This window comes from Hyaena hyaena, unplaced genomic scaffold (assembly GCF_003009895.1).
Source record: "Hyaena hyaena isolate Hyena2069 unplaced genomic scaffold, ASM300989v1 scaffold_305, whole genome shotgun sequence".
Taxonomy (NCBI): domain Eukaryota; kingdom Metazoa; phylum Chordata; class Mammalia; order Carnivora; family Hyaenidae; genus Hyaena; species Hyaena hyaena.
This window is the reverse complement of record NW_024080938.1, coordinates 697,628-769,716: the sequence shown is the minus strand read 5'-3', so window position 1 is coordinate 769,716 and position 72,089 is coordinate 697,628.

Genomic DNA, 72,089 nt, shown 5'->3' with positions numbered 1-72,089 from the left:
GGGCATAGGATCAGACACCTCACCAAACAGGATATAGAGATGGCAATTAAGACTCTGAAGAGATGCTCAACACCACTCCTCAGTGGGAACTTGCAAATGAGGACAATGAGATAACACTGCACACCTATCAGAATGGCTAAAGTCCAGACAACACCAAATGCTAACAAGGAACTGGAACAACGGGAACCATTACTCATTGCTGGTGGTAATGTGGAATGATACAGCCGCTCTGGAAGATAGTTTGGCTCTCTTACAAACTAAGCTTACTCTTACTAAATGATTCAGTAATCACACTCCTTGGGATTTACCCAAATGAGCCGAAAAATTATGTTCACACGAAAACCTGCCCACAAATATTACAGCAGCTGTATTCATAATTGCCAAAACTTAGAAGCAAGCAAATATCCTTTGGTAAGTGATGGTAAATTAACTGGTATATCCACAAAATGGAATATTATTCAGTTCTAAAAAGAAATGAGCTATGAAGCCTCATCCAGAAAGGCTATGTGATGTACAATGTCATCTAGAAGATGTTTAGGGAAAGGAAAGCTATGGAGACAGTAAAAAGATCAGTGGTCGCCAAGGGACTAAGGGGAAGGGAAGGATGAACAGATGGAGCACAGAGGATTTTTAGGACAGTGAAACTATTTGGTATGATACCATAATGGTGGATACATGTCACTATACATTTGTTAAAACCTACGGAATGTATAACACACAGAACGAACCCTAGTATAAACTCTGAGCTTTGGTTGATAATGATGTGGCAATGTTGACTGATAGACTATAGAAAATAAACTACACTAACGCATAATGTTAATTGTGGAGAAGGCTGTGTGCAGGGAAGGAGGGAAAATGCAGAAACTCTCTGTACTTTACACTTAATTTTTCTATGAACTAAAGCTGCTATGAAATTAAAATCTACTCATTCACAAACAAGTTCCAGGAACAAGAAAATCATCCTACTATTTACCAACAGAGAGAAAAAGATTTTGTTCTATTGTTTGTTAGTGTTTTCCTCATGCCATATACAAATGGCAAACTTTTGAACATTACATGTTGGCTGGAAAAGCCTCTGCTTTGCCCCCAAAGAATGCTAGTGCTCACTTTGAAGTTATCTAGAACATTTGGATATTTGTTATTTAGAAATCATAGAATGCTCAGTGAAGTTCCTAATAAATGACTAAGTAGGCAGGCAGCAGTGGGCAGGGAACTAGATTTAAGGGAATGACCATGTGCTGGATAGTGGGCCAGACAATGGACTGATCAGGTGGTGGTGTGGTTTCCAGAAAGGGCACCCTCTGAAGAGTACCCTTATTTGAGAGACAGAGAGAGAGAGAGAGGCGCAGGGCACTTAAATAACTTTTCTGACAGCATAGTGAAGAACTGAAATAATTGACATTAAAAACCCAAATGACTCCAACTTTAAATCTCACCTACTTTTATCAGAAGGTTTTAGTTAGGATATTATTTGCTCCAGTATTAGAAGAATTAGGTCACGCTATGCCTGTTCCTGCTAACCTAAGTATAATTTGGCATTTCTGGAGGGGACACGTTAGCCCCAGGTGATTATAGTGAACTAACTCAAATGGAAATTTGATTTAAAAATAATAGCAGCTTGGGGGTGCCTGGCTGGCTCAGTCGGAAAAGCATGCGACTCCTGATCTTAGGGTTGTGAGTTTGTGCCCCACGCTGGGTGTAGAGGTTACTTAAAATAAATAAATAAACTTTAAAAATTTTTAAAAATAATAATAGCAGCTTGGAAATATTGGGTGCTTGTCATGTGCTAAATGCTTCAGATGGATGAAGCTGCTTAATCCTTATGGAAGTGGATAATATTTCTAACTCGATTTGGCAGGTGAGGAACTGGAATCAAAGAAAGGATCAAGAAAGGCTCTCTCTCTCTCTCTCTAATAAGGCTCAGAAATAATACTGTAAAGCTCAATGGCAGGGGGTGGATGTGCAGGAAATGGTAGCTGTTGTTATGGATAAATGAATGGGTAAACATTACTGAATGTGTCAGTAAAGGAATGATGGGAGAGCAGGACAGGTCCAGAGAACACACACACACACACACACACACACACACGTGCCTTGAAACTTACAAAATAGCTACAATGCACAGATAGTATTTGAGAAAGGCCTCTGATCTCCCCTATTGACTCATCTCCTGAGGAGAAGCAAAAAGATAGGAAATCTAAAGGCACAGGGCCCTCTAAACCTGGCATCTGTCGTTGGCCAATATCAACAGCCTTACGCCTCAGATCTGGTTCTATCCTTTATGTCTGCCTGGCCAAAACCGCCCTGTCTGCAGTTAGAATTCACAAGCTATACTTTTTCCATATCTTTCTCATAAATGGCCTGAATCCCTGCATTTCAGGTCCCAGTCTATCTACATCTGTTAATATTAACTGTGTACTAATAACATATCTTTAATATTAACTATAATATTAGCTGTATATTGTCAAACCAGATGATTCCAGCCCAGAGAATATATCTGTAGATATTTCTACAGTAGAGAAATTAAAATATTCCCCATTAACATTTACAGCAGCTCAATGACACTGGAGATAGTCAGGTGTGCAAAACCTCTGGTTTGCAATAGCAGAACAGAACCTGTATTGGATCACTTTTTTCTCCCCAGTCTGCATTATTTCCATATGCTTATGTTGCTCACACACTTCTCCTCCTCTCTATTCATCAGTTTAGCCCTTGTAATGATTTTCATCAATTGCCCATAAGGTTATTGCACATCTGGTGCTTCTTCCAATTACTATAGGGATCAAACCTGAACCATGCCAACTTCTCTGAGCTTTTAGACTTCCCCAAATGGTAAGTATGTGATTTGTAAATTCATCTCAACATTCTTAAAGCTGTGTTGGACTGTGCCTTCTAATTAAATGGAATGCCCCCACCTTGACGTGTAAGATTGGGATGGGGACAGTGTGTGAAGTACCTATTTGTGCCTTTATTTGATTAACCAGCTCACAGCATGAACATTTCCCTGCACTCGCACACTCTATCCTGGTGTGTTGGTTCACCAGGATCCCTTCTGCAATTCTCACTTTATCATCAGACCCTTTATTTGTGCTCTTCCCTCAAAGAATACCAGAATCCCAAATCATAATGCCCAATTACAGACAACCCCAGGAGGTGCTGGCTTATAGATGGAACCCAGAGAGATTTCCAAGAAGATTCATTTGTGGAGCATAACCCATGAAAAGCAGAAGGTAGGGGGTTACCATTCTCTAATGAATTCTGCCTCTCTACCTTTTCCATTAAATTGTACGTGTGTCTTACCCTTTTAAGGACAAGAAACATACATGGGTGTTATCTCCTAAGTGAAAAATGGAAATATGTTTTAATTTAAAACTACAAGGTAATGCATCTCTTTACACACAGCAATCCTGATATTCAGCAGTATTGGTGACAGAAAATGCAGAGAAAGCATAACTAAACTCAATAGTTTTGATGCCATAGGATATATTTAAAATATGTCTGTGTGAGGCGAGGTCTCTTTAAGTTCAGAATCAAGTTTTTTTCACCTGCAATTTTTTTTATAACTGAGCTACAGTCATAGACTCAGATAATGAAGGCTTAATTTTGCTCACTGACTCGTATATCCCAGTATCATAAACCTGTCTCACTACATGTACATGAAAGCAATTGGGCAAATCACAGCAATTACACTTGGCATTAAAAAAAAAGATTCACACAAAATACAAGAGAAAATTTCAAAAGCATAAGGTTAATATACCTCACGATCACCCAATGAACAGAGGTCCAAACTCCAAACAACAAATTGGTGTTTAAATGCTCATTTAGCAGACAATGGAAGGCAGTGATTCAACACCCTTGGAAGAAACCAGATAGAAATGATTTTCAGTCAAAGGGGAATAATCTACATTCATAAGCCCACAGGTGATGAGGCACTCTCCACCACAGCTCCATCACGGGCAGATGAGAACTGCTATTTTCAGCCACATTAATGCAGCTGTGTCACTTTGTAGGTGAATCAGTCCTGCTTCATCAGACACATCAACAGCCAGAATTGGAACTGCCATTTTCCCTCTACTTAGACATATTTTCTTAATTGCCATCTTTAAATAGACACTGTTCCTCCTGCCTCTCCAAAATCATCCATCATAACTGGTAATAGGGCCAGAAATGACCACTGTAGTCATTTTCTCTTGACCCTCTCTCCTGACTCCCTCTCCCTACCATGCAACCTCCCCCATGCAACTGCTGCCTCTCTGCTTTCCTCCCTTCAAGTTTTAAACACTTCGAAGTTAGGCTGTCAAATCCGTGTAGGCACCGAAAGCCCCGTACAAACCTTGTGGCAATGGAGACCTTTATTGACATGTGAAGAGTTTTCTTTTTGTCCTGTCCTACAAAGAATGGTCATTAAATAGCAATTGTTTTGTCTTTCCAAACGCACCTCCTGTCTGCCCTCTTCATTTTGCTTTCTCGCTTCTGCCATCTCGTGGTCTTCAGTACCCTCTTACTCTCCATTCAAAGAGAAAGAGGCATGCCCCAAGTCCTTCCCATAGTGCTTACCTCTCCTATTGGGTCTTTACAGCATGCAGCTCTCTCAAAGACTGACCATGAACCTGGTGGTCCTGTTGAACCACAGCCTCTTCGGCAAGGCTTTAAGTAGCTAAAGAATCCCTAGTCACATGCCCTAACTCTACAACCCTCAGCCTCATCAAAAGGCAATTAAGCATCTAATTGCATGTTCATTCCCAACCTCTTTCTTTGCTTGTGATGGGGGAAAAAATGCTACTTAACTTTCCAGAAAAAAAAAAGTCCAAAATAAAGGAAGAGAAGATCAAACCTATATTCTTTAAAGGTGGAAGCCCACACTTCAAACTACAACTGTAAGAGACCAAGTCAATGGTAAAGTTTAATGTGTGATTTCTGTCTGACTTCTTTATCCCAACTAAAGGATAGATACCCTTTATTTGTGGACAATTATTCAGCCCATATACACCATGGGAAGGCTTCAGACAGTATTTGTTAGCCTCCGAAATGGTTCTCAGCTTACACTCACATACACACACATCTAAACACACAAAACCATATATATAACCATATATCATAATCATATATATATATTTAGGTATTTAAGGACAATTCTATAGAAGTATTTAGGGGGAACTATACTTTGGAGAGGGTCTAATCATAAAAAGGAATGTATATATGTAAATTTATGTAAAGGCAAAAAATATCCATTTATCACAGCGCATTCAACAATTTAGAACAAAAAGAGAGTTGGTAACTCTTAACCTATTGGTGTCCTGCTTCCAAATAACTTTTTAAGGAAAGCTTGTGTGATTTAATGAATTGTTATTTTACAATTGCAGGTCATTAATTCCCAGCTCATAGTTCTATTTTTCTAAGAAGTTGTCTGATGCTGGGTTATATTCCACTCAATAAACAAGGGGTTTTATTCATAAAGGGGCAAAGGAAGAGAACATATTGAGAGTCACAGTGGATAGATCCAAAATGACTTCAGGGCCCTTGGAATTCAGCTTTAACCTTTCCTTCCAGAGAACACACACTTAAAAAAAAATTCCAAAATCTGATTTGAAACCCTAAATCCAATCAGAATTCTTAGTGAACTCTTAAATCCAACTTGAGAGCTAACCATAACCTTATGTATTAGTTTCCCAAGGCTGCTGTAAGAAAGCACCATAAACTGGCGCAGAGGTGGGGAGGTAGGCTTAAAACAAAAAAGTTGGTCAGCTCACAGTTCTGAAGACTATAGGTCCATAACTGAGGTGTAGGCAGGGTCCTGCTTCCTCCTAAAGCATCTCAGAGAGAATCCTTCTTTGCCTCTTCCAGCTTCTGGTAGCCTGAATCCTTCTCTGATTTGTAGCAGCAAACCTCCAGTCTATTTCTCCAGCTTCATACAGCTGACTTCCCTCTGTATCTGTGTCTCCACTTGATGTTCCATCTGCGTGTCTGTGTCCAAATTTCTCTCTTGAGGGTATCAGTCATTCTGGATGAGGATGTACCCTAATGAAAGCATCTCAACTTGCTTACGTCTAAAAAGACCCTATATGCAAATGAGGTCACATTGACAGGTAACAGTGGTTAGGACTTCAACATATTTTGAAGGAGACACAATTCAACCCATGACACTGGATTAGCTTGAAATTTTACCAGCACAATGATATTATAATGAAAAGACAAATCTGGAGCTGGAAGTGAGGAGCAGTGACTTCTTCCATTAGAAGAAGAGGTCAATTAGCCATTTCAGTCAGCGTCCCTGATGGCAGCACTCAGAAATGGGGCAACCAAAGGGTCACCACTTTTCCAGAGACATGGCCTCCACTCTGCAGGATCATAAAATCAACTTAATCAGCTCAACCAAAGGTGATCAAGCTGTGAAGGATGGATTCATGCCCACCTAACTGAGGGAAGACTGATTTACAAACTAGCACGACAGTATATCCATTACCAGTGAGGAATCTCCCTGGTCTGAGAAACCGGGAGTTCAGGCACACTGGCCAGGCCCTTCTCCTGGGCAAATACATTGGAGAGATCAAATTGCAGAGGAGGAGACTTCTCGTTAAGTGTGGGCTTAGTACAAAAAGGAAGTCATAATATCCCTAAAGATTACAATTAAATTACAAAGCATCAAAAGTTGCCTGCCTCCATTTCAGGAACATTATAATTAAGGAATGGAGCACTGTGTACACAAGAAGTACTTAATAATGCCCACTGGACAGGTTAAAGGTCTGAGATCAGTGATCTAGAACTGAAGTCTGTTTCTCCCTAGACAGTCTCAGGCCCTGGGAACAGGTTCCTGTTCTGAGTTTATTTTTTTCTAGATTCCAAGCAGTACTTTGTATTTGCATTTGTTTGCATTATAGCTGTATGCTTATACATCTCTGCTCCCTGAAGTATTATAAACACCCTGCCCACCCTCCATGAGATACCATGTGTTATTCTCATTTGTCAGTCCCCAGGCCCTAGAAGACGCAGGGAATATTTGTTGTCATCTTGCCTTTGATGGCCACATGCAACTCAAATGCAATATGTCAACATTCAAGTGAATCATTGTCCCCCTCACACCACCTCCTTTGCTCGCTCTTTGATGGGGACATCACTTATAGAGTAAAATTTTGTTCCTTAAAAAACCCAAAACATTATATTTTATCTCTCTTCTTTTCATATGAAAAATCAGACAGGTTTTGACCTGCACTGTCTATATACAAATGTTTTTCCTTTTGTTCCATATTCTCTGCCATCTTTGGTTGGGAAGTGGAAGCTTGAAGGAACACAATTGTGTTCTAACGTGCTCACATATGAGTCTATATGCTGGCTCCTAAACCAGTGGTAAGTGATGCATTTCAAAATGCAAAATTGACCAGAGAGAATACTAGCCACCTATATTTTTCAATAGGGAACTTAGGGAGACATACCTAAAAGGCTTACTGCCTGTATCCATGGTGTCTAATCCGGAGATAAATATTATGTTGGCCTTTCCCAAATAATGACAAATACACAAAGGAAAACACTGCATAGAATCTCATCAGTGTTCAAAGAACTAATGGCTCTGCTTGCTCAGCAGTATCTATTAGGTTAGATTGAGTGTTCTGCCAAAAATTATTTGTCCAGTATGAGCAGGCTGCAGTCGCACTGTGTGACTTCTGTCCCCTTAGGATTCTCTGAGAAATAACGTATGTGTTTCAAGACTGAAGTTCAAGATGTATATGATGTGTGGATATTAGATTTTAATGGCAGTAATTAAGATGTTATAACTTTTAGGGGAATCTCTGGTGTTATTTCGCCTATTTGAGAATAAATTTAGCTTCGTTGGATTATGACAGTTCAAGTCAAGAGTTTTGCGAATATTACGCTAGCAGGAATCCTCTTTTCATCTTTTGGCCACCAATACATTATCTGCTAATATTTGTTCTCTATTAATACAGACATCAAAAGACAGATAGAGTCAACCACAGAGAGCTGAAAGCAGAAATGTGCATGACTTGAAATTTATTTAAGTCTTAGCAGAAAATCAATGAGTAAGGAAACTCTCTAGACCATAGTGAAGAACAGAGTGGTGCATATGGATGTATACTGGCATGGGGGTGGGGAGCCACTGGAACTTATACTTAAGGCCAAAGTGGATTCAGTGTAATTTTAGAATTTATGTGATGATAACAGCTGTGGACCAGATATCATACATACAAACACAAAAGGAGCCAAAGAAAATGCAGTTGATGGTTATGGAAGGTTCCTGGGATGGAGAAAGGAAGGGCAAGTTTTTAAAACAGGAATTGTGAGATCCTAGCAATGTAAGAGCCTTTCTGAGTCCTTCTATTCTCTTCATTTAAATATTTATCCATGATCACATGGACCAACCTCACCATTATCTAACAAATAATTATCAAAACCCTGAAATCTGTGTCTGTGCTACACTCTAGGTATATGAGGGAAAACTGTTATTTGTCCAACAGGGACTTACAGTCCCACAGGACATCAAGAAATATATGTGAACATATGAGAGAAAGAAAAAGATTAGGTCACAGTGATAATGTAACTATGTTCAGAAATAGTATAATATATGTGCAAAAGGACAGTGGCCAGTTCTTCTGGGGAAGGAGGGAACGGGAAATGATACCTAAGAGAAAGCTTGAGGAAAAATAGGTGTCCAACAGGCAGATGAGATGCAAAGGCCATACCAGGACAAGGGGCAGTGTGGATGACCCATCAGGGGCTACTGGTGCCCTCATGACAACATGAACCTATTGCTCTGCCTCTTACTTGGGGCTGCTGCGAGGCTCAACTTCCTCTCCCTGGCATCTGAGGCTGGCCCACCTCAAGTGCAGTGTAAAGCCACTGTCACATCGCTGCGTTTTACCCTCCCCTCAGGATTCTGGTGTTCTATGATGTGTTTCTAGTTTATATCGTGTTTCCCTACTAATTTGCACACTTGATGAGAGAAGGAGCCTTCTCAGTCATGTTCATGACTGCATTTCCATGCCTGGAATATTCTGGCTAATGGGAGTTCTCTAGGAATAGTCACTGAGCAACTAAATAAATATTTATTAGAAGCCTACTATGAACAAGACACTTGGGATAATGGTTCCTGCTCTGAGGTACTAAGAGTCGAGAAGAGAAAGACAATTCATATGCAACTAAAATGTATGACTATCTTTTTTTAAATTTTAAAAATGTTTTTATTTATTTTTGAGAGAGACAGAGGATGAGCAGGGGAGGAGCAGAGAAAGAGAGAGAAAGAGAATCTGAAACAAGCTCCAAGCTCTGAGCTATCAGCACAGAGCTGGACGTGGGGCTTGAACTCACAAACTGTGAGATCATGACCTGAGCTGAAGTTGGACACTTAACCGACTGAGCTACCCAGGTGTTCCTGATTATCATAAATAAGTTCCAATGAAAAAATAAAACTAATGTGACAGAATACAGGGAAAGGTGCCAGGGGGTAGAGGCTATGAGGTTACATAGGGTAGTTAAGGAAAGCAACTCTGAAAGAATATATGTATGCATGTTGTGTTGACATTTGTCCTGAATAAATGGCTTGGACCCTGCTTACAGGTAATTTATGGTATTACAGCAGAACCACGTGTCTACTGGCAATGTTGGAGACAGGGTTAACGGTTGTGATAATGGACCAATAACTATATTATATAAGACTCTTGAAAGTATTATTAGCATAATTTTATTTCTGATTGCATGAAACACAATCACAATCTGCTATATTAAATTTATTTTCAGGCAGCAGACTTTGTAAAATTTATTTTTGCATTATGCAAGTACCACATGAGTGCATTCCCACTGGAAAAGATTCAGGCACCAGAGAAGTACACAGAGCGAGAAAGGGAATTTAGGGGTTAGAATCACTAATTGCATGACCTTCCTGTGCGTAGGCCTGAGGAAGCTGCATAATTGTGAAGAGATTCTGAAGAGGTGACTCAGGCACCAGGACTGAGAAATCATCTTTCCAGCGTCCTCTAAAAAGGGGAAAGAAGTGTAGTCAAGTATATGGTTAATTTGTGGCAGGAAGGGGATCCTTAAGAATTTATTCAAAGACATTACCAACCACATACCAACAGAGAAAAATGTTGCTGAGACATTTTTCTGCAATACACTATTCCGTGAACAGGAACTGGTCCCTGGAGGAAACCGGGGCCATGAGCTGTTTAGCCTCCCAAATACCACATTTTCCTCAAGAGAAAATTCACAGAGCTATCCACTTGTGTTTTCCCATGGGGAAAGCATTTTCATCAACCTCATAGCCTTCAAAAACCTGTTTGTCTTGTCAGAAAAAAAGAGATCTTGCAAGTTATGATCAGAATCTTTGAATGGTCTTGGGAAATCAGGTGGGACACAGGTCTGAGCGCCACTCACTGCATGACATTTCATCTCAGCAGAAGATCAGGAGAGGAAGCACAGAGAAATGTGACTCACTAGGAATGCTGCAGCTGGAGCCTGCGGGCTCTCAATGCTGAGCACCTGGCCCCAAGGACACATTCCTGACTCCCTCCCTAAGGTGCCTCACTTGATCCTTCCATATGCTATGCACTTGACTGCAATGGCTGCTTTTCTTAATTCTCCAGCATGCTTGAATTAGAGCTGCTACAGCTCTATAATAAGTTTGTGCAAGCTGCTAATGAAATGCTTCTTACCACCCATCCCGTATTAATTCCACGTTAAATTAGGGCAAGGCTACAGAGGAGTGCTCACAGTCTCCCGGCTGACCCACCACACTGCTTTTGTTGACACTGATTATTTCATCTGAAATCCTCCCCCCATCGAACTTCCCTCCTCTCTCTCACCCTCTGAATACAATATGGATCAGATGCTACAAAATTGCTATTCTTAGGAGCAACAGATGTAAATATGGTTGCTTTTTCAATTATTTGGGAACCGATCCGATAGTTCCAAGACAGAAGCTAATTAAAATCTAATTGAAATAAAATCATTTCCAATTCTGTTTCCCTTCGTCGACTGCCTGAGTAGAGGGTTTCTTGCTTTGTGGACAGAGCCTCCTTCGTCCTATTACCTCCTTCTGCTTTGTAAATAGTCATTCGTGATTTTATCACCGAGCGTCTTAGCTACTGGGAGGAAGCGGTACGGGGAGGAGGGAGCCCCTGAGAACACTATAGGAGGCTGTTTACAGTGAAAATGGTCAGCTAACAGAAGGAACACAAGTGGGAAAGGAAGGGAAATGAGAATAGTGGTCAAAGTGGAAACCAGACTATTTAAGATGAGATGGGGAATTCACAGGGTCTGGTGGAGAATTTGTGAGCTAGCGGCCGTGGGACAGTACTCAGCTTGCACATATTGGCCTCCCCTGGGGTTTCATGCGGATATGAGTAACTACTTTAAATGTAGTTACTGACATTTAAAGATCAGGATGTTTCAGGGGTGCCTGGGTGGCTCAGTCGGATTAACTTCATCGACTCTTGATTTTGGCTCAAGTCATGATGTCACGGTTCATGAGATCGAGCCCCACGTGAGGCTTTGTGGGTGTAGAGCCTACTTGGCATTCTCTCTTTCCTTTCTCTCTGCCCCGCCCCTGCTAATGCTCTCCCTCTCAAAATAAATAAATAAACGAAAAAAATGAAGATCAGGACATTTTACATAAACATTCTGATTTCTGTCTTCCCTTGAGATCCTGAAAGAATCTGGCAACCCTGTGCCTTATTTCCCACATGGCAGCAGCAGCCTGGGGCTGAGAAGCAGTCACTCTGGGGTCTATCTAGGTGGAAGGTGCAAATTCCCAAAGTGGCCAGTTCCCACTGGGCCCCTTTTGCCAACCCTCCTTAATAGCGCCACCACAGGAGTTTGAAATTTTTGTTAGTAAGTGGAAAATCCTTCACAGTCCAGAGATATGGGTTTACATTGGGCCTCTTCTGGTGATGGAAGCATCTGGGACAGGGGTTTCATGTCCTAAACCTCATTTCCCTAATCTCTAAGAAAGATGTGATAAAATCTCTATCGCACAGTTGCTCAAAAGTACGAACTCTGTCTTTAAGTGCTCAGGAAATTGTAAAATGACATTCACATTTGTTTTTATAACTTTATCTTTTCTTTTCCTAATAAACTACGAGAATCCTCTTTTGAGGAAGACAGGAAATATAAAGAACATGGTAGGGCTGGAAAAGACTGATTACAGAGTTGCACATGAGGTCAGAGGGAGACCAGTGCACAACGTCAGAAGGGAAGAAGGGGAAGGAGAAGTGGAGGAAGGGCTGGTGGAAGAACAGCACAGAAGAGCTCAGGGCCCAAGTGGAGCGAGGTGGCCAGGGCGTCCACGGTGAGCCCACAGATGGCCCTCACTCCTCCCGTGTGGTCCCAGCCACATTCTCCAACCTCCCCACCACAGACTCTTCGTCTTTAAAGAGGGGGAAGTAACACCTACTCCACAGGGTTGTTTGAAAATGAGAGAGAAGAATGCCTATAAATTACCTGGCACGAGTAAGGCCTTCATAAGCATTAGCCATTAAATTAGCCATTAACAAATGCTGCATGCAATTATCCCACACTTCACACTGTGTTAGAGGAAAGGCACTTTTTTTTCCCTTTGAGCCAAAATGCCACATTCTTATCCCTTTTTTAAATATAATGCAGAGGTTTACTTAGCACCCACTGATCCCCCCCTGGTTCTCTCCCAATGGTACCACTGATTATTCCCTTCCTAGAGAACAGAAGAGGAAGGTCCTGTTCACTAAGAGAATACATAGGACTCTCAGGTCCAAGGAGTGAAAACAAAATTGTGAACTCAAAGGATCTGACAAGGATGGAGCCCGCTAGATAAAGCACGCTTAACATGGCTTGTATGAGTGAGATGCCTTGCCTACAAGGCTTTCAAATGAGGATAAAGATTTCTTTGTGGGGTGACTTGGTGGCTCAGCTGATTGAGCATCTGACTCTTGATTTTGGCTCAGGTCATGATCCCAGGGTCATGGGATCAGGCTCCATGTCAGGTTCTGTGCTGAGCATGGAGCCTGTTTAAGATACTCTCTCTCTCTCTCTCTCTCTCTCAATAAACAAATATTTTTAAAAAATGATTTCTTTGTAACTCTCCATTGAAAACATCTAAAAACTCCCCCAGGCTGACATTAGGAAAGAGTGTCCCTCAAAAGTATAATATACTTTAAGACAAGGAGGAGCAATTGACATTAACAATATGTAAGTCTTTGTTTTATAAAATGAGCCTCAAAAAAGAACAATATATTGTCTTGATTAGACCCAGGCCAACCTCTCTGCAACCTATAGCAAGAGAATAACATTCAAATTACATCCCACGGGGAAAGTCCCCATGAGGCAGATGGATTCAGGAGCCATGGAAGGGGGGGTAACCCCAGAAATGAAAAGAACTAGCAGTGCACTTTCCTATCATGGGTCTGTTTTACTCTCTCAACCAGGGCCCTTCCAATGTAATGTGTTTCTCTGTTAACCCGATTTGCCACTTTTCCCCTTCATTTTCTTTCTCCATGATTCTGGTGTAGTCACCCAGAGCTCCCATGAGGAGTCTGCTGCTGAGTCTCTCTCAAGTGATTTATTCCCCATTATTAATCCTTGCAAGAGGTCGCAGAGGATCACACTGATGAAATGATATCTGTATTAGCGGGCACTCAGGGAAGCTGTCACCACATTACTCAGCAGCTCTGACCACAGTTTTCCTTCTTTCCGGCAATATTCACAGTAGCTTAAGGGCTAAACAAACTTGGTTGAGGACCAAAGAACTGAAGCCATTTGCCTCTGCACTATTATGAGCCATAGGGTTTAGGAAGGCAGTAGACCCTTCAGCCCTGAGGGGGAAACCCTGGTGATACCAGAATTTAAGAAAGATTTCTTTAGCTATTTAATGTTCGCCTGTCAGAGTTTTTCCACCTCTGGGCAAGGTCTCCAACTCCTGGCCTTATAGATAGAAAAGATTCCTCCCACCAAACCCATTCAAGAGTTCATGTCAGTCTCGGTCACAGGCGTCCATTTGCACACATAGCCAAGACCTCCTGCAAAAATGCAGACATGCTTAAAATTCATCCCTCTCTTTTGATACATAAGATTTATATACACCCTAAAATATCAGCTGATGTCAAGACATTGCACATTAGAAAAGCTCCATGATACGTTTATGTTCCTCAGCCTAACATGCTGGCTTCCAGGTACACAGATTCGCCAACTACCCATGCTCTGGTGGTTCACAGCTTTCAAAAATCTGCTGATCAATCCATCTAAGATATTACATTTATTTGTAGAAGTAAGTTGCTAAGGACCAAATCTACTCTTCTATACCTGTGACATTGTAAGATTGTTTCATAATTAGAGGGAAGCATCAAACTCACCTGGAAATCTTTTTTCCCAAAATAAACAAGTTCTACCATCAAGATTCTGATGCAGTAGAACTATTATGGGGTAGTTAAAAAAAAACTGATACACACATAAATAGAAAGAGGACCTCTTCTTAAGACTGATAATATTTTAAATGCATCTGTGAATGTGTGTGCATATAGAATACATGTATTCTTGGCACTCAGAACAGAGCAGGAGAGCTTGCCATCTACTAGCAGAAAAGACCAGTAAGTCAGGAAATGACAATAAAGTGTCACAGATGGTGAACACGATCATGGAGATATATACAGGGTGCTATAGGAACAGGGAGCATAAAATCTTTCACTGGTGGACTTGTGTCTACATCAGGTTTCACATAAGGAGTGATCCAAGAAAAGGAATGAGTAATCACTCTAAATAAATGAATCAGTATTTGTGATCACACCGGTTCACAAAAAAAGAGCAATGTCCCATTTAAGGAGAGTAGAGAGTTGACTGGCAAGGGAGAAATGAGAAATGGCTTTGGAAAGGTCACCCAAGGAGAGGGCTAGATTTGTATTATGGAAACAATGGGAAGGGGAGTGACCTAATCATATTAAAGTTTTAAGAAGATCCCTACAAAAGTAGGATATAAGTCAGAAAGACGAAAGATAAGACCAATTCAGGAATTTCTGTAATTAATCCAGATGAGCCAAGATGATGATCTAGCACCAATTGAGTCTAGATCAGGTATTGACAATTTTTCTGTTAAGGGCTGGATAGTAAGTATTTTAAGCTTTGTAGGACTCAGTTTCTAGAACAACTATTCAACTCTTCTGTTGTAGCTGAAAAGCACCCACATATGTAACAAAATCAAGAAAGGTTTTGATCCTATGAAGTTGTATTTACAAAAATATGTGGTGAGTCAGATTTGGTCTATGTGCTGTAGTTTGCCACCCTAGGCCTAGGCCAAGGAATCATGCCTATGGGTCATTATATACATCCATCCTGTGTAGATCTATATAGTTGATTAGTTGCTACCCATATTAAAAGATATGTAAGAAAATTACAGGAAATAAAAGGGAATTTTTTAAGTACATTTTTAAAGCACCTGTGTGGCTCTTCAGTTAAGCATCTGATCCTTGATTTCAGCTTAAGTCATGATCTCACAGTTGTGAGTTCAAGCCCCAAGTCAGACTCTGAGATGAACGTGGAGTCTGCTTGGGATTCTCTCTCTTCCTTTCTGTCTGTCTCTCCTCCACTCATGCCCTCTCTCTCTCGAAATAAGTAAACTTAAAGAAAAAAGACATACCTGCGTAGATAACAAACACATACTCACTTCCACATACCTCTCCAACTCCTTTGCTAGTGGTGAAGGACCAAGGCATGCGCAGAAGCTCTACAAAAATCATTGCTGAGAAACCACAAAGTAGGTCATTGTAACTTGAATCTAAAATCATTACTTGGCATGATTCCTGGTGGTTTTCTTTTAGTCATCAGTACTCATGCTAAATTCATTTGTAATTGTTTTCCTCCTAATAAATGTAGTCCTTGAGTTTCTGCAAGTAGAATAACCTTTCATTGTCACTATGTACTTGGGCCACCTCAGTTATTTATAACTGATGAAGGCAAATTCCTCTTAACAATAGCTTAAGAAAAGCAAATATGGGGAAAATATGGGGCAAAACGTCACATCTCAAACTCAAATATCCTTTAAAAATGTGTAGAATGCTATATAGGGCATTGTAACTGCACTGAAGACAGGCTACAAATAGACTTAGGTAGGGATTACCCTACACATCCTCAAATGCTCTCTGAGTCTCCAAGAGCAAGTGGCTTCAGTAGGTGGATAATATTGATGTTCCCTAGTGGGGCCCTACATTCTCTCTCTAGGTCCTACCTCCCAGATTGCTGTCCATTCACATCCAAAAGAACCTTCTGGAAACTTCTTATATTCTACTCCATATAGATTCCTCTATATGTCATTTGTACACAAATTGAAAGCCCCCTCCTCCTTCCTTCCTCTCCTTCCCCACCTCTCTCTCTCCCCCTCCTCCTCTCTGCCTTACTATTTTTTCTAGACCTAGTGATGCATATAAGTTCATATACTCCACTCCCTGTTCAGTCTTCCAGGTGATGAAGAGTTCTTTCACATGACCGGCTGTGACACAGCACTGGAGACTGGGCTGAACCAAGTTACCTGGCTCAATATGGGTGCTTAACTTTGACCTCTCCTATATCATGCTTTAGAATAACATTGTCATCATCACTCCTTCACAGTATCATGGAAATTAAAAGTTAATTAAAGTAAAGGGCAAACACATTTCCATTAAGCGTAATAACACTTAAGGGCAAATTCATTTATAGTATCTTTTCACTACTGTTGATCAGATTTTGCTTTGCAGGGTTTCACTGAGCCTCTTGGAAATAGTGTCTGAGAGTGCAAGATTTACAGCCAAGGGTTCCATTGTCTCAATGGACTAAGATGTTGCCCCACAAAAAGTAACCAGCTGCAAAAGACAAACGCCCACACGTGGATGGTTCTCCAAGACTTTCTCATTTCAGCCTGAAAACACTAATATTAAAATGGTTCCTGAGGTTTACTAGTCAACTGAGTTGGCAATAAGGAGATAAAATCAAAAGTGTTTGGAAAAAAATTCTTTTAGCTAGATAGCATAAAATATTTTTACTTCTCTCTCAAAAATCTCAAAAAAAGATTTGCTTGTTCATAGACATTAGGAGGAAAACACGCTTTTTAAAAAATCTCTCAAATACTCACAAAATAGAACAAGTCTAAGAGATGACTTTATAGTACCACACCATTCGCACAGGGCCAAAACCAAAAAAGGTAAACTATACAACCTTTGGCTGACATGAGCCTTAGCATTGATCTAGTTCAATGGCACAGCATCCTCCCTTAACCTGCTAAATGGTCACGTAGTCATCAGGCAATAATCGATTGTGGAGAAGTTACCATGTGCCAGGTACTGTGTTAAATGCGAGAGTTACAGAAGCAAGGCTTTCAAAGTTCCTTCTCCTCTATTTTGAAAACCTCTAGTGACAGAAAACTTACCACGTATACCACTCTTACTTGGGACAGCTCTGTGTGTCTTAAGTATTATTTAAGCTATTCATGTAGCTTCCCTGCATTGACCCTAATTCTATCCCTTGAGATCCACATAGTTTACTTTTTCTAACAGTAGTATAAGGCCCAAGAAAACGGTACATAGAACATATAAATGTGTTCCCCCAATGCCAATAAAAGCATGAGATGATACCTTTCTTAATGGGAGACAGGTATTGTGATCCATCTTGAAGAGTTTGGCCTAGCCTGTCTCTCAGAACCCCAGGGAAAACTCTACAGAGGTCATGGACCCATGGTGACAGAGGTGTATTGGTATTTTCTCATGGTCAAACACAGGATACTTCTGAACCAGCAAGCAATCTGACTCCTCATTATTGTTAAATATTTTATTTATAAATTAAATGTTTCTTTTTCTAGTCAAATGTATACACATTACATTAGAATAAGAGGAATATCTTCCTGTCAATATATATTACCAATGTTCTTGGAGTAAGATTCCCGAATTGTGCTAACTTGTACATTGTAATTAGCATTAAACAGCTAAAATAATCCACCTCACGTTTCTTAACTTGGACCTAATAGAATGTATGGGGCCTGTCTTCTTTGGATAATACAAAATGTTGGTGTCAGTAATCTGTAATACCTAATTTTTCTTCTATATGCATCCATTGTTCTGGGTATGCATCTCTCCTAATCCCTAGAGGGAGACAGCAAAGTGTAATAGGGAATGTATAATTTGGTCCTCATAACTCTTTTTCAAGAATCTCAAATACCACTAAAAATACTATTTTTCGGTCAGGTATTTGAGCTTGAAATTAAACTTCTGAAGTATAGTCTTTGGAGAATTCTATTTCTTTTCTTCTCTTCTTTTAGTATTGATTTTTCTCCTTTCATTTGTTGATGCTACTTCTTTTCTTGTTGCTGGGGATTTGTTAGAGTCACATCTGTACATGATTTCTTATTTATGTTTGTTTTGTACATAAGCACCAGATGCTTCAACTTGCAGCTCCCCAATCAGTCAGGAAGAGTTCTGTAGTAGTCAGGGATATCACTCAGCCAGAATGAGGAGCCTTCCCGCCTCCCTCAGTCTCAATGCGGGTGCATCAAGAAACAAGTCAGACTGCCCGGCAGTGGTGTTGATCAAACACTCACTGTATTAGGAAGTAAAATGTATAAGCATGCAGCACTAAATCACCATTACCTGGATCTGTGGGGATCATGATGATTAAATTTTATAAGTTGACAGTAGGAAATTGGGGGAAAGTTTATAAATATTCCCATGTAAGCTTATGTCTTTCATAGGAAAACACTGGTTCTGGGTATTCCACGAGAGCTTGTTCACATTTCTGTAACAAATGATACTGCTATTCTAAAGTATGATGCCACCTTTAAGGAATATCCTCCCTGTCGTAAACACGATTTATACCGTTCTGCAAAGGTGACAGGTGATGGTTTCCATTGTGGCATATTATATATTCACACACCTTTCCAGTCGCCTTGGAAAATAGCAAAGTCATCCCTTAAGACCTTCCAAGCAAGCTCATCATTTGATATTCTCTGCTCTGTGTGTGTGCAAGGAATACCTGACATATCCCTTCAGTCTTGAAATCGCTGTGTGTGCTTGTGCTCTGACAGGGCTGTCTCTGAGGAGATGATGTGAGAGTTATAAGCATTTCCTCAATGTATGATTTTTGTGAGGACCAGAAGACCAGGAATTTGTGACTGGACCAGATCTGGACAGACCATTGAGTTTCATAAAGATGATACACTAACAACCCCGACATAAGTCCTTTCCTGATTCCAGGTAATAAGAAACAGTAAATTAAATACTGGAATTGAATTAGAAAACCAGAATTCTTGTCCTTATTCTGCACCTTATCAAGCTGTGTGATCTGGGCAAATATCTTAACTTCTCTGCGTTCCATTTCCTATTGTGAAATAGTAATAATGGCACCTCTTTCCTTTTTACAGTGCAATTATGAAAACCAAGTTGGGTCATGACAACAAAATTTTTCTAATGTTTTCTCCAAATGTGAAGCAGATCTGTTGCTGGGCAGAGTTATTGAAAGTAATGATTAGCCCCAGTTCCTCTGTTCTTGTCTTGTTCTCACACACAATCGTAGCACTGGGCAACTGATACTGCTCAATGGAACCCCAACAGGAAGAAGCTAAAATCAGATAGGCCCAGAACTTTCTGGACTTTGGTTCTTGTTTACTAAAATATAGTTTGTAGGGGCGCCTGGGTGGCTCAGTCAGTTAAGCGTCCAACTTCGGCTCAGGTCATGATCTCACGGTTCGTGGGTTCGAACCCCGCGTCGGGCTCTGTGCTGACAGCTGGCTCAGAGCCTGGAGCTTGTTTCAGATTCTATGTCCCCCTCTCTCTCTGACCCTCCCCTGCTCATGCTGTCTCTCTCTCAGAAATAAAGAAAACATTAAAAAATTTTTTAAATAAATAAATAAATAAGTAAAATTTAGTTTGCGTGTTGCTAAACAGTTTGCAATGCCCTCTTACTTGCACTGTCTTATCAATATCAAAGTATAAACACTACTTGTCTCCATTTTATACACAAGGAAGCTGACATTGAGAGATGTTAAGTAATTTTCTCAGTCACACCATTGGTTAGAAGATCTTAGGAATTCAAGAGTAAGGTTTAACGTGATTTGGTCCTATCTTATGAAGAAACCAACCATCTGTGATTCACCTATTTATTCAACATGTATTTACTGAGCACTCACCATAGGTCATGGGACTCTTCTAGGCATGGAAGATATAGCAATGGCTCACATAGGAGCTTTTGCCTTCATGAAGCCTATCTTCTAGAGGAGGGTGGCTGGCCATCAACAAATAAACACAACTATGCAATGTGCCAAACACTGCTAAGTGCTATCGGGCAAAATCAAGAGGAACAGAGAGGGCCAGGATTGGTAAGATGCTTATTATGCTATATATCAGAAGAGTCCTTTGTGAGGAAATAATGTGTGTGCAGAAACCTGACTGAGGTCAGATGCAGCCATGCTAATATCTTAAGGAAGAGTGTTCTCAGCAGAGGGATAAGCAAGCACCAAGTAAATGCATAACCCGTAAGTGGTACCAAGCAGGCTTGTTCCAGGACCAGCAAGAAAGGTAGGGTGGCTGAAGTGGGTGTTGTATTGTAAGGTGCAAATGAGGCTGAAAACATGATCTGGAGATGAATTCCGTATCAGCCTAAGATTTAATCTGAATGATATAAACGTGCTTCACGGATCTCTGCAGTTATTTGTGTGTTCACTTGAGCAAGAAAATTAACCAGCTCCAGTCCATCTTAACAAGTTTAACCTTATATATTAACGATTTCCCTAAACAGTTTAATCTTAAATCTTAAGTGCAGATAAGGAGGACACATTTGTTCTGTCCCAACTAGAAAGTTCAAGCTGGATTGTGTGCATTTCATCTAAAATCTTGTATTTAGCCCTTCCTCTCACTGAAATAATCCTCCAAAGAGGCATCCTCATTAATAAAGTCTCAAATCCCTACAGGAAAACTCCCCTTTCTGTCAGGATTTGCTTCTCGTGGAATGAAAATAAGCCCTTCTTACCCCAATGGTTATGGATGACTGTTCTTACCTCATCCCAGTACACCAATCAGGTGCCACTTAACATAGTCCCCAGACATCTTGAGAAATTAGATCAATCCCCCTTTGCCCATTAAAAGGCTCATAAACAGTTGCAGCATCGAATTAGTGCTGGTAGATTTCTCCAACTTGGAACACGTTAAAATGCACAGTTGGGTAAGAAGAATCAATTAGGGCCAGACAGGGTGTTGGAAGTTAAACAATTTGTCTATCTTATGATTCTACACTGTGGAAAGTGTGTGTGTGTGTGTGTGTGTGTGTGTGTGTGTGTGTGTGTGTGTGTGTGTTTACATTTCAGTTCAGATTTAAAATCGCTCATGTGTATAGTTTGTATAATTCAATCCATGATTGGAGCAGAAACTACCCACAGAGTGAGAAGTTACTCTTTGAAGAGTCAGAAAAGGCTTGTATTTGTAACTTTGTAAATTGTAATTAAGCATATTGCAGCTTTCCTATCTCCTAAACCTTGGTCAACTGAGCTTAAATTTATATGGGAGATGAGGAATCATTCAGCAAATAGACTCTGCATACAAATAATCATGATCCAGGTAAAAAAAACACCAGACCTGGCTAGATGCCTCTGCTCCCAAATTCATTAGACAATTGACAATTTTCCTACATTTCCTCCTTGCCTTTTACATACTTTCTAAAGATAGGCAAACAAGAATGCCAAAGGAGATAACATAGAGTAGAGGTTATTAACCTAGGGTGTGTGACACCCCTGAGGGGTCTGTGAATAAAATTCAAGGAGATCTATCAAATTTAGTGGTAAGGACACTTACAACTTTATTTCCACTGCCCTCTAATTGCAATGCATTTATGAATATAGAGAACTTATCACAGTAGTGTTAGCAGTACCTGTAGCTTTATCACTGTAGAAATCACATTTGTTTTCATATTACATTATATTTGTTGCCAATATCCTGTTTCACTCAACACTTTTTCAAATTTATGTTGGACTCGCTGTTAGACTTTATTTAATGCATTAATCGTAAGACACATGCAACCTCACATTTTAAAATATTTGATAACACAAATACAATCAGTTTCCTTTGTAAACCTATGTATATGTCACAGGTTATTAGGAGCTTAAAATTGACAAAGAACTCCAAGCCTCCAAGTGGGGCTGCCATCCCTAAGAGGCTCCGTTGGTGGATCCTGTATGAAATAGGCTACAACCAAATAGATTTCCCCTGCTTTCCCTTCACACCAGCAAGAGTGTTAACTTTGACTCTGATTATTTCTTTATACACATAATTAACAGCACACAGGAAACTAATTCATAATGTGGAAAGAAAAGAATACAATTGACAACAAACTAGTTACTATCCCTGTCACTCTGCTGAGTATTTTACTTAAAATCTCTTTACTTAAAAAAAATGAGTGTCTCCTATTATTTCCCCCATTCAATGGGTGAGAAAATTGAGATTCAGGAAGTTAAAGTAGATTTCCTAAGAATACCCAACTAGACCATTTCTCAGCTAAAGTCAACTAAATTCTCGGAGTTATTTTCATGTGATATTCTTTCACCCTTGAGAACATGATGGGAAGGAAGGATATAAAAAGACATCTAGACTATCAGTTTAGCATGGTCTGCAAAGCCCTGGAGGTCCCTGAGATTTTTCAGAGGGTCTGTGAGGTCAAATTTCTTCTCAGAATAATTTTATAACATTATTTGCCTTCTTCATTGTGTTAGCACTTGCAACAAAGTTGCAAAAGCGGTGGGGGTGAGTGTAAAACTTGTGTGTCTTGTGTGAATTAAAGCAGTGATAACCAAAGTGTACTGGTTGGCATTGCACGCTTTACCACCATGCCTGTATGGAAGGAAGAAAGGAAGGAGAGAGGGAAGGAGGGAAAGAAGGAGAGAATGAGAGAGAGAGAGAGAGACAAAGTAAGAAAAAAAAAGAAAGGGAAGATGGATGAAAGGGTGCTGGTTTCACTTAAGAATGTCCTTGATAAAGCAAAGAAAGTTGATACTTTTAATATAAATCTTGACCCTGACTGTACATATTTTTAACACTGTGTGACAAAATAGGAAGCATAAAACAGCATTTCTTCATACCAAAGAATGGTAATATGCAGAAGTAGGGGTTGGCAAGCTCTGGTCTGGGTTCACATCTGGCCTGACCTATCGCTCTCAAAGCCTAAAATACTTGTTCTCTGGCCCTTACTCCCCAAAAAATTCCAGCAAGAGAAAAACAATGTTGTGATCACTTGAATTATGAGTTACACTAGCTGCATTTTTCAAGACGCACTATTTTTCCTTGAATGAATGCAGACAAACCCTGGGTATTCAGAATTGGTATCTCACTGGTATTTTCCCAAAAATGAAGTGTCACATCAAGGAAAACAATTAGTAGTATTTATTGCCAATGGTACAATTTGAACTTTCATGGGGAAAATAAGAATTTTGGAAAACTTGAATTTGTCACCATGACTTTGACAACTTTCAAGTAGTTAAACACTTTTCAGATGAGGTTGGTGTTACTAACAAATGTCTTTTTTTTTTTTTTTAATTTGTGTAAAGAGATGTGTCCACACTTGGAAGATCTGTATTTACTCTGTTCCATATGATTATGTGGTTTTTACCAACTTGGGCATGGCAAAATGTCCAAATGGGAGAAAGACCAGTGGATGATGGGATAAAATTTACATACTTTGAATATTAACCCTTATTGGATGTATCATTTACAAATACCTTCTTCCATTCAATAGGTTGCCTTTTAGTTTAGTTGATGGTTTCCTTCACTGTAAAAAAAGCTTTTTATTTTGGTGTAGTCCCAACAGTTAATTTTTGCTTTTGTTTGTTTAGCTTGTCTTAGGTGACATGGTGACCAAGGGTAGCTATACTTGTATACTTGCAATGAGCATAACATAATATATAGAGATGAGTCACTATGTTGTATACCTGAAATAATGTAACATTGTGTGTCAACTGTACTCAAAAAATTTTTAAATAAAAATAAAAATTGGAATATGTTTTATTTTACATATCATAAAATTCACCTCTTTTAAGTATACATTTCAATGCATTTAAATATATGCGCAGAATTGTGCACTTAGCACCAGAACCCAATTTTAGAACATTCTTATCATCCCAAAATGAACTCCTTTCTTTTACAGTAGCTCTCCATTCCACCCCCAGTGCTAAGCAGCCACTAGTCTACTTTATTTCTCTATAGAGCTGCCTTCTCTGGATTGCTCATATAAATAGAATTACAAAGTATGGATTCCTTGGTAATTGGTTTCTTTCACTCAGAATATTTTCAAGGTTCATACATATTGTAGCATGTATCAGTACATCATCCCTTTCCACTGTCAAACAATATTCCATTACATAGATAGACCAGATTTTGTTTATCCATTCACTCGGTGATGGACACTTAGGTGCTATTGTGAATAATGCTGCTATGAACATTTGCATATACAACTTTGTATAGACATAAGGTTCCATTTCTCTAGAGTGATACACAGTTCTAGAACTGCTGGTCATAGGGCACCTGGATGGCTCAGTCGGTTAAGCGTCCAACTCTTGGTTTTGGCTGAGGGCATGATCTCATGGTTTTGTGAGTTCAAGTCCCACATTGGGCTCTATGCTGACCGTACAGAGCCTGCTTGGGATTCTCTGTCCCCCTCTCCCTGCTCCTCTCCTACTCATGCTGTCTCTATCTCTTTGAAAATAAATAAGTACTTCAAAAAAAAAACCAAACCCAAAACAAAACACCTGCTAGTCATATGGTAACTCTGGGATTAATGTTTTGATAAATAGCTAGGTTGACTGTGCCATTTTAACTTCCTACCAGCAATATATGAGGGTTCCAATTTCTCCACACCATCCCCAACCCTTGCTCTTATTCAAATTATCATAACTATCACAGTGGATTTGAAAAGTACTTTCTCACATGTTTTGATTTACATTTCCCTCATGAATAATGATGTTGAACTTTTTTCATGTGTTTATTCACCATTTGTATATCTGCTATTGAGAAAAGTCTATTCAATTATTTTTTAAAGTTTTATTTTACTTCCAGTTAGTTAACATAGAGTGTTATATTAGTTTCAAGTGTACAATATAATGATTCAACATTTCCATGTATTACCCAGGGCTCATGACAAGTGCACTGCTTAATCCCTACCACCTAACCCAATTCCCCACCCACATCCTATATGGTAATTATCAGTTTGTTGTCTAGAGTTAAGAGTCTGTTTCTTGCTCTCTCTCTCTCTCTCTGTTTCTCTTTTTCTTTTTCATTTGTTTCTTAAATTCCACATATGAGTGAAATCATATGGTATTTGTCTTTCTCTGACTGACTTATTTCACTTAGCGTTATACTCTCTAGCTCTGTCCATGACATTGCAAATAGCAAGATTTCATTCTTTTTCATGGCTGTATAATATTCTATTATATGATGGACACTTCTATATCTTGGCTATTGTAAATAATGTTACTCTAAACATAGGGGTGCATGTACCCTTTTTAATGTGTTTTTGTTTTCTTTGGGAAATACCAAGTAGTGCAAATGCTGAATCTTAGGTTGGTCCTATTTTTAACTTTTTGAGGAGCCTCCATACTCTTTTCCACAGTAGCTGCACCAATTTGCATTCCCATCAACAGCATGAGGGTTTCTTTTTCTCCACATCCTTGCCAATGCCTGTTGTTTCTTGTGTTGTTGATTTTAGCCATTCTGACAAATATGTATTCAAATTCTTCACTCACTTTATAAAACCATTTATTCTGAAGTACTTATAGACTCACAGGAAATTGTAAAGACGGTATAGTGATCAGCAGATTTTAATGGAACAGAGTAAAACAACTTAGTTGATATGGTTTCAGATTGCAAATTGCAATTACTCTTCCAGAAATTGTCACTTGCTGAGTTTTGGTAGACTATCAAAGAAGAAAACTCACAACTACCTTAAAAGTTTATTAAAATACTCCTTACTTTTCCAAGTATAATCTTTATAAAGCCATGTTTTCTTTATGCACTTCAAAGAAAATGATATCTTGCGACATTTGAAAGTAGAAGGACGTGTAAGAATGTAGCTGTTTGCTAAAAGATCTCCAAAATTTTAATGTCACTTTTATTACTTTATTGGAGGGAAATATATTTACTGAGGGAAAATGTATTAACATGTACTGGGCTTTTATTATTAATTATAATGACTGAATCATTAACTTTTTCTCAGTTTTCTAACATGAAAGTATTGACATAACCTATAAGAACAAAAGCTCTTTGGGATCTTCAATCACCTTAAAGATGTAAAGGAGTCCTGCAACCAAAAAGTGTGATAATTGCTAATCTAAGCCCCTGAGAAGACAAGGTTGGTGTGCATGGGACCCCACAAGATGAAGACAGCTCAGTCCTCCTTAGGGGACAGGGTGGGGTATTTGCAGGGAGGCAGGGTTGGGGAGGACTTGCAGGTGTCCTTATGGATACAATATACATGTATGCAAACAGGCCCTCACTTACGGGAGCTACGAAGGAAGAGATCGTGTGACCTAGTTCTCTGGGTACTACGTGCAGTGCTAGACACACAAAGACAACTCAGATCCACAACTTATACCGTACAACACTCAGCCTCTGAGCTCCTCACCAAAATGCCACACTGCAGCTCTTCTCTGTCTACTCTGATTGCTTCTCCCAGCTCAGGCAGGGTTCCCAGGTTTCCTTCTCTTTTACAGTGGTCCCAGCCCCTGGGCCTTCTCCCTTAAAACATCTGCATGGCCCCCTTCCATCTCACTGCAGGTGCATGCAGCCTCCTCAGGCATCCCTTCCTTGTTCTGCATAAAAGGAAGCACAGGTGTCCTTGAAAATGATGGTTCATTGCTAAATACTGCGGGGAAATAGGGAAGGGCAACACAAGGGACCCATGAGGGAGTTGTTGTGAGCCTTCCCTTAAGGCTGGTGACGCCACCACCCAGAAGGATTTCCTACAGGGCCTTTCTTTTACAAAAACAGGAAGGATATTGCCTCTGGTGTGGGCAATCTAATCCAAGTCCTGATTCTGCCAGCTTCATTTAGCCTTTCAGTGTCTCAACATCTTATAGACAATATGGGGTTATGGATTCTTCTCATATTAACTGAAGAAATACTTACACAGATGTTTTTAAATATAATATTCTATCAGTGTACATTATTGTTATTAAGTCTGAAAGCACTTTTTCAAACCTAACTCAATGGGTCATAAAGAGTATTTCATAAACAAATATAAATGTCTTTAGTCGTGGGACTATGCAGCAGAGGAATGTTAAAGAATATAAGTATCACTGTTAATGTATATACTTGGAAATCAAAAGAGGGCATTCTATACCCTCTTCATTCTCTGAGCCAAGGATACTTGAATTTGGTTAATTTCAATATTAAATATGTTTCTTTTTTCATCAAATGGGTTGAATTTCTCTCTGAAATACGAATATTTACTCTCTTCATTTCATTTCAAAATTTGTTTAGAACCACAATAGAAACAAAAAAAACATTAAACAAAGCAACTGAAATTCTTGCAATTTAAAATAATAGTGATGATGACGATGATGATGACGATGATGATGTTGATGATAGTGGTGAATGTTAGTGCATGTCACTTTGAGGGAAGGCAGATTGAAAGCAGTATAGGAAGGGGAAATACCTAGACAGAGTCAAAAAATAATAAGTATACTGTGTATGCCATGCTGGGTTTCTCCTTGTGCCTGTGCAGCAAACATTAAGGACTAAAGGTAACAAATTTTCAGAGATATGACTTCTCAGGGGAAAATTTTAGGTCATGATGCCTCAAATGTAGGCAATTGTATTGGAAGAAAACATTCAACTTATTTCAATCATCTGGACTGTGCAGAGGAAGAGAATCAATTTCTAAGTTAACTGGGTCCCAAACCATATACAGCTGTGTACATTAGATTTTTACATCCTGAAACGCATTCTTCCATAATGAGGAAACGTGTGGCCTTCAGTAATGAGAGATATCTTTTCTGTCCAAGAACGCTCCCACAGTGACATCTGTGTCCTGCAGAAGAACCAGGCTGCAGCCAAAGTAGCAGGAGTTTGACAATTACAAATAACACCCTACTTTGCCAGACAGAGCCTTCTGGAATGCCCTCATGAAATTCTAATGTTAAAGGTCAGAAACAGGCTAACATTTTGTAAAACCTGATTATAAGAGAAAACCACAAAAATATTATCATTTTTCTAATTACACTTTACATTTCAGAGACAATTCTTGACATTTCCAGTGTTTTCATGTGTTCTTAAAACTATAAATGATTCATTTCCCTTATTCTCTCAACTACCCTATGAGCTCTGCTATACATAAATATGTACCAGCCTCCTAACTCTGATGCCAACCCTTTCATTTTTTTTTTTTTTTGCTTTCCATTCATTAAAGAGATAGAAGAAAATTGCAATAAACATTAAAATAATTATTCCAAAAAAACACACTATACAAAGACAGAAGGAAAATAGGCCATGGGTTGCCAGACAGTACTTCATAAGATCCCTTGAAAGGGACTGCATTAATTCAGAAAAGTCTGAATTTCGCATATGCAAAGCAGTTTAGGGGATTCAAAATATAATCATGTAAGTAAATATTTCTAAAATGCTTAATGTATGGAAGTTGAAGGGACTTTGCTGGCATTGTCTAATTGATGTCATTCTAATTCAGAGGCCTTGATAACCTAGGGACAGCCAAAGATTCCTCACATTCCTGAACCTGGCCTGTAAATCCAGTTCTCTCCTCAAAACCTGAGTTATACCAACTATCCACTGATCCCTATCCCACTTGCTGATTCGGGAACTGATTTTTAAATGGAACACCATTTGACATGACTTTTTAAAAAAGGTGTTCTTGAGTCATTTTATAGAGGCAAAATATGATAACCTTATTAAATTACCTGCCCTTGTACACTGGATAATGTACTAGGCCTGTCCCCTGAAGGCCTGGATTGAGACAAGATGCATGGAAAAGGAAACCGCAATCTATTGTGTCCAGCTTCAAGGTGAGTATGACATGTGGAAAGCTTTCCTGTCAAATCCCTTGGAGGAAAATTGCCTAGAAGGATCGACGCAGTAGGCAAGGCAAAGAGTAAGGTTATTTTTAGTATCCCAGAGTTAATTTTAACAAAAACTCAGTTTGAACTCTTAGGGACGCCAGAAGGCCAACGGTGCGAGTGACTGAACTTAGTATTTCCCTCTCATGATCCTCCACACAAGATTCTACAGTCAGTCATCACATTGACCAACTCTGAACGTTGACTCATCACAAAGTTTTAACATAATAGGAGGCATTCAATTACGTATCTTCTCACTTCTTGCAGATAATAAGAGAATCGTTTTCCCTAACCTGACACAAAAGTCCAAGTCCAAAGTGGGTTGGAGAAAGTGTCACTGATAAATCACATGAGCTGGTGAACTGCCAGGAATTTTGGTATACATTTTCATTGACTGTATCTCTTTTAAGCCAGGCAGCAGTCCTCTAAGACAGATATTTTTAGTCCCCCTCTTTTACAGATAAAGAAATCAAAGCTCAAAATGTTAAATAACTTGGGTAACTTATTTAAGCTAAATTTAATAGTTTCTACACAGCAAGCCCTCAGGATGTTACAAGAAGGCCCTCACTTAAGAAAATAGGGTATAATGTGAAAACAATTTTCTTTAGGACAAGGCACCCACTTTCAATTCTAAGATTCTTAATTTACTAGCTGAGGGGCAGCAGGTGAATCACTTCTGAATTTCAGTTTCCTTAACTGAAAAATAGGAAGATCACTCCTATGTGATCTTAACACATAGGAGTTAAGGCCATAATATTCAAAATCACTATGTATTCCTATACATATACACATGTGTATAAACACAAACACACTCTCAGACAAACATACATATACATATTTGTATGTGTGTATCACAGAATCTGGCAGAGTAGGAGATCCACTAATTAAAACTGTTTTATTAATTTTACTCTCTCCCTAAGGGGGCTAATCTTGTTTTGAAAATGAATTTACTCCTACTGGATGTTGGCTGTGTTTAGCCTTGATATTTTTTTCCTCCTTTAAATCATTTCTCAAGTTAAATTTTATTCATCTGAACATACTCTTAACCTGGATTAGTAATCATTTCCATTTCATATGTTTACCAACTTTGCTACTTTGAATGAAAAGCAAAGGCAGCCAAGAAACTAGAACAATCCGTTTTTTAAATAGCTGGCAAGGGAGCACTGTGATTGGAGAAAATAATACCATGATCTCAGAGATAACTTCTCCAATGTACTGATTAGTGCTTTTAATAATTAGTATTTTATAAAGCATCCAAGTATTTTTAGCACTTATCCGTTTAAGCTGTTCATTTGTCTATATTTGTCTGCACCACAGATGGAAACTGAGGTCTGAGTAACTCGGGCTCATCATCTGTTTCCAGTTTGGCTTTGTTTTGAAATACCCCATGGTCTTTGGGTCTCTTACCAATGAAAGTAGTGTAGCAAATTCCGCAGAGACGCTGACAGGGCCAGGCTTACAGATCCTCACTTCTAACTCCTTTATGTACATGTAAAGATACTGAAAGTCAGAATAATAACAATGGCTTCTCACAGGTCAAATTACTAGTTGGGCTGAATTCAGGACTGAGCAAGTGCCAAGTTCAGGGCTGCTTCTACTACTTGTCGTCAAGTATCCTAGCTGGGGCAGACATTGGGCTGAGAAAATACTCTGGACATGGTGCTACTGTAACTTCAAAGCATGTTAATAAGATTTTAATGGAGCCCATCTCCTGGACTATGCTAACCTTCCTTTGCCCTATTCTTGAGAGCTACAGAAAAAAAATTCCCTGGCACCTAAACTCTTCCTGAAAGCTTTTCTCTTTGGATTAAAATATTTCAAATCCTTAGACACAAGTGTGACCTAAAGTTCCCAGGCTATTCGTTCATAAAAGAAGATTAGAAATCATAAAGCTAACCCTTTATGCAAAACCTTATCTTGCATGGTTACACTAAGATATTTCTTTGAGTTTAAGAACGTATTTTCTCTATAGAAAGCATTCCTCTTACTGTTTTCAAGATGACTCTCCACATACAATATATGAACTTCTGTTGGGAGCAGGATCAATATCGGCTTCACAGAATGGTCACTACAGGTCAAACCCTTCCTACATGTAGTTAGGCTGCAAGGGATATTACTTGACCTTCAATGTTTTTCAGCAGGGAATCCTGGACCCACTGAGCTCACTCTGGAATCCAGTCTTGCTATTTCTGATGACCAGAAATAAAGTTGCACAAATTAATATATACTGGAGCTTTCAATAGAGGAATAAATGAACATACTCAGTGGAAATAAGAGATGTATGGTGAGGATATGGCATGGTGTGTGTGTCCCCCTTTCCGGATGAAGCGGTTCGGAGTACCTCCAAAGAAAAGGGTTTGGTTTGAATGAGTCATGTGAGGGAAAGCTGTATAATGTTCCAACACGAGCAGTATGCTCTGGGGCCCCGGTGATAAAGTGGGATAAAAGGCCCTTCTTTTCCATCTTCTCCAAATGTGGCCTTCACAGTACAGTTTGGGATTTGCTGCTCTGATGTCCCAGTCAACCACTAGCAGAAAATGGCTGTGGCCACAAGGGCAACATGGTAACATGCTGCAGAGTCTATGAGATGGATCAATAGAACAGGCACAGATCTGCTCCAGAGCAAACATGCTCCGTCCCCCTGGGAAGGCTCCATGGAAATTCGATGGCTATATGTGGGCTCCACTAGGATGTGCGTCATTGTGCACAGAGGCTGGAAGGCCTGGGGACAAGTAGATTTCATGTCCAGACACAGAAAACAGCAAGCGGAATTGTGGATAACTCCATTTTAGACTTGGTCACCATAACAACAACAAAAGTGACTCCCAATTAATTGATGTGCTTAAGCTGTGGTGCATCTTTTGATTATACACTTTTGCACCTGCAGATCCTGTTCTAGTGATTTGCTTTTGGCGCTGGTGCAAAAGTGGACTCTGACCCCTCCTCTCCTCCTGGTTTTTCTGCATCCATCTGAGGCTTCTCTGCGTCCCCATCACATCATCCCACTGGTCCTCACTGTACTTGAGTTCATTTCCCTTCTGTCTCTGTCTGGTTGTCCGTCCCATTCTCTCCTCCATCTTCTCTTTCTTTGGACACATCTATGCCCTAGTCTCATCTTGCTTTGTTTTCCTGTTTTGTTTTGTTTTGCTTTGCTTTGCTTTGTTTTGTTTCACTGTCCAGAGACTACAGCTATTGCAGCTCCTAGATTTAAGCCAACTGACCATCTTAGGCTCTCCTGATGTCTGGATTGGATCCAATGACAGAGAGAGTAGCTCCAGCATCTGGTAGGTCTTCAATAACATTCTTGAATTAATTTGTTGACTGGAAATTAATTTCACAGATTTTGAGCTGGGGAACTTTCTAGTCAAGAGCAGTCCAAGATGGAAAGACCATCAAGAGATGGTGAGTTTTCTGCCATCTAGATGTTGGCACGTTGATGGCGTAGGTAGAAATACTGTAAATAACACCGAAAAGTCAGCAGCTGCTTACAGCAACTGTGGTATCACAGAAACAGATTTGCAGTCAGAATATTGTGTTTATATCTCAAATCTGTCACTAATTCACTATGCAACTTCAGTCAATTCACTGCACATCTCAGAACCTTAGTTTCCTCATCTATAAAATATAGGTTATAATACCTATGCTTCCACTTCAAACAGTCTGAGTGACTTCCTGGATAACATGCAAATAAAAAGCACTTTAACTGCAAATTATAATGTAAAGATGGGGTCTAAAAATTCTGTGCTATCAGTAGTCTATAAAGTGTAGGACCTAATAGAAATTACAAGCAGAAATTCAATAAACTTAAATGAAATTATGACCATGATACAAGATAGGAAAATGTACTTCAGATTAAGAGGAAAGAAAGATGTATGAAATCTGAAGTCACAAGGGAAGGAAGGACCACAAGTTTCACACCACAATTCAAAAGAGTTCTCTAGGGGAAAAATACCCTATCTTTTAATGTTTACTTATTTTTGATGGGGGCGGGAGGCAACAGGTGTGTGAGTGGGTGACAAGTGGGGAAGGGGCAGGGAGAGAGGGAGACATAGAATCCAAAGAAGGCTCTGGGCTTTGAGCCACCCAGGCATCCCACTATTTTTTTATAGAAGTCTCTTTGAGAGAGTTTCCTAGAGTGGTTTTTTAAAAAAAAATAACAGAGACAAGGTGCCTGGGTGGCTCAGTCGGTTAAGTGTCCGACTTTGGCTCAGGTCATGATCTCACGATTCATGGGTTCGAGCCCCATGGCGGGCTCTGTGCTAACATCCAGCTCAGAGCCTGGAGCCTGTTTCAGATTCTGTATCTCCTTCTCTTTCTGACCCTCCCCTGCTCATGCTGTCTCTCTCTCTCAGAAATAAATAAGACATTAAAAAAATTTATTAAAAAAATAACAGCACCAACATAACTGGAAAGGCCCTCAGAGCTTATTACTACAGACAATCACTGAACATCTACTGCATGCCAGGCACTCTGCTAAGAGCCAGAAAGCAGGCTGGATGAAGCCAGGCCCAGCTTCAAAGAGTCACGTGGTAGTGGGAAAACAGACAGCAGTACTGGCTGCCAGGAACAGGTGAGGTAGAAGCAGAATAGAAGCCTTCACCAGGCCAGTCACTACCCCTTTGTTGCATGAGTCATCATTTTAGGTTTTGATTTACTGAAACAGACATAGTCACTCTTAAAAAATTATTTGTAATTCTGAAAGTGAGATTTTCTCCTTTTTTTGGCAAGTCAAAGAGGGGCTAGAATTCTAAACATTGTATTCATACAAGAGAGGAAGGAAGGAAGGAAGGAAGGAAGGAAGGAAGGAAGGAAGGAAGGAAGGAAGGAAGGAAGGAAGCAAGCTTTGGGGAAATTACTAAGGTCTTCAAAACCCCAGCCTCAAAATTTAGTTTTAGCAAGAAAAGAATAATAGATGTATATATTAACATATACCTTTTTACAAACTAACTTAATAACAAGTAAATAACACACATCTGTAAATAGCAAATATGTTTTGTTTTGTGAGAAGTTCCCCATTCTTCCATAAGCATTTTCAATTCAAAAAGTATATGTTTGAAAACCGTTACAAAAAGAAATCTGCACGTTTCTATTTTTGCTTAGGAGACATTTTTGCAAACCCTGTAAAGGTCCGTGAAAAAATGTTTACTACAATTGAACAAATAGAAGAAGCTGAATCATATGCTTAACTCAGCAGAGGAACTACGCCTCCCAGTTAGGTACCATTTCTTCATGGTCTCTGCATTAGCATTTAAACAGCTTAACACTTTCATGGTGTGTCTGAGCTGCTTGAACCCAGACCACTGTTTAAAAAACACAGCCACTCAACTTTGTTAAATGCAGGTAGCGCTAGTGTAGACATTAGCGTGGCCCTTTGCAGTTGCAGACCCAGCAGCAAATTGACTGGAGACGTTGCCAAGACCAAGGCCAAATAGAGATAACTTATCTGAGAACATGGCCAGACATAATCATGATGTAGCTAGAAACCTATACTTGAGTGATTAGAGCACTATAGCCAATTTCAGCCGTTTTATTATTATTAGAAGAAACTCATCGATAATGTAGAAGGAAATGGCAGGTCATCTGGCCCCTGAGAGTACTTTATCCAGTTGAGCAGTAAATGTTTCTACCACTTCCTGAGAGAGGCAATTCCACGGTCTAATAATGGCTATTGCCAGGAATCTGTTTATTCCTGGTGGTCAGCTGACATTTTTCATATTTCACTTCATCCTGTTACTCTTAGAAATTTCGTCTCCTTGGAGCACTCTTAGGATCAGCCCTAGCCATCTTTATTTCGCCCTGCAGGAAAAAAAGTATCCTAAAAATGATAGCACATAAAAAGCAAGACTCAACCTTAATGAGATCCTAAATTATAGTGCGCATTTATGCATACTCGCACATATAATTGCTTTTGATTCTTATGACATTATGCAGTAAAGGTACGAAAGGGTATAAATTGTTTTATTCATGAAGAAACTGAGGCAGAAAAAGGTTAAGTCATTTGTCCAAGTGAAGTTATTGTGAAGCTAGGGATTCTGTAAAACCAAAGGGACTCCATAAAGCTCATTACTAAATTGCCAAATGCTAATCCTAGTGGTATTAAGCCATGGATGCACCTTTACTGTTACTAAAACATTTTCTAAGCACTGCAGGAATCTCTTCTAAATCACTGTGCCAGGAAAAGAATCCTGATTAGTCACCTAGAGGTCTTAGTGCTTTTCTTGACAATTTTCTACTTTTTCACCCCAAATTTTACCAAAAGAAGTGGGTCATCATAATGGACAAGAGACAACTGTAGATGGCAAAATGTCTTTTCTGTCTGTGTTTCAGATGCACTACTTCTTTTTCACTGTGGATTTTCTTTGTCATTAAGTTTAGTTCCAACTCATAATATTAACAATGAATATCTGCATAGAATTTTAGACTATACAAAAGACCTTTACATTTTCCTTCACAAGTTACCACTTCCACACTGTGAGGTGGTTGTTTTCATTATCTGTAATTCGAAGAGGAGTACAACAAGGTTTGGGGATACCACGTAACTTTCTTCAGATCACACAGCTCTGAACTCAAATCTGTGCAAACACCTTGTTCTTACATTATGCTCCTGCTCATTTGTATCCACTGATCAAGTTCTAAAGGTTTGAGATGGCAGCCAAAAGCTAGGTGCTGCGAGAAATAGGCCTAGGCTTAGCTATTTTCTTAACACAACGCCTCATACATTCCGTTTCCTTCCACTTGCTTCGATCCTTTGAGGTTTAAAAGCTATGTTGTAATTGGTGATAATTTTGTTCCAATTAGAGGGAAATCTCAAAAAGGTAGAGACGAGAAAAGCGATCTTTCAAAGTTCTTCCGGCCACACAATTCAATACTAATCTGAATTGCCTTTTGCACAACGCCATGCTACAACTGGTCTTATTTTACATCTGACATCTTGATGGCTATGGAAATGGCCGTTGTTGGGAAGAGTGGCACTGGAAGAGAACTCCATTCATTAAAATGACAGCATGCTTCCTCTGTCACAGACTCAGAGTCTCACGCACTAAGATGCAATAGCCAAAAGGTGCTGAGAACAAAGGCAATCCGACAGGTGACTATAGATTAGCTAGCATGGGAGCCTCACCAAGATAAATAGAAGTTACTTTCATTGAGGATGAAATAAAATGGTTGTTTTGTTTGGGAGCTGTGGAAGATGATATAAAGTTAAACCTTCTGCCAGCAGAGCTTCAGGAAAGTAGACTGTCAGACAAATTGAATTGATTTCTTTATGGAAGTAGCCGAAAATAGAGCATGCCCGTGAATCCACTGCAATTTTCTTACACTTTAGAGTGGGCTTTCAAGAAGGGAGGATGGGAAGACCACAGCCGAGGAGGTATTAGTTTCTGGGGCAGGTGCGGAAAGCCCGTTTAGTGGGGCTGGCTCAGGAAGTCACGACTACTTCCTGCGCCTACCTCCCTATTCCTCTGATCCCTCTATCCACCCACCTGCTAAGTTTAATGGCACTTGTAACACCTTACCTATGTGTAACGATCCTTGATTTAATAGTGCTAGCAGGGCATTTGGAATTCCCTAAATGAAAGGCAATGGAAAAGTACAAAATGGTGTTATTATGTAGGTTAATGAGCAGGTTGTTGGCAGGCAGAGTGAAGAGGCTCATAGAGAATGGCACCCAATCTACATGCCGGGAAGTAACAATGGAGTTCTCATGGGGCTCCATGCTCAGGCCAATCCTATTTATTAATAATGGGCATGGTAATACTTTGATATTCTTAGTGAAACGTACTCTGGGAGTGCAAAGTGCTTTTCCTGCATTAACTTATTATGCCTCCTTACTTCTGTGGGAAATGGGAATTATAATGTGCTATTTTCTCAATTTCACAAACGGAGCCACTGAGGCACCAGCAGCTGTCTCTTCTCGATTTCTCCTAATTGGGCAATGAGGCCAAGGATTAAAAATAGTGGAGGAGGGGCACCTGGGTGACTCAGTCAGTTAATCATACGACTTCGGCTTGGGTCATGATCTCACAGTTTGTGGATTCAGGTCCCACGTCAGGCTCTGTGCTGACAGCTCAGAGCCTAGGGTCTGCTTCGGATTCTGTGTCTCCCTCTCTGTCCCTCCACCACTCATGCTCTGTCTCTCTCTCTCTCTCTCCTTCAAAAATGAACAAACATTTTTTAAAAATTAAAAAATAGTGGAGGAGGGGTGTCTGGATGGCTCAGTTGGTTGAGCCTCCAACTCTTGATTTCGGCTTAGGTCATGATCTCACAGTTCTTGAGTCTGAGTCCCACACTGGGCTCTGTGCTGACAACTTGGAACCTGATTAGGATTCTCTCTCTCCCTTTCTCTGCCCCTTCCTTGTTCATGCTCTCTCTCTCAAGATAAATAAAATTTAAAATTTAAAAAAAGTGGAGGAAAGGATATCTTAAGGGTATTTTTAGCCTACAAAACCATGCTTATTTTCTATTTTTAATTGTTTTTATGATTTTTAAAAATAAGAGCCTATTATACATATACTTGAGGTCATGGAATGCATCAAATTCAGTGAAAAGAAAAGTAGATAAGTAGCCAGATGATTTGCATCTCAAACAGTGGCACTATTGGAGGTATCATACCGTTTTAGGTAAGTGACTTAATTTTTCCATAGATCAATGTACATGCCTTTTAAATAATTAGAATGAACTTCATTCCCTTCTTTGATTGTATCTCAAATGGGAATAACCGGTCAGAGCAAAGTGTGGAACCCAGGCGAAGATTTTGTTCCGGCCTGGGAGAAGGAAAACTTTAGTGTTGATTTTCTGCTGGGAAAGATACTTTACAAGACCATCACATCTTACAGTCAAAGGACCATGGGATCAAAAACAGAGAGATGAGAGGAGAAGCTGTGTCTGGACACATCATGGCCGGGACAATGGTACCAGATGATACTGCTGCTAAGAACAGGTTTCTGTGGATTTAGGCCATACTATCTTTGAGAATCATCTGATTTTGAGGGTGGGTTATTCATGTGCGTGGATGCACAGGAGTGTGCATGTGTGCATGCACATGTGTGAACTTGATCTCAAATTTGCTCAGGGCAAGCAGGCAGGCAGGGCTGTGGGCCCAGCTCTCCCCTCACTGCTCAAAAGGCAGCTATGGAAGGTATGCTGCAGGAGGCCATGTGGCTTAAAGCAGCCTTTGCTTGGAAGGGCATCTATGTGAGCTTGGAAGGGAGGGTTGTTTTGTTTTGTTTGGAGCGGGTGGTATAGCAATTCACTTCATGAACATCTGAAGAAAAGGCTCCTTCTGAGGAACTCAGCACAGGAGGCAAGAGTGGAAACTGGAGTGTAAGGGAACATGCCAGGGAGTTTATTCTTTTTCCTACTGACTCTGGAATAATATGTACCATTGTAGTGGTGTTTTCCTGTTTCTTTTTCATGGAAGCAGCCCTAGATTCTCAGTTAAGTCTATCTTGTCTTTCCAGCTCTACGTTGCAAAAACTGTGGAAAATTGGGGTCTTGGGAACCCATGGAGGTAGCAATCACATGGAAAGACAAAGGCTTACATTGGACTTATTTCCGCCTCCAGGGTGCATTCTGTTGTCATGTGGAGGAAGACCCAGGGCTGCCCCTGAGCTGCCAGGGGAGGGAACAGTGAGAGTAGATCCAAGGGAGTGGGGCAGGTCCCCAAGTTCTCAGGCGTGAGGGACAAAATACTAGGGCTACATAATAGTGTGCCTGACAGCAAGGTACAAACAGCTTTGCGTGGTATATGTGTAAATATATGCATACACATATGTTTCTTAAAAAATACCCACCACCTGAGAGGAATGACCCAGAAAGGGTAAAAATCGGAGAGTGAGACAACATCTCTTTTATCTTTTAACAAAACTTGGTAATTTGCCAGTGTCAACCTTAAAAATAAAAGTTATTTTATCAGTAAAAATGGGTTTATTCTTGAAAAGCAGAGAATTGCAATTCAGGACATGTAAGCCAAGGAAAAACTATAGGCAAGTCCAACAAACAAAAGAGGAGAACACTGCTTCATGGGGAAGGAGGAGAAAGAGGGGAGAGGTGGTTTTGAATGGAAGTCTTTTGGAAAAAAGCAAGAGTTCAGTGTGATGACAGTTTCTCATTGGCTGAGGCGCAGGGGTAGCCGATTTCTAGCAGGAGTGCAATGTACATCTTTTCCTGCTGGGGCCTGTAATTGATCATTCTTTCCTGTTGAGAGTCTTCTGTTGGGGTCTGTAACTGACAGTTCTGCCTGTAATTGACATTGAGTGGTACAGTTCCCCCTTCCGGCACCTGGATTCCACATTAGTGAGGTTTCCCTTTAATAACTTTCACACCATGGATATTACCTTTATGACTATAAACAGAAGAAATGTTGTTGCATCATCTGTACCCCTTATCTGATACAGTATATTGCCTTGCATTAACAATCTTATAGGAGCTACGTTTCCTCAGCTAGCTCTTGAAACGTAGAACTGTGATAGCTTATTTTGTGCATTTTCCTAGTGTACCAAGTATACCTTGCATAAGGTCAGCCACAATGCAGATGGGTGACTTGACTGTCTCAAAGATTTAGAAAAATACTAGGTGGTATTGGCCAGTCTGAGCACAGATACACACCTCATATTTATATCCATTTACAAAGTGTGGCAAAAAAAAAAAAAAAGTAATGAAAATGTCTAAGGAAAAACAATCAAATCTTATATATTGAAATAAAATAAAAATCAGAATTATTAACATACTCTACATCATTAAGGTTAAATAATGAGATATATGATCTACTCTCTCTTGCATTCTCTCCTACTACCACATGCTACCTTCTCTAACCATGTGACAGTATTTCAGCATCTAGATAAATATTATTATGAGATATTATTAATGCCATTTTAAAAATAGAAAACCTGACATTGGGAGAGCCTAATCAACTTGATCAAAGACATAATACTAGAAAGTAGCTATAAGGACATCCACCTGATCTCAGAGCCCATGGTCTTTTCAGCAAATGTGACATGACTGCCTCAGTACTGCCTTGTTACTTGAGGGCAGTGTAAGTAAGCCAGTGGACACTGTGTCATTTACGTATTTGCTATGCCCATTGTTTACTGAAGGCAGGGTGCTTGCAGTTTGGACCACCTCCTCAGCAGCACTCATCAACTGTATTTTGAATGAATGTGTCCAGCTACTATTGCTGGAATCAACTTGAGCTTTGCAGAACTCTCCAGAAGAGGGATGATTCTCCTTTCTTTGTGAAAGTATCTCATTCATGTATGTGTGTCTTTGCTTTGTTTTGCTGTTAAACTAGACCTGCTTCACCCTGGAGGATTATCAAGCTCCCTTTGTCAAACTTGGTTCTGGCTGACTTGTCCTTGTTTCCAAATTCAGTCTCATCCATACTAAAATTTCATCTCTTTCTTCCAGAACTTCTTACCTTTCTTCAACACTTTATTTTTTCCCCATTAACATTGTTTACCTTCTAACATATTACATGACTTTAAATTATTCATTGGTCTCTGTCAAGGGCAGAGATTTTGTTAGCTTGTTTGCGCTTTAGGTTTGAGTTCATACAACAGTGCCTGGCATATAGTTTGTGCTCAAAATTGTTTCTTGAAAGGATGAATAAAAGGAAACATGCTTTTCACCTTTAGGGATATCCACGTGAATGTAACCTATACTCTTAAAGCATTTTAGGAGTGCACTTGTTATTTCTTAAATATTCTGCTGTCATTTAATCAGACTTCTGAACGTGACTCTTTTCTGGGAGATGTAGATGCGGTGGGCTGCTTCAGATCTGGCATGTTGCTGAACTAATCACAGGTACATAACCATCTTAACGGCCACTCCACACCTGCAAGCTGTACAGAGGAGGTCAGGGCACTAAGTCACCTCACTCTGCAGGTAAGGAGCCAAAGACCGAGCAAGCCCTTCGGGTCCAGTTTGCTAAACTAGCAAACTAGCAGGCCAAGATTTGCATTCTGATGACTCAATCCCATGATGAAGCCATGAAGAGGCACCATGCTCATTGCCAGTTTATAGGCAGGATTCTGAGGCCCCAAAACTCTTAGGTAACTTCCCTCTAGTCAGGCATAAAAGATCTAAGATCCCCGGTGTGTTTAAACTGCTATTCTGAGATAATAAAAGTACATCTGAAAGGTGATAATGAGTGAATAAAGGAATTTAGGAACAGGGCTCTGCATTCCTGACATTGCTATCTTCCCATAGTACTCAAATTCTCTTCTTGCCATGCTACCTCGTTCCTGATCTGCTCAGTGTTATTTGTTATCCATAGGATGAGACCTCTCCCTTCCAGGAAGAGCTTCGATGCCTGAGACGTCCTGCGGCCGGCAATGCAGAGGCAATTAACACACACACACACACACACACACACACACACACACACGCGCATCTTCCTGTAAGGAAATGCACGGTGTGCTGGTCATCCTCAAAGCCAAAGCCCGCAGTGCAGAGGGATCCATTGTATAACCCTCTGCCTGGCTGTCTTGTAAAGGCTGAGATTCTCCTTATCTTGTCAGGAAGAGGACTCCCTTTTCCTTCCAGGAGTGGTCAAAAGGCCAATTGATAGATTCCCATGATCATTTTGTAAACCAGACTGAATTGAGATTTCATGAAAATTCCACTTTAACCACTATATGATTCTAGTTAATAGCTTCTGTTTCTTCTCCTTTTGATCAATATTTCTGTACATTCAGATTAAAAGTAAGCATCTTAGTAAATTTTTAAAACATTTTTTAGTTCATTTATTTATTTTGAGAGAGACAGAGAGAGAGAGAGAGCACCAGCAGAGGAGGGGCAGAGAGAGAGAGAATCCTAAATGTAGTGCCTGACATGGCGCCTGAATTCACAAACTGTGAGATCATGACCTAAGCCGAAGAGTTGGACACTTAACCAACTTAGCCACCCAGGCCCACCAAGCACCTTAGTGAATTTAAATAATGTTTTAATGATGAGTCTGGAACCGAGTTAGAGGGCATGTTTCCTTCAAGTAAACCATGTTAGTTTCTTTCTGAGTCAAAGAGACCTATGGGCGCTGCTGTAGACATTCTCCCCCAGAGCCCCTACTCCATATTGCAGTCCTTCCCTTGGGAGAAGGCAATGGGTCACGAGTCATTGCTTGCTTAGTGGGATGATAATCTTAGAACACAGTCTTCCTTATCATCCAGTGTAGTGGGGTGTGGCATTGGCAAAGGGAAGGGGGTATGAGGTACCCAAGCCAAGGTAAAGAGGAAGGAGAAAGAAACTAGAAGAGGTAAAAAGAACAATAAATATAAAAGAAGAAAGACAGTAAATTAAGTTGGAGGCTCAGGTTAGGTTGCAGGCTGGGGGGAGGGTGAAAGGGTAATATTATATTTTATTTTTCTTAAATTTTTAATGTTTATTTATTTTTGAGAGAGAGAGAGAGAAGAGAAAGAGAGTGTGAGCCTAGAAGGGGCGGAGAGAGAGGGAGACACAGAATCCAAAGCAGGCTTCAAGCTCTGAGCTGTCAGCACAAAGCCCTACACCAGGCTTGAACTCATGAACTATAAGATCATGACCTGAGCCAAAGTCAGATGCTTAACGGACTGAGCCATCCAGGTGCCCCAGAACAGTAATATTATCTTTCAATAAAATAGTGAAGGGGTGCCTCGGTGGCTTAGTCGGTTAAGCATCCGACTTAGGCTCAGGTCATGATCTAGAAGTTCGTGGGTTCGAGCCCCACATCCGGCTCTGTGCTGACTGCCAGCTCAGAGCCTGGAGCCTGTTTCGGATTCTGTGCCTCTCTCTCTCTCTGACCCTCCCTTCTCTCTGACCCTCCCTTGCTCATGCTGTCTCTCTCTCTCTCAGAAATAAATAAAACATTAAAAAATTTTAAGAAATAGTGAAGAGTAATAAATGTGAAAAGAGATGAGAAGTAACTAAAGCAAGTAAGAACTTTAAGTCAAAGGAGGTGATAGATTAAAATGTAATCAAAATATTGGTGATTCAGTTTTGTATATTTGTTTTGAAAATTAAATAGTGCTCAGATACAATAAATGTATCTCTCTCCCTTGCCTCTATGCAGTTTTGAAAATCAGTTGCTGAAGAAATAAGTAATTATCCTGTCACTCTCTGGATCAGGGCCTCACCTTTCCACACCAGCGTGGGGTCAGGTTTCCCATTATTCTGTGTCTTTTTGGGGTGCAGGTCCCCCGCTTGAGTCCCTATCTATATTTAAGGACTACATTTAAGGATACCATCCTTTTTTCCCCCATGACATTTTATCAATCATAATCAAGGTGGGTATTTTTACTATTATTATTAGCATTACTATTTTCAGTGATAAACTATCAAGAGCCTGACTAGGTTGATAGAGAACCTATCTGTATCTTTGACGTCAGGACGGCATTACTGATTACTTTGAAGAAACCTGCAGCAGTTGAGAGAAAATCATCATTAAAATACAAAGGAGTAACTAAGTAACATTTTTCCCCTAAAGGACAAGCTATCTTCTTTGGAAAGATGTATTTCAACCACAAGCTGTTTGGGAATACTCCCAGAGAGCCTTTCGAATTGTTCTTAGGAAATAGCTTCTTCCTGTTCTTACCTCTGGGTCTAAAGAGGAAACAAAGTCATTACACTACTCAGAACAAACAGGTAAAACCACCAATAGATGGGCTTTGGTTAAATAGCATTGGGACTGGAGGAAGCCTTATGAATGAAGCTCTAAGGTGGATCAGTGCGGGGTGGGGGGGGGACTGCTTTGACTGTCTGTTTTGAGGTGAGGTACCTGGTGCCCTGCAGGCCTGGAGAGCAGGGGTAGGTGAGAAATCTAAGATGCTTATTTTAACAGTGAGTCAAAGTGGAAACTGATGTTGAGAAACATGGGTTCAAGACTTAACACAGTTAAAAAGTACCTTTTTTGTCTACCTAGAACTGGTCTCCCTCTTCTCCGACTACCAGAAAAGCTTTCAGATAAATACCAGCCCAAGTAAATATTTAAGGAACAATTTCAGATCCTAATGGAATGTTAAAATTTTCTGATGTATAATCTTCATAATCTTTTAAGCATGCCAAGCATTATATTTGGAATATTCCCAAAGAAAAGGGGAAGTGCACTTTGGAATATATGAAATTTACCATTTTTTCAATAATGTATAATTACTTGCTTTTACATAAAGTACAAAGTATAATGTACCATGCTATGTATTGTTGAACCCCTCTTCTCTGTGTTAGATAGAAAAATGAAATAGTCTTGCATTTAAGCCCTGTCTCTATCACTTTGGAAAAGTCACTGTGGAGTCTTGATTTTCTCCTCGGGACAATGGGAATTATAATAACAAGCATGTACTTTATTATAGAAATCAATAATTTACACAATGTTATAGATAGTCAAAAATGGTAGCTTCCATTCATCCATTTATTCATTCATCTAATAAATATTTATTGAAGTGTCCATGGCAGACACTGTTCTGTGTGGTTGGGATTCACCATTTATCAAGACAGTCTGGGCTCCTCTGATTGCTTTGCTGGAAAGATTGGGGTAAACTTTCAAGTACCAAAAAGCACTCTGATATATGTACAACATTACTGCAGCCCAGGTGTCAATAAATAATTAGAACTTTCACGAACATAGGTGGAAATTTTAACAAATAAAAGGAAAACTTGAGAAATGATAGAACATTTGAAGTAATTTGTATCATATTCTGTTGAAACAAGTAAAGTAAAGTTGAATCCTGGCATGTCTTGGTAGGGCATTGTTCTCAGGATGTTTACTACTGCCTAAGTCCAAAGTCCAGTGTGAAGAAGTTAAAAATCCACACTGGTTTCTCACAAGTTGGGAGTCAATAATTCTTGACAATCACTTCCTTGATAAAGCTTCAGCTTAGCAGGTCCCCATGGAGAGGAGACTCCCAGCTCACAAAAGGAGGGTCATTTTGAGGGCAGACTTAGGTCTTTCAAAGTATGACCTCTGAAGTAATCCTAGCGACTCTTTGGCCAAACCCCTTGAAAAGACTTGAGTTCAGAGCCATCCAGCTCTCTCTTTAACACTGTCAGTCAGGGTTACGTGGGAAACGTCATTACTCAGAATTTCACCTTGCAAATAAATAGTTCTGAACTGCAGCCAGAAGCAATGGAATCTCTCAAAGACATTATCTGGAAATAGTCGGTGGACAGCACCTCAAGTCCCATTAATCATCCTCATGCTTACAGTACTTCTTAATGGCTTTTTATGGTTTATCCTTTGAACGCCAACAAAGAGTGTGATTTTTCCTGGCTTATTCTATTAAACAGAAATCAATATCTAATATAAATGTGCCGACGGTAGGATATTTGGAAAAGCTAGGAATGAGCTAGTGCCCCAGTTTTATCTTGACCTGCCCAGAATGGAAGGTGGAGACTGAAGATGAAAATACAAGGTAAATATGCCTGGTTGCTTTCTAAGGAATCAGAGCACAGCAGCTTCAGGAAGGGAGTGTGTGTGTAACGTCAATCTGGATCTTTGCTAAAGGATGTGGTCTTTGCTTTTCAAGACAGGTACAGTTAGGGAGCAGCTGCAACCACAGGCTATTAGAGAAAGTAAACCAAAAACATGCCTAATTGTCTCCAGGGAGTGATGTCAGATCAGGAAGCATGGCTGGTAGTGGTTGTCCTTGTGGGAGGAAAGAAGCAGGGGCTTTGTCTTGGAATTCTCTGACTACCTTTTCCAACAGAGAGCTACCCAACCACTCCCCAATGTGCCAAGAGGCAGCAGTAGCCTTTTAAAAGTGACCTATGTCCCACAAAAGTGAGGAGCAGCGGCCACATCTGCACAGATGGATGTGCAAAATGTGAGATCTGTGTTTTCAACCTGCAGAGAATTTCAAGCCATTCAGTTCTGAAATTCATGGTCAGCATTTTTGACGGCAGTCATTGACAGGAACACAGCTGTCCCGCAAGGTGTTGCGGAGGGGCAGGGGGGAGATAGTAAAGGAAATAAAGAATGAAAAAACTGGGTGTAACAGAATACCTTCACTGAAGAGAGAGTTTTCTTAAGTGGTGATAAAATCTTCACTTGAGTAAGGATGAAAGAAAATGTGAGACGTTCAGGTAATCAAGAATTCAAGCATGGTATCAAATGATGAACTGAGCTTCCAGCAGCACCCAGCACCAGGGACACTGAAGTCTGGTCCCAGCGTGACTGCAAATTAATTATGTTACCACAAGAGTTCATTTGACTTCTTCAGTTCTTAATTCCTTATTTGTAGGAAGCGGCTGCAATAGTTGTCCTACTTACTTCATGTAATTGTTCTAAGAAGTCTCAATAGAAAAAATTTAAAATATTAAAAGCAAAGACCAAAAGCTCTCAAAATCCCCTGATCTCCTAGCTGGTGGGAAGTTCTCTGGAATGGAGATGTGGTCTGCTTCCTTTACTACATCAAGGGAGATCTTACCAGCGTCTTTACCAATACAGTACTCTATCCCGGGCTTCCCCTAATCTCAAATTTGGGGTCATCCAAAGCAGCTTTTCTCCCCAAAATACTGAGGATCTAAATAAACACTACTGACCAGATTAATGTGAATTATTATCAAGTGTAGATACGTGGTCACAGGAATATTACCTAGCAGTTTCTATTTCTAAGTGTTTGCATTTCATTTTATTCTTTTCTCATCTCTGACAAATATAAACAATAATACTAATTTTTGCCCCCTTTTGGTAGAATGTTTCTTATGGGCTTGTGGTAGTTCTCTGATGAGGGCTGGTATAGAAGTGTTGGTCATAACCTTCAGATCTGGAATATTCAAGAATTCTCTTCAGGTACCATGATGAGTACAGCAGAGAGCATGAGTAAAATTCAAGGGTCTGACCATTAAGTACTTCACACTCCATTTTGCATACTCTGGTTAAAGGGTAAACTCATCAAAAGCTCAGAGGTAAAAGAGTGGCCCATGCCCTAGGCTGAAGTAATTGCTTAATGTGGGTGACAAGAGGTATCAGAATAACCTTTTTCAACACAAGTCACTTCACACGGACCATGGGTAGAGACTTCATAGAAATGAAATTAGGATAAGTGAGCCATTCTCCTTATTGGCCAAAAATCTAACACAAAGCAAAATGGGAAACGCTGATTGTGATTTTATTACTGTTCTACACAGATTTCAGAGCTCCTACTGTATGTCAGATAATAGGCACCTAGATGAGAAAGATATATGAAATATTAGTAATAAAAATATCAAAAACACACAGCCAATGCTGCAAAGCCCTAGAATATCCTCACGAGTGATAAGGCAGAGGGTGAATGAACTGAAGGCCACTCTGACCTTCTCTACCTCTTAGTTTTTCAGAAATCAACAAATTAAAGGCAGGCAAAGAATCAGAAAAGCTTCTGCAGATTTCAAAAACAAAATGGAGTGTTATTAGAAAGGAAGGTTTAAAATAGAAGTCAGACTCTGCAAACTATTAGTAGCCGCCCATGAACCAAATTACATTTTGCAAGAATTAAAGTGGGAAAGATACTGGAAAAGTGAGCTTCTGCTTTCAGAGTGACATTTCTGTGATAAAAATATGACGGGTGAGAATAACAAACTTCAGTGCGAAGTTGCACTGAGCATCTATTAAAACCCTTGTACGGAGGAGCTATAAAGTAACTCCCAGGTAACAGCTGTCTGCAGAAAGAGCATAATGAGTTAACACTAAGGCCAGTTCAGGGTCAGTAAATAGATTTTTCTTCTATTTGTATTTGTGATAATGGCAGGATCTATTCTAAGAGTCTATTTCATGCATGGATCATTTTGGTAAAAAAGCAAACCAAAACAAAAAACAAACAAACAAAAACCACACAGTTTTCCATCATACCTTCTTTATGGTAACCCTGGTATTTGGAATATTCTGAGTCCTATTTCACAATAAAATAAAGATTTCAAATACATGCCAATTACAGGTTTTCTTCTCTCCAGAATTAATCCTAATCCCTAACCTGCAGAGTTATAATCAAACTCATTCCCAGATAGACATTAAATACTTCTACTTCTTACTTCCAAATCTTAGCATGCATTATCTTGTTAATGTCCCTTCATCTTTTATTTTTTCTTAACTTCTCTCAGGTCCCTGGGCTTTCTTTAATCAATTTGTAAAGTCACTAAGAACATGAAATTAAATAATTGAAACCTGTGCATGTGCTCATACACATAGGCAGGCCACATACAGACTCGCTTTTGAATGTCTATCACCTATTGTTAAAACTCTTACAAATCTAAGTGTGTCTGTGCCTATCTACCTCTTCCGACTGCAAACCCAGTGGACCTTATCTTTTGATTAACTTGGTATCTTATTTCCCCTATTATAATATCACAAAGATATTCAGTGTTCAAAAAAAAAGGCTTCGTTGATTATTACCATAACCAAGACACAGAGGGATTAATTTGAATTAATCAGCAACTATACAGACGCTCAAAATAGAATGCAGAATACTGGCTTGCCTTTTTTGCCTCTCAGCCCTAGGTGAGGCCATGCAATGTAAAACATTGTTAGCACATTTTACAAAAAAAGTCAATTAAAGTGTATGAAATAAAGTGAACACCCAAAAGGAAATGTGATTCAGGAAATGAACTGGTTAGCATTTACAGTAATTACTAGAGATTACTACAAATTACTAACCAAATTACTAGTAGAATGGTCATATTATTCTACTCCTTATAACAATGTTGCATACCAATTGCAAGTAATTGTACATAATTTCCTTGACAGAGTCCAGATAGTAATTTGAAACTGATACCCATTCAGGATCTCCATATTTCCTCCCCTACCTTTGAAATAAAGTTTGACATTGCTTTAACCTGCAGACAACAATCCCCACCCCAACTCTCCACTCCCAGCCTCATGCCAATTTTGGTCAGAGTAATATTAGAGTGGCATACAAGGCGAAAAATAGCTGTTTTATAAATCTGACCTTACCACGGTGTGGTCATCCACATGACATGATTTGAAAGGAGCTCAAACAAGCTGTCCTCACTACTCTGGGGTCATGACAGCTTAAAATGCCAGCATTTAAACCTTAATTAGTATGAAGCGCTAGAAAGTAATTTACCTGATCTACCTACAAGGGCATTTGGGAAAGGAGGAGATCCCTAGGAAAAAGTAGTTTTCTAAATTGGGGGGAAATCGGTAAGGGAATGAAGGTCTACGTAACAGATTTGGTTTCTGAAAGCAGATGCCAAATTCAAATCTAAGGTTCAAGATTATTTTTAGGAATCCATACCTGGGAAAGGAAGAATCAGAAAGAGGTTAGTCAACCAGCAGTGCAGACGTAGCACAACTTTGGCCAGCCTGGTGGGAGCTCTGAGGTGGTAACGCCCATTATAGATGTTTCACCACATGCCAAAGTGGCCTGAGGTTAATATTCCCACCCAGCTTGGTCACTGGATATGAGCTGCCCTGGGAAGAGGGATGGGGAGCCACACAGAAGCAGCTTCCTGTAGCCAAGAGGTCACTGAAAGGGGTGACAGTTGCAGGCTTGTGTGTAGGCCACAGCCGCCTGCATCTGGGCAGGAGTCCGCGAAGAGCTCATCTCTGCATAAACCAGTCAGACTAAGGGAATTCCCAGTAAATTTTGACTCTGCATTTTTAGTTAGGCCCAGACCTTGTACTAAAGATCTGGGCAGGATCCCAACTTAAAAAAAAAAAAAAATTCTATCTTCAGAAAAGAAGAAATGGCAGAACCAGCTCCATCATAAAGGCTACACCAATGATTGCAAAAATGCTGTTGTCTTTTCAAATCAGCCTAAACTGGATTTCCAAATTAGCAGCCCCAACTGTGACTGTGCAGTTGCTTGCATTTGTAGTGCTGAAAAGTTGTGTTCACAGATAAGAGAGAACCATCTAACATAAGGCTACCACATTTCCCCTTCTCTGAATCTGGGAAATGTGGCTGATTTGCATATTTAGCATACATTTGCATTCTGTGTTCAATAGCCCCTAACTCTAATTATGTAAAATAAGATAAATTAGTACATTTTACTGTCATTGCAATTCTAGCCCTGTGGTTAGGGGCTAAGGAGACTTAACCCAACTTCTTCCTCCTCCTTCTGGCTGATTCCCTTTGGAGCCAGAAGTCATCTGGTGTTCTGGGGACATTTCAAGAGAGACATTCCCTCCTATGGAAGGAGGGAGAGGGCAGGCAAAAGAAATACCCAATAATATTCAGAAGTAGATGGCTGTGCATTTTTCCTAACCCAACAGGGGAATTTAAAATGTCAACTTGATAATGTAGTAAATAAAAAATTAACCATGTAAATATTTTAGAAGTAAATAAAAGGCAAATCACTTTTAAACAAAACAAAAATAGTGTGAAACCAAATTCAGTGCACTACGCTCTTAGTAACATACAAATTCATAGCAGGATGGAAATGAATGGTTGTGCAGACAGGAAGAAGGTCTAGCCAGTGACAGGAACCTTGAAGGAAGGCAGTAAATGGCCAGGTGTGGGTTGTCTTTGCGTTGTAATCTTTGATTTTCATCCTATGCTCATATTCCAGTGGCTCTTCTATTCCTCTGGAGAGATGCTTGGTATTTCTAGACCATTCAAGAACCCTGACATTTAGTTACATGTTCCTGCACATCATATCACACTAATTCCCCCCCAATCCATCCCTTTACCTCAACTAATGTATATCTATGAAGCACTTTCTGTGTGCTAGGAAGCCCACTGTGGCTGAAGGTGTGAAGATGAACAAAAATTCCATAGAAAACTTAAAGAGAAAGTGACCACAATCTAGTCAGTTCTAGAAGAGAGGCATGGGAAGAATGTCATAGATGAACACAAAACCAAATGCTTAGATCAGCTTGAGAAGTGAAAATGCAGGGTGAAGGGACCATTAAAGGTTCTCAAAAGAATATAATGTTTCATCTTTCTCAAACTAAAAGAGTAAGGAGTTCACTAACTCTATAAATGGTGAGAAGACCTTCCAGGTAGTGGGGATTTTTCAGATAAAAGCATTTACATCCCAGGGTTTAATTGCCCAATGAATAGATCCAAAAATATATAATGTATTTATGGGGATAAAGAGAAAGGGGCTTTAGCATTGATAACTGGGAAAGAGTTCACAGAGGTGGGGAGACTTTCCTGTTAAGGCCAAAGTAGCCAGATTTGAGGAGAAAACATTCCTGGAAGAGCCTATACAAGAGACATGACAGTGGATTGCATGTGCCTTATGCAAGAAATTAATATACTGGTTTAACTAAAGTCATGAGAAGGCAGAAGTAAAATACAGACAAGAGTGCCTAAGAACAATGTTTCACACATGATGGAGGCTATTTTTTTTTTTTTAATAAAGGGGAGGAAACAATCTAAATAATGTATAGATCAGGTACTGTGCTGTGCAAGGTGCACATATTTGGTCGTCCATTGTGGAAAGCACAGACAGGTGAATTAAGAAGATACCTGAAGGCAATGCAGGATTAATCAGCCCTGGAAACCAGAAGACTGTTGTAGAAGGCTGTAGGGAGCTGTTGTAATACCCTAGGCATGAAGAGATGAAGCTCTCCACTAGGTGATTTCAAGGGGAATAAATATAAAGAAGAGGTATAAATGGCATTTTTGAAGAGGGACTTCTAAAATTTGATTTGATTTAGGTTGGGGCTCTATCCAAGGATGTTGCTCAAGTTTTGGGTCCGGGTCACTAGGAGAATGACAAGGACAAGGAGATCAAGAAGATGGGGGAACACAAGAGAAAAAGAACTAACATTTATTATGTGATGACTTGGATTTCTGTTTACCCATCAATTTTACAGTCTTTAGCTCATTTAATCCTTTTAAAACCCCTATGAGATAAAAAAAAGAAATCATTCTTCCAGTTGAAGAAACTGAAAATCAAAGAGGTAGTACAAATTTCCCAAGTAAATTGGAGAGCCAAAACTGAACCCTAGATCTACCGTGCGACAAACTCTGTCCCAGTGCTTTTCAATGTGCTTCCCATGTTCTGAAGAGAATCATGTGTTTAGACTTGGACATGGTGAGTTAGAGATAATAGTGGAACATCCAAGAGGAAATATCTGGTGAGCAGTTAGACATAACAGAATCAGAGATATATAGGGCTGGAAGGAAATTTTAAAATTATGTAATCATAGAACCAAAGTTCCAAAAACAGATTAAAGCTGAGGCTGTCCATATGGGAAAATTTAACTCCTAGGAAATGAATGAAATCACCACATGAGAGAAAATCTATATTAGAAGCCTAATTACCATTCTTTATGTGTGTCTACCTTTCTAAGATAGGAGAGAGAATGAGGCTCACTAATAAGATAGGCAAGTTACTTCTTGTAAAGGGAAGGAAATGGTAATATGCCTCTCATACCCCAGTAAGCAGATGGTTAAGAGTGGGTACACAAAATTTTTGAATGGCTCCAAGAAGTAAAAAAAAAAAAATTGAGGTGATTGTCCATGGCTGCTAGTAGTACATTGGTTGCCTTGAAACTTGTCAAAGAAACAAGGAGAATAATACAAAGAGACAAATACCAACTTTGAGAAATACTGTCTGGTTTTTTTTTTATTTGATGAAATCTTAGAAAAGAAAATATAATCTATGGGAGACATGTAAAGTGGGCATGCTGTGAAGATTCATCTTGGTATGCTATTTAGTTGTTTTCTGTTTGGTTTAAAGAGAAGATATCGCAAGTTACAAAATTGCATAGAGTTTTGGTTTGTTGAGATGAAAACTGTTGACAGCTATATACAAATCCAGAGCAATCCTCCTGTTTTTATGTAAGATTTCAATAGTGGCTACAACTAAAAATCTACTACATTTCACACACACACACACACACACACAAATTCAAAAACATCACAAAATTGTTTCTATTAAAATACATCGTGAATATACCCAAAGGTGCTATTTTGCTGAAATAGGAAATGGTTGCTCAGATCAGTGACACATCAGTTAAGAAAATGTGGTTTCTAATAGGAGACTTTAAAGGGAAAAGGCTCGGTTACATAACTCTGTACCGAACTAAACATTGGCAAAAGGACACAGGAGCCCGAGACTAGTCTGTGCTATGCAAAACTCTAGCTAGGATGTTCATCATGGGCAGTAGATGGCAACTCTGAAGATCGTATGATACCTCCTTCTCCTCCACCTCCTCTTTCCACTGTATAAATCAACTTATTAATGAGCCACAAATGCACCCCACCACCAGATACTATGGACCTCCGTATGAGACATGGCATAAGATCGCTTCCTAAATGGACTGTGACATTATCTGCAGAGCACTATCATGGATGCCACTTGAAAGAGATGTCTAAAATGTGGGGAACTGGTAAGGTCTGCATTTTAATGTCTGCAAAACACAATGTGGATACCTACTAGAAAAGAGCTGGCGTGTCCAATAATCTAAAACCACATCTTGCTAATTACCATTCTCTTTGGGTGACTGAGTTAATTTCTGCCTGTGGTTAAACATGCTGTTTACATTGCTTTGGTTGGGGGTCAGGAGGTGCAGAAAGAAAATATAATTAATTCTCTAATAATATCATCTGTTTTACATGACATCATGTTTTCTATTATTTTGTGCATGACACCTAGAACTGAGCTATCAAGAAAAGGAAGCTGGTATTAAAAGAGAAAGGATTTTCTCAAATATTGAAAAAAATCTTTGTCACTGTCTTTGTGCTATAGTTGAAATATACAATTTCAGTTGGCACCTACAATAAAGGAAAATGTTTTCTCTGGTGGTAGCATATAGAATTTGTATTGCCTTAAAATTTTGGGAAATGTTAATTTCAGAATACAAACTCATGGGAGAATATCAAACAGTAGGTAAGGGGGTAACATGAAAAGAAAACTTATCTTGTCTCTTAACACCTCCTTGATACCACTCTTCATCCCACTATCCACAATTAAAACTTGAGTCTCCTGTGTATCATTCCAGAATTTTCTTGTGCATATATAAGCCCCACCCAGAAAAACATGCGCAAAAATGAGCACACGTGCACACACACGCGCACACACACACACACACACACACACTTTCCTTTCCCTTCTACGTACAATGTCATAGTGCACATGCTGCTTTCTAACTGCATGCTTTACATAACCAGTCACTCCTATAATGGCCAAACTTTAACAATTATTTTTGTTTGTATTTTTATTTTAATGTTTTTCTTAAAAATATTTATTATTATCAAGTTATCTGTTTGTAATAAGCCACCTCAAAGTTGGTAAACATACGCAGCCATGCCATTATGGGCACAGACTCTGGACAGGAATGTGGACAGAACAGGGGTGGCTTATCTGCACTCCATCACATCTGAGGAGCCTCAGATGACTGGTACAACCACAATTATGGGGCTTCTAATATTCAACAAAGCATCTTCATTCACTGGCTGGATGCCTGGAAGGACTGGCTTATCTGAGGGCCACCCCACCATATGCTCTGGGTAGTCAAACTTCTTCCAGGGTGGTAGCTCTTCCAGGCAACTACCTCTAGCAAGTTGGGCAGAAGCTGATGGCCTTTTCTGGCCTATCCTCAGAGCCATGTCGCATCACTTCCACCATGCTCTCTTGATTATGAGCAAGTCACAAAGCCAGACCATGCTCACATGAGGGGGAAGTAGACTCCCTTTATCTTGCTAGGAAAGTAGTAGCAAAGTTAGCTTTGAAGAAAAGCACATGGATGGGAGATGTCATTTTAGCATCTCTGGAAATACAATCTGCAGCAATTTCCTTAAATCATGTTCCTTTGCCTCTGTGCTTTGTAAAGTCTCTGTTGAAAGAATGTTTCCTGATTTCCCCTGTATGCATCACAGAATGTTGTCATGCCCTGCTTAGAGAGAACAGAGACAGTGGCATATAAAGGAAAGAGTACCAGCTCCTTGATGAGTAGACATGAATTCGGTGACCTGAATTCATGTCTCAGAACCCTAACTTCATCATTAAAAGGAAGGGATTGTACTAAATTAAGTCAAACACTCTCCCACAAATTATAAAGTTCTTTTGTTCTAAGACCCAATTCATATATTTCATCTTTCAATTCCTTATTCTGAACAGGAGAAACAAATGATAGAATGGACAGAACCCAGCTCCTGTTTCCCAGTCTTTGTTGAATTCATCCCAAAGGCAATGCCTAACCACATAGACTAAACTCCCACGTCCATCACACAACCTTTGCATGAGTCCACCTCTGCCACCTACCAGCCACATGCAATGAAAAAAAACTACTGCAATGTTTGTAAACTTGTACATGAGGATGCTGGTCCCTATGCTGGGACTTTCCAAAAGAGAATATGGGGGTAGTAAATTTCACTTCTTCTTTTCAGAGAGAAGGATAGGAATGTGAGAGAAATGGGTAGTGTTTGTGTGATAAGAAATGCTTTCTATCTAAGAGAGTGTCAAAAACATGAAGGATTGCTCTTTTAAAGACCACACTGCCCACACTTCAGCACCTCTGCCACATTTTCTACTATGCTTTAGCTTTGTACTTACTCTTCTTAAACTGTGTCGTCTAAGATGTATTTCCAACCCCACAAACAATTTCTCTCAGGGATTTATATTTAGCCTATGGAAGGTCAAGTCCAGGCCAGAGGCTATGTCTTGTTGTTTCTAAGATCAAGATGGAAGAAGGTCCTTTTTCCATATGAGTAAGATTTGGGAGAAGTCTAGAGGAAAAGGTAGCCCTCACATGGCACCACTAAAATATATTACTGGTAAAGAGGGAAAGGTGGGCAAAGAGGGAAGGAACAAGGGAAAGCAAGGTGTAGGAGCTGATGAGTCCGAATACAGGCAGGGTGGTTTGGGTATCTGACTCTCTCTCTGTCACTGACAGGAGCTCCCATATTGCTGTAAAAGCCACACCTGCAAGGCAGAGACAGCTGGGCCAGACCAGTGACCCCCAGGCCAGATGGGAAATATCCTAGGCTTCTGTTTATTTTCCTGGCCCAGTATGAATTTATTATTTAGGTCAGACTAAATGGAATGGATAATATTCTCTGGAGATCAGAGGCTATGCACTGTCTCTGACGTGTGACAAATAGAAGGAAGCACAGTCATGCCTTCAGCTTGCTCAGTGAAGGATGGACACTGAGAAGGAATGGGAAAGAGTCTGCAAATGCCTTTCTTTTCATTTATTTCGGTTTCTTCCCCCACCCATCTGCTGTCCTTGCAAAGCAGGGGGAGGGAAAGGAAATGCCATTCCTCTGGAGATGCGACAAAAGGTTATTTGCTTTGGAAAAAGGCTCTGTCTTAAATAAATGAAAGTTGTCTGTATTTTTCATTTGTTTGTTTGGTTCTCCTTTTTTTTCTTTTGGCTCCTTATCAGTCACCCCATTAATCACTGAAAATCACCTTACCACTCCCTGAATTTGTAGGAGTTTCTTGCTGCTGCACAAAGGCATAACAATGGGCCAAGGCAAACATCTCTAATGTCTTCTTTCAAAACCAAAATGCATTTTAATAATTTAAAGCTGCAGCTCTTTCAGTCACTTGATAAATTATTCACAAATTTTACAACAAAAAAAAGAAAAAAAGAAAAAAGTCTGTTCCCTTTACAGGTTCTGGAACATTAAGTCATGTCAGAATAGATGAAAAGGACAAATCAGTCCTAAACTCTTAGAAATCATACATTTTGCTTCTTCATCCACAAGTGGCGCCACGGTTTATAGGGCAGCTGGAAGCTGGAGGTAGTTTCTCCAAACTTATGTCCAGGCACAAAGGGAGGATGAAGGTATAAGAATGAAAGAAAGTGACTTTCAGAGGGTCTAGAGAGAGCATCTACCTGTTTGCCTCAGAACTCTATCTTTAGATACCATTTCAAAGAAATTCTCCAGGATAAACACATGAAGCTGATGTGCTCAGAGCAACTCACATTAAATTCTGGGCAAAGGAGGCAGTCACAATGATGTGGGTTCCTGCTGCTCTTGAGTTCAGACCCCCTCTTAAATCTTCCCTCCAAGCATGGCCAAGAACTAGGTGGTTGCATACTGTTCAAATGTTCATCAGGCATAACCGGTGGATGCTGGGCAAGTAGGTGTTTCTGCCTCCATGGAATGGAGAATCTTCACCTAGAAGAGACTTCTAAAGGATGGCAACAATGCACTACCTATATAGCCAGTCACCTTGCAGCTGAGGACCTTGGAGCCTGCAAGCACCTCCCATATCATTAGAAAGAAAAATGTGGTCACCAAATGGTTAAAGTGATAGATAGCAAAGAGTACAGCAGAACTAGTAGGTTTTCCTTCCAGAAGCTTCCTTCGGGTAGCCAGTACCTAGAATATTACTAGCATTAGTATATCTGTCATCGATATTATTGTCCTTCAAATCCATTGTTTTTTTTTTTTTCCCCTTGCTGGAACTTAGAGGGGTAGTAGTCTCGTAGAAGAACTCATTATAATTTCATACTACAATTAGGATGGCGATGGAGTTCATATGGATAAATTCTGTCCATAGGGCCTGGTACAATGCTTGTAGAAACCACAGACCTAAGTTAAATGTCTCACCTCATGTGTGCAAAATGGGAGTAGACATTGTTAGCTATGTACCTATTTTAGTGGGCAGAAATGGACTATTTTTTGAGAGTGACAAAATCTGAAATTTTATATTTGTGGCAAGAGTTTCTGGATGAAGCTTCGTTAACAATGCAACTTTCTATCTTTCAGGGAATTTTGTAGATTTTTTTCTATCTTTGACCCCCATCTTCCTTTTATAATCTAATTTTTTTAATGCCCTACTGCCTATCTTAAGGAAATTCTGATATCAGGGGTATTCTTGAAGGCATCTGAGTCTTGATTGAAATATCTTATATTCTACAATGAAGTCCTATAATGTTAGAATCATCTCTACTGAAAACACCTTTCTTCACCCTTCAAATTTTGTGCTCAGCTTCTAGGGAAGCCAAGGCACGAAAGAGTCAACCTTTTAGAAATCCAGGGTTCTTTAATTTTAATTCAGCAAGATGGATGCAGACCTCCACATCAGTATTTGGAGATGAGAGAAGTAAAGAAGCAGAAGAGAAAAACAGTTGAGTTTCTAGAGTATGCTATTTATTTATTTATCAACACAACTCTTTATCTTAAAAAATTTAAGGGGAATAGCAAAGGTGCATACAAAAGAGAAAGATAAAATAAATTAAAAATAAGGAAGAAAAATGATGTTAGGATAAGACATAGGAAGAATAGAGTCAGAGTTTGGCAATCTCCACATGATACTAACATTCTTTTCATCTCCACCTCTTATCTTCTCCCACAAGGTATGGCAGCATAATCTTATCTTGTTTTTGCCTTGCTTAGTGGGATTATGTAATTTATAAACAACACCCAAATTTATCCGCCATAAATAGAAAGCCTCATACATAATTTAGAACATTTAAATAAATCAGGTAAGGTTGTTCTAGAGGTCTGTTTCTTACTTTTCTGCAAGTCTATGTTACAAAAATTATGTTACATTCTCCAAAGTGTTTATCTCTCCTGGTTCAATTGTCAACTTCACTGACAATTATCTCTACATTTTAGGAGCACAGCATTTGTGAATATGCTTCTACTTGTGATCTGAGGAGGATATTCTCAGATCTTCAACATATTATCTCAGGAGGAGATATTCTCTGACATTGAAGCTCAAGTAACTACTCTCACTGCCATCTCAACTCTTTTTTCCCCATCACCTTGTTTTATGTTCCTTAAAACACTTACCAACATTGAAATTGTATTTGTTTATGAGCAAGCGGTCTCCTCCAACACTACACTCACTAGAAAATAAGCTCTATGAGAATACTGATTTTATCTCTCTTGTTTACTCTTATGCTTCCGGTTGCCAAGTTGTGGCCTGAAATAGAGTATGTGCTCAGTGAAAGTTTGCTGAATTAATGAACAAATGAGTGAATGAATGACTATTTGAGGTAAAATCTTATCCCCACTAATTTGACTCAGATACTGTCTTCACCATTTTTATTAGCTGGATGAGTAAATCAGCTATATGGAATAAATCCCTTTAATATCCAGACTTCTTTACTTCAACTGTCACCTGCAAAGATCTTTGTCTTTACTTGTCCACTTACTAAGATACTTGTTTCCCTTATTCCTTCCCAACTTCCACTGCTGCTGCAGTGAAGGAAGGGTCTTCCTTATGTTCTTCCCTTCACCCATGTTCTGGTCCCACCCTTCCCTCTTCCTAAGGATCTGCTCTACCAACGCATAAGTTCCATTTTCTCTGGATTTTTTCCAGCAACATTTAAGAATAATTATGTCAAAGCAAAGCTAAAATATACAAATATGAATTTTTTTAATTTTTTTAAAATGCCTTATTTATTTCTGAGAGAGAAAGAGAGAGAGAGAGAGAGCAAGGGAGGGTCAGAGAGAGAGGGAGACACAGAGTCTGAAACAGTCTCCAGGCTCTGGGCTAGCTGTCAGCACAGAGCCCGACACAGGGCTCGAACCCACGAACCATGAGATCTTGACCTGAGCCAAAGTCGGATGCTTAACCGACTGAGCCACCCAGGGGCTCTGAGGTCAGCGTTCTTGAAACGAAACTAAACCAAACTAAATTAAACAAACAAAAAAAAAAATCAAAACCCTTCCTGTAACTGGTGTCATACATCTCTCTCCTTAGCTCAACTTCAATAAAGAATTGTCCTCATTCATTGTATAATATTTCAGTTCCAACTCACACTTGATCCTTCTGCCATTAACCTTCCACCCTCACTAATCACTCTTCTTAAGATTACCAATTCCTGGCTAACTCTAGTGGATGCATTTGGACTCTAACTGTTCTGCGATACTGAATCATTTGCACATTCTCTTGGATAAAATCTATGAAAACCCAAGGCCTAAGCTTGTGGCATGGCTCATATCTCACCATTAGGAAACACAGACTCTTCAATCCCATTGTTATTTCCCACAGATATTTCCCAAATGCAGCCCCATTCTCTGCTGCCACCAGGCCCAGCACCTGTGCTCTTGTGTTTGGTCCCCAGGGGCCATGAAGCTCTGTATGTGGCCTCCCTGTAGATTCTCCATTTGGTCTTGAGGTGGGATACTTTCTACAGCACCTGCTTCTGAGAGGGGCACAACTCCAAGACCATCATTGGCTGCCATCTGTGAATGGAGCCTCAACACCTTGCTCTAATTTCCAAGTCTCATTTTGCCCACAATGCCCAGCCTCAAAGGCTAGAAGTGAGCAGTTGGTGAGATTGTACAACCACTTTTATAACTGTTCAGTCAGCTCCTCTGCAAGCACTAATGCTGGTCAGGCAACTTGCTTGCAATGTGGACATAATTGCCACTCACTGTTTTAGGGCTTCAGTCAAAGCTGAAAAAGAATCCCATATTAAGCCAGTTTCCAAAGATTGTGTGCCCTGCCTCTTGTATCCTTGTTCCATACATTCAGAACAGAGCTAAAGTGTTATATGTCTTTACATGTTCCTGTTTATCAATGTACTATATAATTGTTTCTGTGTCTGGTTTATCTATTAAACTGTTAGTGTCTGGAAAGTAAGATATTTGTCTTTATAACACACATCCACACACATGCACACACACAGTAGCAACAACAACAACAATAGCTGACCCCACTATTCCATCATGCTTCTGTTCTTTTCTTTTCTGAACATCCAAATGTCTTACAAGAATGGTCTATATTTACTGTGTCCATCTCTCAACCCACTCAGTCCTCAGCACACTCAAATCAAAGTTCTGGTCTCATGCTTCACTGCAATACTTTCTATTAATGCCACCAATTATCTTCATTAAATCCATTAGGTTGCTGTACTCGACTTACCAGCAAGCATTTGGTTCTCTGAACAATTCTCTCCTTCTTGAAACAGTCTTCCTAGGGCTTCACATATTTTAAGTCTTGTTTTCCTGTTAACTTTCTGGCTGATACTTATCTCTCTTTCATCCAGGCTCAAACCACCAAATACCAAAGCTCTTCAAAGCTCTGTCAAAATTATTCTTGTGTAGGCCTTGCATGCTTTTAACGGCAATTCAAAACAGCCAGGTCCAAAGTGGCTCACAACTGGCTCATGATGTACTCTGCACCTGGGTCTTATTTCTGCACTTTTCTGTTTCAGCATATGGCCCAACAGCCATTAGATTAGGCAAGCTGAAACTCCGGTGTCATCCTTGCTAGCTCTATTTTTGTCCTCTCTGGTACCCAGGCAACCACCAAATCTTATTGATTTTTATCTCTGAAATGCTGAAGTTTGTGCCTTCCCTATCTAGGCTACCCTCATCTCTCAAATGAACCACTTCACTGAATCTCAAAGGCATCCCTAAGTACACTCCGGTGCCCTCATATTCATTCTCCCACATGGCAGCTTCAATGATCTTTAAACAAAAAATTGTTCATGTTGTCATTCCCCCCACTCTCCTTTCTCTTCTCTTCTACTGGATTAATAAAAATGAAGCTCTGGGGGTGACTGGGTGGCTCTGTAGGTTAAGCATCCGACTTTGGCTCAGGTCATGATCTCACAGTTCGTGGGTTCGAGCCCCACATCAGGCTCTGTGCTGACAGTCAGCTCAGAGCCTGGAGACTGTTTCAGATTCTGTGTCTCCCTCTCTCTCTCTGACCCTCCCCTGCTTACACTGTCTCTCTCTCTCTCTCTCTCTCTCTTTCTCTCTCTCTCTCTCTCTCAGGAATAAAAAACATTTAAAAAATTTTAAATTATGAAGCTCTGAAATGTGCCTTGTCAGACTCTGGAACGTCTGTACTTTCTGCACTCCAGCTATACTGTCTCCTTTATGCCCTCCTGGCCTACAACCTTTGCACATTCTACTCCTTCTGCAAGAAACCATCTCTAACGAAGTTACTTCTACCCACTTAGCTCTGGGTTTAGGGGAGCCTGTCCTGGGCATTTCTACCTAGGCTAATCCTCTAAATCTCCCTCCCCTATTGTCAGCTGCCTCTTCACAGATTCTCCCTGGGCAACTGCAAATTGCCTTTTGTGTGATTTGTGTGATTCCTTAATGTCTCCCCTGCACCCCTCCCCCCACCCAGCATTTGCTCCTAGTACAGTCCCATGGTCAGCAAAGTACTTGCCACACAGAGGAAGCTAAATAAACTTCAGTTAAGTAATTAAAATCTCACCAAAATGAATTACCAAGACCAACACAGTGTCTTGTTAAATGAAATAAATGATTGAGTAAAGTCATCCTGCTTCTTTTAGCTTCAGTTTCCTAAAATAGACAATAGAACAATAACTATTATACAGAACTTTTTTAAGGATTAAATAAAATCATATATCCAAATAGCCCAGCTTAGTGTTTGCTGTGTAACAGATTCTCAGTAAAGGTTAGCTTTCTTTGTTTCTCTGCTAAATAGACACACACAATGGCAGGGAGCCAGGTGGTAAAGTATAACTAGCCATGACTTAAAATAAGGCCAACAGTTATGGGGTAGAGATTCCCCATTACTATGCTTGGCACTCTCTTTTCCTCATGGAAGTCTTTCTCAATAATGGGCACTGTGCATCCTCAGATTTTACCCTGCCTTTCTAGTTCTCTGTGACAGAAGAGTTATCAGGAGGTAGAGAAAGAGAAAAGATAAAGATACATAAAAGAAAGAGAAATGACAGTTTTCAGGATGGCAAGTGGATTATTCAAATGCATCTTGATTTACACATGACAAATGTGTTCCTGAAAAATATGTGTAAACTGAATCATACTTAGAATTCACAAGGGAATCTTGGTATTTAAAGGGATCCTTTATTAAGTTCTTTTGGAAAAAGAATCACCAGCGTGATGACTAACCTCTCCCTCTTGTGTAGGCACCATGGGCATATGTAATCCCTTTTTACTCCAGTCTGGAGCAAATTTACCTATGGTTTATGTAAATGAAGAGACTTTTAAATGTTAATTTTTGATGGAAAGCCATCAACTGGGAGGCCAGCTCAGAAGAAGCATTCAATAAATCAAAGCTTCAGGCCCAAGCATCTATAGATAGATAGCGTTGAAGCTTCCTCGACCTTCCCATGGAGACCTTCAATTTGAACATTCTTCATTTACAAACCAAGACTGAATGAGCTGAGGGGCTTTGCTAGTAAGTCACACATAAAGTTGTTATCCTAGTGAGAGTCAGGCTCCAGAAGTCAGGGCTCTGGAATGAGTTGGTTAATAGCTCAATTAGCCTGGAGAAAGTAAAATTTTATAAAAGACTTCTTCGTGAGAGTTTGTGTAAAAGGCTCAGTGCCACGTACTTAGCAAAGTGTCTGGCAAATGGTGGGTGTGCACTGAGGGTGTTTCTGTGACTTAGCTATTCTGTGACTCAGCTCTTCAACTGCTGGTGGTGTGGTTTACCCTGAACCAAAGGACAAAGACCAGAGCGCCAGACAAGGGCTCTCACCTGGGGCAGAGGGAAGACAAGAGGAATTCAGAAAATGACAAGATGTGTTTTTTATTGGGTTACAAAGTGAAGACTCAGATCTCATGGTTCGTGAGTTTGAGCCCCATGTCGGACTCTGTGCTGACAGCTCAGAGCCTGGATCTTGCTTTGGATTCTGTGTCTCCCTCTCTCTCTGCTTCTCCCATGCTCACACCCTCTCTCTCAAAAATAAATAAGGGGCACCTGAGAGGCTCAGTCAGTTAAGCATCCGACTTCAGCTCAGGTCATGATCTCATGGTTCGTGGGTTTGAGGCCTGCATCCGGCTCTGTGCTGACAGCCAGCTCAGAGCCTGGAGCCTGCTTCAGATTCTATGTCTCCCTCTCTCTTTGACTGTCCTGAGAGGCTCAGTCGGTTAAGCATCCGACTTCAGCTCAGGTCATGATCTCATGGTTCGTGGGTTTGAGCCCTGCATCCGGCTCTGTGCTGACAGCCAGCTCAGAGCCTGGAGCCTGCTTCAGATTCTATGTCTCCCTCTCTCTTTGACTGTCCTCTGCTCGTGCTGTTTCTCTCTCTCAGATATAAATAAAACATTAAAAAAATTTTAATAAATAAAACATTAAAAATTTTTTTAAAAATAATAGAACACTATAACAATAAAGCAAAAAAAAAATCTTAGGGAATATTCTTCCCTAACTTATCCACTCACTGTTATTCTGCCTTCTGTTGTTGCAGGGGAAAAGGTGTGTGTGTGTGTGTGTGTGTGTGTGTGTGTGTGTGTGTGTGGTTTCCATTGGTAGTGGTTGATGGAAGTGTTCTTAAACTGCCAACTCCACGATCTATCTTTGATAGATGGTATGCTCTACCTGAAATTAGAAATTGGCTATGTGGCTGTAGGAAACATATTATCTTATAACACTTTAAAGTCAATATACACTCTTCGGTGACTGGGTCAGGGGCCAGAGTTGCCTTGTGAGTCTTAGAAGTTATGCCTTGGGCTGGCAAACGCAGATGGGCCCTCCCATCTGTGGAGAGAGAGGAGAGGAGAAGAGATGGCCTGACACACAGCTAGAAAAAATCATGGACAGCTCTTCTGGAGCTAGCAGTTATTTATCCATTCAGGAAATACTTTTCACCCATTTGGCCATTAATACAACACAAACACCAAAACGCAGAGAATGCATTTCTATCTGATCGAATGACAAATGTCTTGAACTGCCCAGCACTCATCCACAGCCAGCTTCCAAACACCCAACAAATTGTAAAATAATAATAAAAGACCTAAATAAACAGCAGCAGCAGCTAAATTGTTTCTCCATCCCAACCAGCCCTTTAGACAGAATGTCATCTTGACAGATCTCTTCTGATCAAGGTGTCTAATTGAATAGAGTCCTCATTGCTCTTGAATTTGTGACCTCAGACTGCTGTGCAATAAATGCAATTTGGAGAATTATTTCCAAACAACAACTGCTACTCCTCTGGGAACTTACTATTGCTTCTGGTTTTTGAAATTGTTGGGGAACCACCTACTGACTAAGCTATTAAAACTAGGTATTTTGTTTGGATTCCAGACTAATGCTTCTGTAAATTCAAAAGCAAGACATACCACAGTAGCCTGCAGAAGGGCCCTGCGCTCGGGATGGGAGCCGGGAGGCTGCTGCCCACACTCAGCTGGCCAAGCAGTCTCCTGGGGTCCTGACCTAGTTAGCAGGCTGCTCCCCTGGGGCCATCTGCGTGGTGGTAATTAGAGCTGATTGTGGGAAACTTGTCTAATGAAAGCCCCTCAGAGGTGGCAAATTTGTTTAGATTTAGGATTCTACGTAGCCCTACAACTTAGAGTTTGCCAAAATAGACCACATGAAGCCAAATTTTTTGGAGCCCTGACAGAGTTCCAGGTGTATTTGGAAACACCAAATGGGCTTTAGTAAGCTGGGTTCCCTTTCTTTTTAGAACTTTAGCTTCTTTTGGAGAGTGCATTTACTGAGCTGTGGTGCCCTGCAATGTGTAAATCCTACATGGTCCACCTCCTGTACTTTTAAGAGGTAGTGGCAAGGCCACACCCATTTTATAATCCCTGACCCTCAGACGTATTCTATAATTTATCCAATGCCCCACGGAAATAGGGGGGCAGAACTGGGGTTGGAAAACAGTTCTGATTCCAGAGCCCAAAGTTTAACCTCCATGCTATACCAATAGTTCCCAAAAACAAAAGACTGAAGGTCAATCGTGAATATGATACAAAATTATGAAACTAATTTCATTTGGGGAATACTTCAATAGAGTCAAGATACCTTAATGTTTAGGGGCACCTGGGTGGCTCAGTCGGTTAAGCATCTGACTTTGGCTCAGGTCACGATCTCACAGTTTGTGGGTTCGAGCCCGCGTCGGGCTCTGTGCTGACAGCTAGCTCAGAGCCTGGAGCCTGCTTCACATTCTGTATCTCCCTCTCTCTGACCCTCCCTTGCTCCCTCTTTCAGGAATAAATAAAACATTAAAAATCTTTAAAAAATATTTTTTAAAAAGATACCCTAATGTTTTAAAACATAAGTGGGCCTTTGTGTCAAAATGACTTTTTATAAATCCTAGTTCCAGCACTTTCTTTCAATATAAGCTTGGATAAACTATCAAATGCTTCTAAGTCCTTTCATTTACATCTGTATAATGGGAATAAAATAATGGCTGCTTTGAGAATTAAATGAACTAATGTATGTAAAAAGAGGAAGTCCTCATCTGGGACCTAGTCAATGCCCCATAAATTGGAACCATAATTTGATTAACGGCACAGTTCTTAGCATTCACAGCCTTCAACAATTTCTCAAATGCACACATTTTCAAAACTACAAGGAATGTTTTAGAACGTGAGCATGAGGCCTCTGTATTTTGGAAAGGTTTCTTGAAATGCAGCCTAAAACGTGACTTTTATACACCACAGCTCTCTCCTTCTTTCTTCTCCCTTTTCACATTGCTGCCTTTTTACATTCTCTTTCCCTCTGCCCCCACCAGAACAGGGCACCTTTCATCAATGTATTAGTCCATGGCTAAAATATGACTCATGCTAGGAATGAAAAGGAATATTCTGTCTGTGTAGCCGGCAAGAACCCGTGGGGCAGATTCTCATTAGAATGCTTTACAATAATATCAATCAGTATTAAAAATGTATGTTCTACTCAATTTTTAAAGCATCTTAAATAAATCTTTAAATAAAGCTATTTTGTTTTATCTTCAGGGCTCTGTGAACAGTTGGCCCTAAGGGGCCCTTGTTCCCCTAAGTACAGCCCCAAAAGTGTTCCTTACCAAAGCTTTATCTTTCTGGGGGGTCTCTGTGCTGGTGGAGTCATTGGGGCAATGTTAATTCTTTGTTTGGTGGCAATACAAAAACAGGGGAAAGGAATATTACTCCACTAGGCTCATTTGCCATTAGAAATTGCTTCACAGGAAGCAGCGAGTTAATCCATACCCTTGAGGTGCAAGCAGTGTTCACCCAATGCCCTCGAAAAGGTCAGTGAGTCTACAGGAAAGGAAAAAAGGCAGTGCCCTTGTTACAGGGCTGGGAAAACTCAGGGGAAGGCTAAAAATGGAACAAGATATTTCCAGAAAGGAGCAAGCTGCCTCTTTTCTAAATACCACTCTTGGCTGGCAAAGATTGCTCACCTCTGCATCCCCACTGAAATCTCCTTGGTTGAAACCTAAATGCTACAGGAACCAGGATAACACTGGCTAAGGTGGAAGCAATAGAGAATACTGGGGACTGAAGCAAAATGGAGAATGCAGAATGATAAAAGATATTCACACTAATTTAAGCAAGAACAACAATAACACTTCTATATGTGATGATTCAAACATGTCTTCTCCCCAGAAACAATGACTGTTTCCTACTTTAACCACTGACATCCACCCAGAATAGGCCAATCACCTCCTACTAGCCAGATCTTCCTGTTTATCATCTCCAAGCCCTCTAGTATATCTTGCTGATGGCCACCCATTTTTTACTTGAAACACTATTAACTATTCATGTCACTAACTCCCATCGGGGGATACATTTCCTTTTGCAATAGGGTTCCTATCTACTTTCTCAGGCTTATTTTCTATTACTCTCTAATACTTCCCATTTCCTAGTCACTCGACAGGCTGCCCTTGCTGTATGCAGTTCTTTGTGCTATTACTCTCTTCTGCAATGCTTTTCCATCCACCTTTTTTGTCTCCAGCAAGAAAAGTAATTTCTTGTAAATGTGAAGCTGTCTATGTGACCTTCCCACATGACATCTCCCCTTAGACCTTGTCCCAATTCTGTTAGAATAAACCACTTGCTGACCCACACTCTGGTCGCTCTTCGCACATTTTTATTACACCGGCAGGGCACCGCAGGCTAAGTGGTAGTTAATGTGACCGCTTCCTTCATCGAATGATGACATCCTTGCAAGTAGAGGCCTTTTCTAATTGGCTTTAGTAGTCCCATACCTCGTACATCTTCTGAACCACGGTAGACATCAAAGAGATGGTCAATGAATCAATGCATCAGTGAAATATAAAAAACTATGTAAATGAGTTCCAAAAACATCCAGTGCTCCTAGAGGTTATTTCATGGGGAACTTTATGTGTGTCTCTTGAAATCTTTTGTGGTCAGCGGTCTGATACCAGGATTAGCTATTTCCCAAGAGAAGCTGATGGTTACATCATTAACAGTAGTGTGCATCTATAGGAGACCAAAATAACAATAATGGTATAAAAAGCAAGGGGATGAAGTCCTTTCTATCAAGCGTAGCCTGCCTAGTAACCAGTAAACTGACGAAAGGGCTATGATGTTATTAAAAACAAAAAATGAAAGAAATTTACCCTTGCTCAAAAAACAAGACTACACTTGTGGGTGTGTGCGTGCATGCACGCACACACACCCGTGCACGTGCACACACACACACACAGAGCTTAAAGCCAGAAGTCCCACATTCAGATTCCCTGTCCCTAATTGGCAGTTTAACCTTGGGAAAACCACACTATTTCTCTGTGCCCTTGTATATACATTCTTTTAAAATTTAAAAAATGTAATGTATATGAAAACTAAGTTCTGCTCTTACTCTAGAAGTCTATGTAAGTCCTTTCCCAGGGTTTCCCATTATCTTTCTAGAATATTCAATAAGAGCTCCTGTTCAGGTGACATAGACTAAAGGATCCAGAAATACCAGTGTACTCGGCGACCTTTGTTTCACCACAGTCTCATCAAGTCTTGCCAGCCAGTTTGTTTTCTTTAGTGTAAACACGGAGACAAGATGCCCCATGGTTTAAAAGACTTAACTAATTGATTTGTCTGTACAATAAAATTGCATCGAATTTTCATGTTCATATTAATAAATGAAGATAGAGGAGTCTCTTAGACAGAATCTACTTGGACTCTCTAGGCACTGTGTTTTGGGGATCACAGCCAAGACAGCTGAGCCTCCGAACGTAAAAGAGTTGCTGCCCCAAAGCCCACTGTGGGATCCACCTTGAAGAGTTCTGCCACGTGAATCACAGACTTCCCAAGTTCTGCCAGTACCAGTTAGGGCATCATTCTGGTGTCACTGCTCAATCACTCTTCTTCAAAAGGTCAAAGACACCTCAGAGACAGAAACGTCAGGGCAGGGCACCTGCCAGCCACACACGGCAGAGTTGCAGCCAGGCAGTTCAGTTAGCTGCAATCCTTTGGAGTCCCTCCCAGCTCCACAGTGTGAACTGCAGGGAGGCTACACTGAGGGGCACATTTTTTTTTACATCTCACACACCTATGCTTGGAAAAAAAAAATCTAATGGTTTGTTAATGATTCCACATGCAACCATAAGACCTCCAGTGTTGAGTGTCATAGAAATTTCATGTAGGTCAAAACACTTTTATGTGTTCTTTAGATCCAAAAATAAAAGTGAAGTTCAGATTTAGCTAAAAATCTAGGAGGAGGCATTTCTTCTGAAAGAAATGCACCAAGCCAGGAAAGCTTCTATATCTTGTGCCAAAGGTTGCTGAGAGATGACCGCACCCCTACAACCCATGGGACATTAAGAGCCAAGATCCCCAATCCTTCCATTGTTGCCATCTGTGGTTTATTCCAAAGAGAATTTGCAAGAAGCGCCTCCCTACTGACCATGAAGTCAGATTTCAGTCCCTCGTGGAAGACTGAGGGGGTGAGCACATGAGGAGAAATGCTTCACAGGGCATTTCTTTCAACTATCAGCCTGTCACATCAGTGTCGACCGTTGTCACTCACAGCAAGAAAGCTTTGGGGTCCAAGAAATGCCAAGAAAATGGCAGCCAGTGGGCAGGGCGATCGCCAGCCTTCTCTTGCTAATATATGCAGCGGATGTGGCATTTCTGACAATATTGCTTCTGCCTCACTTGCCATTTAATGTTAAGAGGCTTCTAGAGTCTACTGCATTTAAAGAGTAATGACTGTTTTCAGGGTAAATGCTCTGTTAAATAACCCTGGATTATTGTGTCGTGTTATTACATTTATAAAATGGCATTTCAAAAAATAATAATTGTTTTAGAGTTAATTGATGTTTTTAACCATCACTGTGTGGAGAATTTTTATTCAGCAGAAAGAGAGTGAGCCAGGGAGAAAGAGATTTCCATCGAGAGAGAGTCGGTACTGAAAATAGAAATCACTCCTGCAAGTGAAATCCTGGTAGAGGAGGCCCTCCCCCTCCGAGGACTGCCTTCAATAAACTCTTTTTACTGTGATTAAAGGGACCACAGGACAAAGGTAAGTCTCAGCCGCATTCCTGAGTGCCTTCTGTAGGTGCTGGGCCTGGCAGTGGTATAGGGGACATGGGGGGCCTGGCACAGACTCCTTGGTCACTATGCCCCCATGTGGGCAGGCCTGGCCTCTGAGCAGCCCGGAGCGATGGCAAGGACCCGAAGCTCTGCACAGCAGTGACTTCTCAAATGTGAAGTTAATTACACGGCCGAGAGTCTTAGAAATTCATACGGCCAGAGGCAGAGTTGAATGCAGGAATATTACAGAATAAAAGTTGGAAATTCTAAAATCTCCACACTGGGAGGGTGGATAGCCCTGCACATACCCCTGGTGTGGTGGGGATGGTGTCACTTTCTTCTGTCTTATCAAAATTCATCCATCAGGACTCCTCAAGCATGTATATGGGGACTAATTTCTTCCATGTGAGAGAGAAATTATCTCTTCATCACATAGTTTCCTTACTATTTCTATGAAGTAGAAATTGGGTATTATTATTATGAGAGCTTTAAATATAAATATATATGTACACAGAGAAGATAAGCTCATTTTCACTCTGGTGGAACTTAATGGAGAATCAAAATCTTTGCATTTACAGGTCATTTCTGATCCCCGTATGGATTCCATCATCTGGTGTGATATTGTGATTTGTAACAAGAAACAAAGATTTGGTCTTCGTCCACGATTCCTGGATCACAACTCCCAAAGCCCTTGGAATTCCTTCAGTAAAGAGAACAATCGTAAAGTTAATAATGTGGCTTTTGGGACTCCACTTAAGGATGAGTATTGAACAAAGGACTTACTACCTTTGTCCTGTGGTTGCTTTAACTGCAATGAGAAGAGTTTATTGAAGGCAATTCACAGAAGAGGGCCTCCTCTACAAGGATTTCATATGCAGGAGTAATTTCTATTTGCAGGACTGACTCTTCCTTGATAGAAATCTCAACAATAAAGAGAGTTTTGATACTTTCAGTCCCAATCCTGACCTCTGGAGAGGAGAGAGGGACTGGAGGGTTAAATGAGTGGCCAAGAGCCAGCAATCATGCCTATATAATAAAGGTACCCTAGAAACCCAAAAGAACAAGTTTCCTAGAGGTTCCAGGTTGAAGAAACCAGATGTTTCCATGGGCCACCATGCGAGGTTCTAAGCTCCATAAGAACAGTTGCTTCTTTGTTCAGGACCTCACCCTATGTTTCCCTTCACTTGGCTGTTGATTTGTATCCTTCAATACCTTTGTAATAAATCAGTAATCTAGTGAGTAAACAGATTTCTTGGGTTCTGTGAGCTGTTCTAGCAAATTAGTAGAACCCAAGGAGAGGTTTGTGGGTACCCCTGATTTATAGCATTGGTCAGAAGCACAGGTAACAATCTGACCTTGTGAGTGGCATCTGAAGTGAAGGGCAGTGTTGAGGGACTGAGCCCTTTACCTATGGAATTTGGCGTTATCTCTAGGTAGATTGTGTCAAAATCACGTAAAGCCAGGCTAAATTGGAGAAAAATAGAAAGATGTTGGAATGTAAAGGTGGAAAGAGTGATGGGGACCATCTAGTACAAACCCTCAATTTTAAAGATAGGGAGACTGAAATCAAGAATGTTAAGCAATTATCTAAGAGGATAGATCTGGGCACTAGAGCTGTGGTAAAAACCCACATCTCTGATTCCATAAACCATACATTTATCCTTAATGTCTGCCAGGTCTTAAGTCCACATGTAAACAATATGATTACTTCTAGTCTCATTCCTAACCACCACCATTGAAAATGAACAGGATGGACCTTTGGTAATAAATCACAAGGGGATTTTGACTACCTCAACAGCTGGAAACCAGAAATTTGAGTAGCAAATACGTATTCCAGTCTCTTGGCTGCCAAATAAGCAGAAGACAAGCCACCAATTCTGTGAAGCCAGAGTGACTCCAAAAATAGTCATTCTATGGTATAGGAAGGGACTGAATAGAAAGAAGTTGGGATGTATAAGTTCCTATAAAAGCACAATTGGCAAAATATACTAACTCACACTTTCATCCAGACATCCCAAAGAGAGTTATTTTGATAATTATCCTCAGAGTGAGTAGATTGACATAATAAGCAAAAGTCAAACCCAGATAAC